General features: G+C 44.2%; 1 protein-coding gene and 1 long non-coding RNA gene across 6 annotated transcripts; both read right to left on the bottom strand.

Annotated features, from left to right (window-relative positions):
* Positions 1–14,847: 14,847 nt before the first annotated feature.
* Positions 14,848–30,207, bottom strand: LOC146658392 (uncharacterized). Its single transcript, XM_085421995.1, has 3 exons — positions 29,942–30,207; positions 29,027–29,305; positions 14,848–17,175 (listed from the first exon to the last, which is right to left on the bottom strand). Exons 1-3 carry the CDS (start codon positions 30,111–30,113, stop codon positions 15,965–15,967), a joined length of 1,662 nt encoding a protein of 553 aa, XP_085278121.1. The 5' UTR covers positions 30,114–30,207; the 3' UTR covers positions 14,848–15,964.
* Positions 30,208–36,369: 6,162 nt separating this feature from the next.
* On the bottom strand, positions 36,370–42,565 carry LOC146658391 (uncharacterized). Of its 5 annotated transcripts, XR_014913709.1 has the most exons (5): positions 42,380–42,565; positions 41,438–41,567; positions 40,638–40,726; positions 37,027–38,686; positions 36,370–36,836 (listed from the first exon to the last, which is right to left on the bottom strand). It is a non-coding gene; the product is annotated as an uncharacterized LOC146658391 (long non-coding RNA). The 5 variants fall into 5 exon arrangements; XR_014913707.1 differs by having other exon boundaries at positions 36,372–38,686; XR_014913710.1 differs by having other exon boundaries at positions 36,447–37,356.
* Positions 42,566–72,089: the final 29,524 nt, after the last annotated feature.

The following is a 72,089-nucleotide window of genomic DNA, read 5'->3' as shown; positions in this document are numbered from 1 at the left end:
AGAGCCTTTTTCACTTGAATCGTTCACTTGATGGCGCAGTAGAGCAAATGAATCATCACAATGCTTCGAACCTTGAGTCAACCAGTTGGATGGAAAGCTTCAGTTCATCGCGAGGTTTCATCTCAGCATCACGACGTTAGTGCTTTGCTTCTATGTCTCGTCGTCCCCAATTGGCTCCAGCTGTCATGCCACCTGTTCCTCGTTCCCTCATGTTCCAGTTTGTGTATTTATAGTGTGTGTCATCTCATGCATGTTGCTGGTTCATCGGTGTTGTTTCCCCGAGTCTCCCTGCGTCTGTTTAAAGGTTTCTGGTTTATTTTTCTTAGTTTTTCCAGTTTAGGTATTCTTAGGTTCTGCATGCCATCCTCACTGCTGTTTGTACTGTCACTGTTAAAATAAAGCTCACTCGCCACAGAAGCCGTGCTTGCATCAAGGGGCATTCTCAAACACCACGTCTGCCGTCACAGTTGCTCTGTGCGCTCTGGGTGAAGTAGTCTCCCATCTTAAGCCCTCTATGTGTCACCTCGACACTCTCCCCTCTCGCCTTTCCAAAGAAGTCTTTGACACTATTGGACCTAATTTATTAAACCTCCCTTCTAATGCGAACCATCCCAGCTGATCTTAAGCATGCTACAGTGCACCCATTTCTCAACAAAACAAATCTTCATGCAACAGCTCTCTCAAATTTTAGACCAATCTCTGAACTCCCCTTCCTGCCCCAAATCCTCAAAGAAATGATCTTCCTTCAGCTCCAGGCTTTTCTGGAAATGAATGACACATTTCAGTCTGGTTTCAAAGCATTACTGATCAGCCAGGCTCTGCTCTCTCGACTTCAGCGTGTTCAGGATGCTGCAGCCCGACTCTTGACAGGCACTTGTAAACACGACCATCTTTCTCCAGTCTTGGCTCGTTTGCATTGTCTTCCTGTATGTTATAGAATTGATTTAAAGATTTTATTCCTTGTTTTTAAGTCTCTAAATGGATTAGCTCTGTCTTACCTCTTAACCTGTTAACTAAAAATACTCCAATTAGCACTCTTAGGTCAGCTGATAAGTTACTTCTGATTGTTCCTAAAACCCAGAGGAGACCGGGCCTTTGTGATTGCTGCACTTTGGAACAGTCTGCCTCTTCAAATTAGTGTCTCTTCAACACTCAACATCTTTAAAACCCATCTGAAAACCCATCTTTACTCACTAGCTTTTAATTGTGACTGAGGTTTTTACTGTTTACTGTGTACAACACTTTGATCAACCTGTGTTGCTTTTAAAAGTGCTTATAAATAAATATATTGATTGAATGAAACGGTGCAGGTGGCTCCAGCAGATAATTAAACAGAATATGTGACAGCAATTGTTCCTTTGTAAAAAAACAAAAAACATGCAGCTGCTATATGTCAGGCAAGTGACCCCAGATTCTTCAGCATTGCGTGATATCAGTAAATATGATGTGAGGGAAATGAATGACACTCCTCCTTTGGTGGTGATATTGTAAGTGAGGTTATTTATTGAGCGCTTTTTGTAGACAGGCAGTCACAAAGCGCTGTACACAAGGGTTAAAATAAAGAAAACATTAAGTAATAAAATAGACAATGTAAATAATGCAAATTCAAAACAATTCAAAAGTGTTGATTCACAGAAGGCCTGTTGAAACAAAAACGTTTTTAACTGCTTTTTGTCACGGTCCGCTGTGACGGACCGAGTGGAGAATGCGTGTAATGGACCCAGGTGCGTACACAAGTGAACAGACGGGAGTGAACTTTAACAGAAGGCGAGCCTTTAATATGGCTGAAAACAAGGTGTGCAAATACAGCAGGGATGGCGTGGCTAAACAAAAACCTAAACTGGGAACAAACTATGGTGAGGCTATGGCTTGGAAGACAACAGACCAGGCATGGAAACACGGAGGGTGGGAACACAGACGACGCGACACAGACTGTAAGAAACACAGAGACTAAATACACATGAGGGATGATCAGGGGAAGTGGCCACACATGGGAACGCAGCTGACACACATGAACTTAACGACAGGACAGGAGGAGTGAGCTGAATACACAGACAGTGAATGCAGGCCTTCAAAGTAAAACAGGAAACATGAGACATGAACCGGGGAGACGTAGTACAGGGGGAGGTGACATGACTGACAGCATGAACTTGACAGTACAAGACACACAGACGTAAACACACGAAGGGCAAGGGAGACGTAATGCAAGGGTAACATAATTACAAAAGGACTGGACTACCTTAAAGAACCTAAGCAAACAATAAACATCAAAATAGGTTAAGCATAACACACTGGGTCACACGACCCAGGACCATGACACTTTTTAAAGGATTCCACAGAGTCAACCAAACGTAGCTGTGGAGGTAAACTGTTCCACAGCCTTGGTGCAACAGACTGAAAGGCTCCGCCCCTTTAGTCTTCAGTTGTGTAACAACGAGCGGAGACAACGAGCAGCAGTGTATTTTATAAGAAGCTTGGATAAATAATCTGGGGCCATTTAGTGCTCTACTTGTTAAAACAAGAATTTTAAAACAAATTCTAAAATCTATTGGGAGCCAATGTAAAGAATATAAGATGGGAGTAATGTGAGCTCGCTTGCTAGAACATGTTAGTAGCCTGGCCACTGCATTTTGTATAGCTTGGAGGCAAGAAAGAGATGATTTATCCAAGCTGGTAAACAGGGAATTACAATAACCTGAACGCGATGACACAAATGCATGAACAATTGGTGCAATATATTGCACCAATTGTTCATGCATTTGTGTTAATGAGTTAATGAGTTAATCACTTGTTCTCCTTCTAAGCAGCCTGTGAGACTGCCACAAAAGTACCATTGAAATACCTGCTGAGAAATTTCACAAAGGGAGCCTCTCCAAATTACAATGTGCTTTGAGAAAGCCAGCTACCAGGCTGACTGTCTGACTGACTGTCGGACACGTGATCAGGTCTCTGTAAAAAGGATTGCAGTGATTTCTGGCATGACTTCCAGAGTATGGCTGGGTAAGTGGATACCCAACTAGGCTGAGCGAGGGGCTCCACTATTAGCAATGATACACAGGAGGGGAACTGACTCCAAATGACAAACTGAAATAGACTGGTGAGCAAACAAAAGCTTTCACTGACTTTACAAACTGCATTAAGTGTGCCTGTAAATGTTAGAATGTAAGGTAAAACTGCTAAGGTGTAGATAAAAAAATGAGTAGTAGTAGTAAAAAGCATTGTGAATGTTCAAACTTAAGTAGAATGTGCTATATAAGTACCAGTTCATAAACCATCCATTTGCCAACTCTGGGATCATGATGACAAACTATTTATTTCAGACAGTGGATGGAAAATGTTCATACATGACGTGTGTTTTATTGCACAGGGTATGGCTGTTCCCGTGTTCCATGACCAGGACATCGTGATTTGAGGTATGACTTATGGATTTGATTCAATTGAGTTTTATTTATACAGCCCCAAATCAGAACAAGGCGCTTTAAATTGTAGAGAAAACTCCAACCATCATATGACCCCCTATGAGCAGCACTTTGGCGACAGTGGGAAGGAAAAACTCCCTTTTAACAGGAAGAAACCTCCAGCAGAACCAGGCTCAGGGAGGGGCGGGGCCATCTGCTGCGATCGGTTGGGGTGAGAGAAGGAAGTCATGATAAAGACATGCTGTGGAAGAGAGACAGAGGTTAATAACAGATATGATTCAATGCAGAGAGGTCTGTTAACACATAGTGAGTGAAGAAGAAACACCCAGTGCATCATGGGAATCCCCCAGCAGCCTACACCAATCAAGAGCACCTGGCTGCAGCCACTGGGGAGCGCCATATTGTGACCTCCACAGTAACCGGAAACACGTAACTTCAGTTAAATCGACTTTGACAGCGAAAACTAAATTGTGTTTTTGTTACTATTGATGCTGATGAGAAATAAACATGGTTTAAAATGTTTTTTAACACTCTGGGTTTGTTTAAAAAAATCACCATCCCTTCAGCTTGTTCGTTGCCAAAAGTGTCCATGTTTTATGTTTTTGTTTTGGTTTTTTTGCTACTTTTCCTTTTGGCTCTCGGAGGAGGTGGACGCCCTTTTTCTCCTCTCCCTTATCTTCCCTGCTTTGTTCTTATGTCCTTGTCTAGTCTCGTGTTTTTGTATTACTTTCCCTGGAACACTCTCTCACAGTCTGTTTCTAAAACCTAAAGAGAATTATGGATTTGATCAACTGGTCTCTGAATGCTATTGACACCCTTTTCTCAACGAGAAGTCTGGGCTCGGGAGAGCCCGAGTGCCCTGGAGGGACTTTCCCTGCCGGATACACGATGGACGGGTGGCAGACATGGAGGATCGTGTGCCTGGTGGGACTGTTGATCGAGGACGCTGAAGATATCTACCTATTCGGAACCATGGTAACAGGGTTCTTGCTGATCGGAGCTGGCTTGGCTCTGGCTTATCGGAGGATTAAGAAAGCCGAACCGGCTGTTCAAACCCCCACAAAGCTGCCCGCTGGGATTGAAACGGTGGGACGAGGCGCGACTTCTCAGAACGGGCTCATTGAGAGCAGCATGGTTAAGAGCTTGGAGACGCTTACAGCTGCTGTGAATACTCAGAACAACACCTCTGAGCGTATATTGGATTACATCAAGGAAAAGTCCACTCAGAACAACATCTCTGAGCGGAAGTTGGATTACATCTTGGAAAAAGCTGACTGCGGTCGTGAGGTCTCAGAATCTGCTCTTTGAGCAAAAGAATGACAAGACCACGGAAATGAAGGTTAATACCATCATGGGGAAGCTCGCGGCTCTCCAACGGGAGATTGAGAGACCAGTGTCGGAGTGTTAAAGAACAGCTTTGAAATTCTCACGAGTTGTCGCAAAAGAAAAATCACCATCATAATCCAGCTACCCCTTCGGAGCCAGCTGTGGGCTCAAGGCTGGAGCCGAACAAAAGCTCCCTGATAACGACTGTGTTTAGTCTGTTCTTCCCATTCCCTACAAGGTTGGCTGGGTTGGCTGGAAGACTGTTTACTTAGCCTGGCAGGGCGAAGGACACTGTCTCAGCTGAACTATGGACACACACACACATACATATACTGATAAGCACTCACTGACGCATCACCCTCCCTACGCCGGATCCAACGCCACCTCCAACGCTTACCTCCCCTCTGATGTGGACATCGGGTTGGCTGGAGGCGCAGTCGAAGATTGCAGCGGTCCCAGATCAGCTGTACACACTGGAACTTTCCCATGTTGCTGTCTGTGTTTATTGTGCTATGGTGTGTTGATATCTGTGCATTCCTGTATTATCCTTCTGTGTTACACATTTCGATGTTTTTTTTCTCGCTACCTGGCCTGACCTAGTATAACCAATGTGATGTTTGTATTGTATGTACGGTCGGCAAGGTCTGTCATCTCGGTTGTGGGTAAAAGACCTGCAACTGACAAATAAAGGTTATCTCATCATCTCATCATCTCATCAAGTTTTTTTCATAAATATAAAATAGTCATTACTTTTTACATTTTCAATCCTTCAAGCACCTTTTTTTTGTACAATGCACTTGTTTGAAGACAACCTCAAAACTCACCATATCAGCAGTGCTACTGGAAATTATTGTACGGTGGTCCCTCACTATAACGCGGTTTACCTTTCGCGGACTCGCTGTTACGCTGATTTTTTATTTTTTAATTTACAGCACATTGTGTTGTGCGTTCTGATTGCTGTAGACCATTGTCAATCAATCTAGTGGCATGTCTCCTGTACAGCAGCGGTCCCCAACACCCGGGCCGTGAGAGCTGAGGCTCGGGTGTGAAATGTATGGTTTTCTGAGGTTTTATCGTTAATTCGGTTTCCCTGGGTCTTTTGCCGTGTTGTAGTCGTGTGTCCTATTTTGAAAGAACTATTTACGCGTTACCGTAGCGACCAGAGAGCATTAAGAAGCAGAGAGGAGGATGTTACTCTCAATGTTGTTGGCGCATTTCAGGAGGATGCTGCTAATAAAATTACACAATTACACAGTGAATTCACGTTTATTATTATATTTACAAAATACCACATTTTTTGTCTTGGTCGTATCATTTTATTTTGTTGTATTTATCCGCGACATCTTAAAGGCCGGTCCATGAAAATATTGTCTGACATTAAACTGGTCCGTGGAGCAAAAAAGGTTGGGGACCGCTGCTGTACAGCTCAGAATGCGTTCAGCTTGTCTTGAAGATTGTAAGTTTTCTCCCCAACAAACACAACAATGCCGACGAAACGTTTTGCATTCTATAATTCTGGACTTATGTTTCTACGAAGGTTTGAACTGTTTAAACAAAAGAGAAAAGTGTGAAAATGTTCGTGCCTGTCTGAGGAAAGTAAAGCATGTAGTGAGGGGTTTTACAGTTTTAAAACATCTATAATAATTGTAAAAAATAAAGTTGGCTACTTTGCAGATTTCACCTGCCGCGGGTTATTTTTAGAACGTAACTCCCGCGATAAACGAGGGACCGCTATATTATTCATAGTAGAGTCTGGGACATCTAATTGATTAACATCAACATTGATTATTGTGCTCTATTATTTTTGTTCAAGGAGAGCAAAAAATATAAAACTCTCTCTCAGCTTGTTCGTTGCCAAAAATGGCCACTTTTGTGTATGTTCACAAAATGCTATAAAATGTATATTTATTAAAACATTTTTCTACTTTTACCGACTTGACTCTTTAAATTAGCTCCAGTCCTTTTCATCAAAACCAAAATTTTATCTACATTCTTTTTTTTACTCTTTAAATGCCAGTTAGGTTATATATATTACCAGTAACCTTTCAGATAAAAAGGTTTATTTATTTATCTTTTCATCTGAGCATCGGGGACAAGGCTGTCTTGCACTTGTTGAGGTCACTATAGTGTGCGCCCCATTTCTTCCAGGATCACTCTTCATTTGTAGGTTTTAGTGGACTCCTACTACTGTGAAGTGATTTTCATGGGACAGAGGCTTGTATTCCAAGATCTGGGAGATTGTAGAAATGAGCAGTGATGCCCTTCTTGCCATCTTTCCAGAAAAATAAGTGATCTAGAAGCTGTTAGGCTTATTTACAGCAGCAGCACTTTCTGCACCTGCATAAACTCCAGGACACATTTACTAACAGTGTTTGTTGCTGTATGTGCTGCAGCTTTGAATTTGTTTTTGAGAGTTAATATTTTGGCTATGGTGTCTTGTTGTGAACTCTACAAGAGTAAAACGGTTTTTAGCAGGTGCTTCAAAGCTAAGTTTGACTGGGAAACTCAAACTCAACAGAAATTCAATGCAGCCTGTGTAATATTTAATGCGTCATTTTTTCCCCCAGTCTATCTTGCAAACACATATTTGTGCTGCAATGCCATGCACAAACTATTGGTGTCACGGAGGAGCAGGGAGGACTCGGCGCAGACTGAAATCTCAGAAAAAACAGGTTTATTTACACACTCCAGGTGCACTATATACAGGTGAAGGAGAAGGGGGCCAGGGTTCCCAGGGGTGCAGAGCGGGGTCGGGAAAAGCGTCCAGAGTCTCCAAACCAAACACGAGAAATCTGCATACAGAGAACAAGGGTTAGCACGGAACTTTCACGGACAGAGCTCAAAACTGGCTGAGGCTAAAGTAGCACTGACGAGCGTTATTCAATAGTCCAGCGGCGAGGTGCTCTCAGTCACTGCCTTAAGTAGCGGGAGCAAACAAGGTGAGGAGCCACAGGTGATTGCCTACAGGTGGTGGAGGCCGGGAGCTCACAATGAGCTCCGCCCAGGCAGCGAGCAGAGAGAGAGGAGAGAGAAAAGACAAAACATAACATGTAGCCACACAGGGCCAGCCGAGCAGGCACGGGGACCATGACAATTGGACCCTTAAGATCAAACCTATGTCATTCTTTTGGTCCACTGCGGTGTAGTAAGCCATCAAACACCCCTGTTTGAAACTAAAAATATTACATGAAATTTGTTGTTCAGCCAAAAATGGGTAAATGATGTAATTTGGTTAAAAAAACAAAAAAACAAAACAAAAAAACAACAACAACAACCATAATTTTTATGTGCTGAGTTTAGAATAAAAGCAATTTTACCTAAATTGCATGATTTAGCACTGTCAACAACAAGGAATTTAAAAATGTCATAATAATGGGTTTCAAGTGGCCAAAAGCTGAAAACAATCTAGACCCTTTCATTCCATTTGCATTAACACAGCAAAAATGGTCAAAAAAAGAAAGAAAAAGGAAGTGAAGTGGCCACATAAGGCCAGGATAGAGCCCAGAGGGTTAATGCGTAAAATGTATAAAAATATTATGGATTACAGGGTAATACATTAATGTTAATAGCAACTGTAAGCTTTTTATTTTGAAGTTACAAGTATAAACAATTCTGTTACATTTACACTTAATTTTTTTACTATAAGTATGGACATGGAAACAAGTAAACAACATTTTATAACAAGTTTAACTGGAATTCTGTACACTGAAAAAAAACCAACCCAACAACACATAAAAACACAAACAAGCAGCCAGTGCCTTCATCTGTCCATTAAGTGTCAAACGTCACATGACCCGTAGTCCCTGCTCGTCAGCACATGCTTTTAAAAAGAGCTCCATGTCCTCTGCAAACTGAAAAACATAAATAAAGTATGAAATAGTAAATGCCATGAAGTGCAGTGAAAAATACACAAATAAAACGAAACATAGAGTGGCTAGATGAACATAGTTGTCAAGTTGAATGCTTCTGTGAGAAAGAGAAAGGATAATTACATTTTTGCAAATCATTTTGCTCGCTTTTGTTTGTCTTTAATATTAGCTACATAGAGATGTGAGAGATGTTTGTGCAGCAGCATAGATGTCCTCTCTGTCTGGTCGAGGTGAGTTGGACTATTTGCTGGATGGAAGAAAGTGATTGTGGCTGCTCTATCTGGGACAGCAGAGAAGGACACTGAGGAGTGAAGAGAAATGAGGTGCCAGTTTGTGACCTATTTATGGAGGATAAGAGAGTTTATGTCTTTGGGACGTACTGCGTGTGTCTGTGCACATATTTGGTAACACACATGAGACTCATTTGCAGGTATTTATCTCCATACATATCATCAGACAGCTAACACCAGCTATTTTTAGGGCCTGGACAGTCTGTGTATGTGTGAGTGACTCTGTCCATGAATATGAGAGCAGTCTTCAGTCTGAGAGCTCAGATAGCCATACATGACAAAGGGACAGAATTATTGTTGGTGTGTATGCAGAAAGAAGGCCGTGTGGTTGCTACTGTCGAGCAGCATATGTGTGTAGTCGAACACCACCTTCCCCCAAAACACACTCCCCAAAGTGACGTAATTAATCTCATGAGCCTCCGTGTTATGGCCAGTACTATTTTATTTTTAGCCATGCATAGTAGAACACATTGGGCAGAGTCACACTTGCATTGCTCCATTCCAGAAGGTCTCAGGTTGCCACAGATCACACTCACCAGTGTATGTGGTCTAGGAGCTCTCCCCAGAGGTTTGCAGTTGTAAACTGTGATTTGCTCAGAACTCATTGTTGCATTTTGTTTAAAAAGTAAACATACTCCTGTACAAACGCCATCCACTGGACCAGGTCTAGGCACTTTTTTGGGTGAAATCAGTCAGGGGGCTGGGCAGGTCCGCAAAACCGGTCATGAACCAAAAATAGCAACGAGCCAATCCCAAGAACTGCCTAATTAGTCAATAAGACTCTGGAGAGTCTGGAGAAAAGAGAATCTGCCAGTAGTCCTGGTTATTTCCAGTTTGGAAATCCAGGGGCTCGTCAAACCGGGGCATGGAATAAGCACCAAGCTGAGACACTTCATTCAGTTTAAAACTCTTCTTAACACATTTTTATTTGCTGAAGCCTTTTGCCCTCTTTAAGGGGTTAACTCAATTTGTTTTAACATGTTTTATCTTATTTATTCATTTATTTATTTTATCTTATTGTATCTTATTTTATTTTACTTTGCTTATGCTTTTTGTATATGTACAGCACTTTGTGAACCCTGGTTTTATGTTAAAGTGCTTTATAAATAAAGCTGATATGGTATAATTATAATTATAGTTGCAGTACAGTGGCCCTTGTTTATCGCGGGAGTTATGTTCTAAAAATAACCCACGATAGGTAAAATCTGCAAAGTAGCCAATTTTATTTTTTTACAATTATTATAGATGTTTTGAGACTGTAAAACCCCTCACTGCATGCTTTATACACTTTTCTCAGACAGGCATGAACATTTTCACACTTTTCTCTCTATTTTAAACACTCAAAGTTCAAACCTTTGTAGAAAAATAAGTCCAGTATTATAGAATGAAACCAAAGGCACCTGTAGGTGATGATGTTTAGTTGACACTGTTGTGTATCTTGGCGAGAAAACTTACAAACATAAAGTACAGCACTTCAGGGTCACACTGCTAGCGATCGAAGATTTATGTAAATTTGACAGGCTGAACGCATTCTGAGCTGTACAGGGGACACGGCATGGAGGAAATTGATTGACAGTGGTCTGCAGCCAATAAGGACACAGAACACTATAAGCTGTAAAAAAAAAAAAAAGGGGGGGGGGGGGGGGAAGGACAATTTAAAACTGCTGGCTAGGGTTAAACATAAATTCATTGAAATTATAATTCATGTCTGCAGTAATTACACGAGTTATGTCAGTTGGAGGTAACTAAAATTAATACTGAATCAGTGTGTAACTGAAACAATGTCAGACTTGTGGTGGTCTTTTTTACTGAAAGAAGTTCGGGAGACAATCTAGCAGTTCACGCCGTTTTATCATGCGGCAGTTGCAGATTCGGCTTGCACAGCTGTTGGTCTTCTCTATGTCAGGTCGTCTGCTCACAGAGAAGTGAAGTACAGTTCATAATTCAAAATATATATCAGACACATGAAAACAGGAAACATTTGTAATTGGCTATTGATGTGCAGATTCCCTGTTTTAGACTCGGTGCTCCCTGATTTGTTCTCCTCGTGGTCCTTCTGCATGGCAACGGTCTTTGACCTCAAGTCAGGGATCTTCTCCTGTGTGAGAAAACTCCTTCCTACCTTACAGTTGTTACCAGACATGTTATTTCCAATTTAACTGACAAATCACAAGTTTCAATTATTTTTGACTGGAACACCATGTTGTACCCCACACAAAGCCAAGGCAGCCTCTATCTATCTGAAGCAGTGTTCTATAAGTGTGGAGCAATTTACCTTCAACACTCAACTCTATGCCTCTTAGTTTACCCTTCACACTGTGGGGTTAGTGCTCATATCCTTCTAACAAGGAGTGTATCAACTCTATTCTGAGCATGCATTGCAATGCATGTTAAAAATGAACTTTATTAAAAAGCTTCTACCCCATCGGACCAGAATGGACATGTCCTAAAAACAATTTGGGCTTTATAGATAATTGTGAAACATTATGGGGGAAACCTGGTCTTGTTAGCACAAGCGGCATCCATCCCACTTTGGATGGAGCAGCTCTCATTTCAAGAAACCTGGCAGCAATTTTTCACACCAGCCTATTAATCAACCAGCAGGAGCTACGAGGGCTACGCCGCAAACTTGCACTAAAAAAATCTGTGAAACAGCGAGGTGAAAGGTGAACCGCGTTATAGCGAGGGACCGCTGTAATTTTGAAGGTAAGTCACAACATACCCTTCGTAAATACTAATGTATAGAAACCGTTACCAGCAATCATTCATTTTTGTGTGGTTTTCACGGTTTGTTGACATGCTGTGTAGGTGTGTACTTGACTAGCTGATCTCGACATAACGGGGAAACATCTGGTTTGACTGTTCTTCACCTGTAGTTTGAATGCTGAACATTTGCCTGTTTAGATCATGAGACCAGTCACTATACAGAGATGTGCTTCTGAGTGTGGACGATGTCTCTTCTGCTGCAGTGATGCAGTTCTGCTTGTGTTGAGTGATGTAAACAACTGATCGATCTAAACGCTTTAAACGTCAAAATTGATCATTAGATTTTTTATGACACAGCAGCGGTGAGTGTTCCCACCTTCTGCTCTTTGTAACTTAACGCCATCTTTCCGTTTTCGAGTTCTGGACATGATTTTGGAGTATATCTTCGCAGTAGCGATTGACCGCAAAGTAAAGCTGCCGGAAATGTACAACCCCACATCCGGTCTCAAAACAGGAAGTTAGCATTGTCTCGTGCACATAGTCAATACCTGTTTCACCTTACTCACTTTATTTAAACCCTACAGTTCCAGGATGTTATCTTAATAGTCATAGATTGGGACATAATTGTAGATAGTAAGTTGACTGCAGTAGATTAAAGCTGAAAATATGAAGATGGCCATTCTTGGGAAGGTAAAATAGTAATAATAGTGAATTTTTTAAAAAAGGAGAGAAGAAAAAGAAAGAGCAAACGCGCTCTAGTGTGAACCCTCAAAGCGGCCCGCATGCGCAAAAGAAGATGTCACACACAACACGCTCTGTTTAGACCCAGACCAAACAGGATTGTTGGCCGTTAATATAAAGACTTGTTTCGGACTTTACGTTTCCCAATTTTGCTTTAAGTTATAGTTATTTTGGTATTTACATACGGCCAAATAATTATCCTTATTGCTGTTTTAGAGGAGCGGTGCTTCAAAGGATAGTTGCAGATTTCTGTCAGAATCTGCAGATTATACAGTACAAATAAAATGTTCATGGTTCTCCAACGTTGTCTTCCAGACAGTTTCACTAACATCTACATGGGATGGCCAGGAAGCGTTCGCAATGTCTTATTGGGCGCTTCTCTGGAGCTGATAATTGGCGTCTGTCTTGTGTCAGTGACGTAAAAGACGGATTTAATGCGACATGACTATTCAAACAGCAGTCGCTTTCTAAAACATCAGATATGTATCGGATTCAGCACCACATACGAAAGTGACCCAGATCGGATTTGAAAATATCGGATTTGTACTGTTCACACTGTCATAGCATGATTGGATATGGGTTGCATAGGGTCAGAAAAGTCGGACTTGATGCGATTTTGCCTGCAGTGTGAAAGTAGCCTTAGTCTCTGAAGTTTAAAAACTTCATAATGACAGGCTGAGGCACCTAGGAATTATTTGAGGGAAGACTGTGACATCTTTCAACATCCAGTGGGCTCCTTAGAGTGTTTTGGAGAGCCAGCTCTCCATGAAAGCGCATGCATCTCTTCGTTCTGCTCCTTCAGGTAGGTTGATCAATCTCAAGTTGGATCTGCGACTTGTTCTCTAGGTCATTGACCTTTGAACGGAGCGTCTCTGCCTCCTTTTCCAGCTTTTTAACTGCGATTCTCCACTTGTGTCACTCTCTCAACGCATGCCTGTATGTCTTCTCGCACAGCGGAAAGCACACGGTCCAGTCTGCCGGAAAACTCTGACTTAAGTGTGTCGAGAGCTTTCAGAATTTTCAACTTTTATTTTCAACTGGCAGTGTGCTGATGTAACAGCCTTGTTAGTTTCTTCCTCGTCCTCAACGCCATCATGTAGCACACTAGCTGCAAACTTTGTCATGTCCATTTCCTTGTGAGACATTTACAGTGGGGCAAAAAAGTATTTAGTCAGCCACCGATTGTGCAAGTTCCCCCACCTAAAATGATGACAGAGGTCAGTAATTTGCACCAGAGGTACACTTCAACTGTGAGAGACAGAATGTGAAAAAAAAATCCATGAATCCACATGGTAGGATTTGTAAAGAATTTATTCGTAAATCAGGGTGGAAAATAAGTATTTGGTCAATAACAAAAATACAACTCAATACTTTGTAACATAACCTTTGTTGGCAATAACAGAGGTCAAACGTTTACTATAGGTCTTTACCAGGTTTGCACACACAGTAGCTGCTATTTTGGCCCATTCCTCCATGCAGATCTTCTCGAGAGCAGTGATGTTTTGGGGCTGTCGCCGAGCAACACGGACTTTCAACTCCCGCCACAGATTTTCTATGGGGTTGAGGTCTGGAGACTGGCTAGGCCACTCCAGGACTTTCAAATGCTTCTTACGGAGCCACTCCTTTGTTGCCCGGGCGGTGTGTTTTGGATCGTTGTCATGTTGGAAGACCCAGCCTTGTTTCATCTTCAAAGTTCTCACTGATGGAAGGAGGTTTTGGCTCAAAATCTCACGATACATGGCCCCATTCATTCTGTCCTTAACACGGATCAGTCGTCCTGTCCCCTTGGCAGAAAAACAGCATGGGGATGTTTCCACCCCCATGCTTCACAGTAGGTATGGTGTTCTTGGGATGCAACTCAGTATTCTTCTTCCTCCAAACACGACGAGTTGAGTTTATACCAAAAAGTTCTACTTTGGTTTCATCTGACCACATGACATTCTCCCAATCCTCTGCTGTATCATCCATGTGCTCTCTGGCAAACTTCAGACGGGCCTGGACATGCACTGGCTTCAGCAGCGGAACACGTCTGGCACTGCGGGATTTGATTCCCTGCCGTTGTAGTGCGTTACTGATGGTGACCTTTGTTACTTTGGTCCCAGCTCTCTGCAGGTCATTCACCAGGTCCCCCCGTGTGGTTCTGGGATCTTTGCTCACCGTTCTCATGATCATTTTGACCCCACGGGATGAGATCTTGCGTGGAGCCCCAGATCGAGGGAGATTATCAGTGGTCTTGTATGTCTTCCATTTTCTGATGATTGCTCCCACAGTTGATTTTTTCACACCAAGCTGCTTGCCTATTGTAGATTCACTCTTCCCAGTCTGGTGCAGGTCTACAATACTTTTCCTGGTGTCCTTCAAAAGCTCTTTGGTCTTGGCCATGGCGGAGTTTGGAGTCTGACTGTTTGAGGCTGTGGGCAGGTGTCTTTTATACAGATGATGAGTTCAAACAGGTGCCATTCATACAGGTAACGAGTGGGGGGACAGAAAAGCTTCTTACAGAAGACGTTACAGGTCTGTGAGAGCCAGAGATTTTCCTTGTTTGAGGTGACCAAATACTTATTTTCCACCCTAATTTACAAATAAATTCTTTACAAATCCTACCATGTGGATTCATGGATTTTTTTTTCACATTCTGTCTCTCACAGTTGAAGTGTACCTCTGGTGCAAATTACTGACCTCTGTCATCATTTTAGGTGGGGGAACTTGCACAATCGGTGGCTGACTAAATACTTTTTTGCCCCACTGTACCTTGTCTCTTCCTTCGGGTATAACAGGATAAGAGTTTAGAAAAGTGTGAAGTAGGAAATTTCAGAATTTGAAAAAAAAAAAAAAATGCAGAGCTCCGAAACATGTGGCTTACAGCTACACCGTCTAAGCCAGAAGTCTAATTTAATTGTTACACCTGGTAGAGAAGCCACACTGATCATTTTATTAAAGATGAAAGAATTTAGACATTTTGTAACTCTCAGTGATGCGCAGTGTTCGTTTGACTTTGGGACCTGAAGCGGAGTTTAGGACCCAGATTACTCCGCGAGGCTCCTGACTACGGTAGCCATAATGATCCGAATATCCATCAAGCGGTGCGGCTTCGTAGCTTACCAAAGTCGTACTAAAACATTTTTTGACAGATTTTTGAGCACCGTATACCACATAAAATCCGTTTGAGGTCAGTAAGCACAAACAGAATTCATACATAAGGTGCACTGGATTATAAAGCGCACTGTCGATTTTTAAGAAAATTAAAAGATTTTAAGTGTGTCTTATACTTCAAAATATATGGTACATAAGGTTACAGATTTTTAGGATCACCTCTAAAGGCTGAAAAGAAACCCCAAAACAAGTGGATAAAAATCAAAAAAATAAATGAATGCATGAGAAAAAAAAAACAAAAAAAAAAAACTGCTCTAAACAGACCATTACAGACTGAAGCAGGCAGAAAGGGCCAGAGGGATTCTCAGCTTCAACTTCAAAGTCTCACATAAAACACTGACCACAAACAGGAATACAGCATAAAAGACATTTATTTCTGGAAAACAACAACCTGTGAGAGTTCTCATGCAGTCTATCAAATTCCTACTCACACTGAAACATTTTACGAGCCTCTGGCTTTTCACCTGTGAGTTTTCTTGTGATGCATCAATATACTTTTTCGACTGAAACTTTTCCCACATGTTTCACAGGGATATGGCCTCTCACCTGTGTGGGTTCTCCTGTGAATATACAAATGGCTGCTTCGACTGAAACTTTTCCCACATATATCACAGGGATATGGCCTCTCACCTGTGTGGGTTCTCATGTGAATATACAAAGTACTGCTTCGACTGAAACTTTTCCCACATATATCACAGGGATATGGCCTCTCACCTGTGTGGGTTCTCCTGTGAATATACAAATTACTGCTTCGACTGAAACTTTTCCCACATGTATCACAGGGATATGGCCTCTCACCTGTGTGGGTTCTCCTGTGATTATACAAATTACTGCTTCGACTGAAACTTTTCCCACACGTATCACAGGGATATGGCCTCTCACCTGTGTGGGTTCTCCTGTGAATATACAAACGACTGCTTTGAGTAAAACATTTCCCACATGTATCACAGGGATATGGCTTCTCACCTGTGTGGATTCTCATGTGATCATACAAATTACTGCTTCGACTGAAACTTTTCCCACACGTATCACAGGGATATGGCCTCTCACCTGTGTGGGTTCTCATGTGAATATACAGAGTACCGCTTCGACTGAAACTTTTCCCACATGTATCACAGGGATATGGCCTCTCACCAGTGTGAATTGCAAGGTGATGTTTCCATGTACTTCTAGCTCTGAAACTTTTCCCACATGTATCACAAGGATACGGTTTCACATCAATGTAGGGTTTCTTTCTTTGGGCCTGATTCTTGATGGATTTTTGGCAAACATCAGACACAGTCCGGCTCTCCACATCATTGTGACTTCTGTCTCGCTTCTGTCTCTTCTTTGACACTGAGGTCACAGTTTCGCTTAGCCCTGACTCTTCACACTTGCTGGATTCTTCATCTGTGCTTTCACTTTGAGGAGAGTCATCACAGAGGAGCTGCTCCCCATCTCCTCCTGGTTCACTGTGCTCTCCTTCCTCAGCAGCAGTCACCATAAAGGTATCAGGCTCCTCCTTCAGTCCCAGCTGCTCTCCTTCCTGACTGCTGCACAGTTCCTCCTGTTCCTCTTTAATTTGTGGAGGTTCTGGGTCCTTCTGCTCCACACTGGAGCTCCTCTCCTGGTCACAGAGCTGCTGCTCAGGGAGAACCTCCTGTTCCTCATAGATATGCTGCTGTGGGACGTCTACAGGGACAGAAGAAAAAAGTTACTGATGCAACCACAGAAACATTAACAGGACTTTACAGCATGACTGCATCACTCATGTATGTGGACTGACACCCGAGTTCACCTGTTTTGTGGTTTGAAAGCCACAGAGTTTAGAGAAAATGGGTCTCAATTGTTCCCATACTACTGACACATACGGGATCACTGAGGGTAACAAATTTCCCACGTGTGGGACTAATAAAGGTTATCTTATCTTATCTTTCTCTTTTGCTCTTCTCCAGCTTTGACAAAAGTCCAGCTGGGATAACCACATTTACTCAGGGCCTTCTTGATTAGGGATGGGTATCATTTAGGTTTTATCCGATACCGGTGCCAAATCGGTACTTTTGAAACTGTGCTGGTGCTTAAATGGTGCTCAAACCGGTGCTTAAAGAATGGAGAACACAAAATTGGTCCAAAAACCTCTCATGTTCAGCTGTTTTTTTGTAAAAAGATAACAATGTTAGCCTTTTCTGCAGCTATAGGGCATATATGGTATCACTCTTGGATGGAAGCAGTGCTTAAACAGTGGAAAAAAAACAAAACAAAACCATAAACCTTGTCCAAAACCTCTCATGTTTAACTGTTTTCCACTTTTTCTTTGGTCATTTTAGCCTTTTTGGCCAGGGTGAAGGGAGTATCTGCCATCAAACAAGAACACAGCTGCATGTAACTACGACGGTGTTTGCTAGTTCACCTTACATGCATTAATGTAATAACGTGGTTAGCCTACTCAACGTAAATTACACACGAACAACATTAAGCTACTCACGCAGAGAAGAACGGCTGCTGCTGCATCATCATCCTCATCATTTCTGCTACACTGGCAGGGCTAGGGGCCAGGACTCTCCTCTTTGGGTTCTTGAGGGATGTTGCTAACTCTGGGTCCGACAACAGGCACCACACCCGCAGTAGATGTGCACTGCGTGAGGTTTCGCAGTAAGCTATCAAATACGGTGCATTTCTCGGCTTTTAAAAAAAAAACAAAAAAAAAAAACGCTATGCGTCGCCAGGTGTTTCATCAGATTTGAGGTGTTACCTCCTTTGACAGTATCACAGTATCAGCTTAAAGCACTTGTTGCGGCTGAGTTTGCATATTTTGCTGTGAAGTACAGCCAGACTTTGACCGCTTCGCCTTGAGCATTTTTAATCTGTAGCTCTGCTCTAAAAGAACGTACGTACCTGGACCCGCCTACTATCCTTGCTAAAGTCAAATGATTGGCTAGAATCCAAAGTGTGTGACAATTCAGGAAAAAAAAAAAAAAAAAAAAAAAAAAAAAAAAAGCATATGGCCACAATGGCACCGGATACCGGTACCCATCCTTATTCCTGATGTGCTGTTTTTCCGCTTCCCTGGCTGCTGGGTCAGTGGGGATGGTGTTCGCTCTGTGGTGTAGCATCCTAATGACACCCAGTTTGTGTTCCAGTGGATGATGAGAGTCAAACCTTAGATACTGATCTGTATGCGTAGGTTTCTGGTACACATCAGCTTTTAGATGTCCCCCATTACTGATGGAAATCTCACACTCAAAGAAGGCTAACCTGCCACTTTTCATATCCTCGCTGGTGAATTTGATGTGTCGGTCCACCGAGTTAATGTGATCCGTGAATTGTGGTATGTCCTGAGATTTGATTTTCACCCAGGTGTCACCTTCGACTGGCACAAACAATTATTCTGATAGTCGATTAGTCAATGATTAATTTTGCGATTAGTCGACTAATCAGATCATCATCCATTGGACGTAAAACGTATTGCACCAGCAGCGTCTGCTCTTATATAACTATCATTAGCTTACAGCTTTAAGTGTTTAAGGTATGTGCTAACTAAAAATGAAGACAAGATGATAGTTTATTAAACGTTTAATGACCTTTGCAGTTTGTCCTGGTGGAGTTTAATAAACTCAGCCATCTGCTCCTTGCTATCTAAAATATAACACGACACTGGAGTAAATTCTCGACCATCTCACACTTCTGTTTAATCAGTTTTCAGCTTGACGTTTATTCAGCTGTGTGAAAAGTAGAGATGGACCGATCCGATATTACGTATCTGTATCGGTCCGATACTGACCTAAATTACTGGATCGGATATCGGAGAAAAATAAAAAATGTAATCCGATCCATTAAATATCTCGAAAGCACCTCACAAAACTTGCAACACGCCGTAACTCACCTCAGAACGTTAGCACGTCGGAGCAGTATGCATCACGTGATAGAGCGGCTGTGGCATGCAGGACCTGTCGGTGGTCTGGATAGCATTTGGAGCTTCGCCACCAAACCGACATTTCATCTCCAACAAAGTTATCACAGAGAGAAGTAAAGCAAGTGTGTAAGTCCATCTCTGAATGTTTGTAAAGCATTCCAGCGTTAAGCTTAACAACCGATATATGGAGCGACTGCCTCTTCTTGCTGCTACTTCAATCATGAAACTGCTTAATGATCAGCTGATCGGCTTTTCTGTCGGGAGTCCGTCTCTCTTGTTTGTTTTTGGCCCACTTTGCACCAGAAAGAGGAAACCAGCGGCTGAACAACAGCAGCACGTTTAAGCTTGATCAGCTGTTGTTAGAATGTATTTAATATTACTTTCTACACCAGGATCCTTTTCTACGCAGCTGACGGCTGTAACTGTGCAGGGGCGGATCTAGCAAAGTTTAGCCAGGGGGGCCGATAGGGCATTAACAGGGAAAAGGGGGCACAAAGACATACTTTTCTTTCTTACTCTCATTTAAAATGTCTAGCTTTTAATAAATAATTATCTGAATCTTACACCAAAGTTTTAATCTGATGTAAAATGTATAGAAGTCCATTACTGTATATAGTAACTGTTAAGTCTAATATACCCTAGTAAGCTATAGTACTTTTTCCTTTGGGAAGGTACCATCTGTGCAGTCTGCAATTCTGTTGAAGAAAGATGTTGAATCTATTTAATATTTCTTGAAAAATAATTGATTTCTGTGCATTGTTTTTCACACTGCATCAAATTAAGGTTGATTACATCGATTAAGCATCATGAGGAGCGTGAGGGGTGGTTCCCTATTTTTTATTTATTTATTTTTGTTGCTGGGAGTTGGAACCCTATTAGTTAGGTTGCTTAATATTTATGCTAAGTACTCTTTAAAATACCAGAATAGGGAGGATGGTGTAGGTTTAAGTTTATTAGATTGATCAGTATTTCGGAACTATGAAATTTTTTTTTTTTTTTTTTGCATACAGGTATAACAGAATAGCTTTAGTGTTGTTGTTGTTTTAAACTTGAGTATGAACTTATACAAAATGCAGCAAGATATTTAAAAAAAAACAGTTTTGTTGATTAAAAAACACTATATCGGATTCATATCGGTATCGGCAGATATCCAAATTTATGATATCAGTATCGGACATAAAAAAGTGGTATCGTGCCATCTCTAGTGAAAAGTAGAGATGGCACGATACCACTTTTATGCTCAACCTCAGGTCGAAACCGGGCAAATCCGGAGAAAATCACCCTCCGCTCAGCGATCATGCTGTAGCGGTTATGGCGGAGGCCCAGTCGTCCCCACTTCTCGGCCAAATGGACGTCGACAAATTGGTGGAGATGGTATCGGCGCAGCTGCAGAAGGCTGTGGAGGCCTCCTTTGAGAAGAAGATTGATCCGGTTCTGAAAAGACTGGAAACATGCGCAGCTAACATCTCTGCATTGGATGTTAAAATGAAGGAGGCAGAGGTGCGTATATCAACGCAGGAAGATGTTACAGCGGGATATGGCGCCAAGATTTCTGAAGTGGAGCTTAAGCTGGAGGCCGCTTTGGATAAGATTGATGACTTGGAGAACAGGAGCCGACGGTGTAACATACGTGTTATTGGGCTACCCGAAGGCAGTGAAGGTACCAACCCTGTGTCTTTTTTCAAAACGTGGTTACCGGAGTTGGTGGCTGTGAGTTTCAAGGGCGGCGCTGTTAAAATCGATCGCTGCCACCGGGTGCTTGCACGCCTCCCTTCCAGTGCCCAGCGGCCCCGCGCGGTCATCATAAAGCTCCACAACTTCCAGGATAAAGCACGGATCATGCAAATGGCTACGAGGAAGCAGTCCTTATTTCATAACGGCATTCCTATTATGATATTCGAGGACTTCTCCGCCGCTGTTCTGAAGAAACGCCAGGGATTCTACCACGTCAAACAACGCCTCAGGGAGATGGGTGTCCCCTTCGCCATGATGTACCCGGCTGTCCTTAGGATCAAGATCGATGGCCAGGAGAAATCTTTTAGAACTCCAGAAGCAGCCTCAGCTTACCTGGATAACGTGCCTCAAGGGGCGGGACCGCGCTCATCCTCAGTGGCTCCAGCGGACTGTTGATCTGTGCTCCTGTCCCATACGTGAGGCATTCGCCAATCCCTCGTCTCCTCCTTTCTTTTTACTTTTTTATTTATTTATTTTTTTTTTATTATTGTTATTTTTTTTCTGTTTGGTTTCTTTTTTTCTTTTCGGGTCTGCGCGGAGATAATAACCCCATACACATAGACTATTTTATTTAGCCATTTATAATCCGAATCCTTGTTTTAGCTGCGGGCGGGCAGCTGTTTCACGTTACTGATTAAGAAAAGACTCTGGTCCAGCATCTTTCTATGTCCAAGTTGGAAAGTTTGCTTGCGCCCCCTGCTGGGCGTTGGAGACCTTTGTCTGACCTCCATACTCACTGGTTTCTTGACGGTTCTGTTTCTTGTAAATAGTTTTTTGTTAATTGTTAGCAAAGCAGTACGTTTGTTTTTCTATGTGTATTTTACTTGCCACTGGTGTTGTAGAGCAGTGTTTGGGAGCCCTACATATCAGCTATGCTTTGGTCACCTGAGCGTGGTTCCATGCTTATTTAAAATGTTGTATGATAAGTGATAATTCAATGTTAAATGTTTGTTCCTGGAATGTAGGAGGTATACATAACCCTATTAAACGGAAAAAAATATTGAGTTTTCTTAAGAGGGAGAATGTACATGTTGCCTTGTTGCAAGAAACTCACCTGTCTCCTCAGGAGCATCTAAAACTGAAACGTGATTGGGTCGGTCAAGTTTTTAGTTCCTCCTTTACGAGTAAGAGTCGCGGTGCAGCTATTTTAATACATAAACACCTACTGCTGACAGTTGACCAAACAATTTGTGATAAGTCTGGTAGATGTGTTTCCTTAAAGGGCACCCTAGGTGGTCAGGCGGTGTCATTTCTGAATATTTACTTTCCACCAGTACAGTCTAACGACTTTATTGCTCATACTTTCTCTTCCTTTTCTGATTGGGTTTGTGATAATTCTGTGATAGCCGGTGATTTTAATTGTTATTTTTCTACAACTAAGGACAGATCCCCTCCTAAACAAATTCAAATGTCTACAAGGGCCAAAGCACTTTTAGATACTTGTAACGAACTTGATCTGGTTGATACCTGGCGGACTCTTCATCCTAACGATAAAGAATTTACTTTTTTTTCCAGTGTTCATAGAACAAGTAGTAGAATCGATCGTTTTCACCCCCAAACGATCACTGGGAAACATTTTGGGATGTACAATAGGCGATATTATTATATCAGATCATGCGCCGGTCTTTGTTCAGCTAAGTGATCTAAATCCTGTCCCTCGGTCTCATACCTGGAGATTTAACAATTTTTTGATTCACGACCCAAAATTCGAAATATTTTTAAATGATCAGCTTGAACATTTTTTAAAGGTTAATGCAACCCCTGAAGTTTCTCCAGGCCTGCTTTGGGACACCCTGAAGGCTTACACTCATGGACTGATTATATCATATTCAGCAGGCCTGAAGTGGAAAAATCAGATGGAACAACGGAAATTGGAACTGGAATTGCACGAACTGCAAGCTAAACATAATGAATCACCATCAGAGCAATTAAGGAATGAAATTCAGGTGGTTAAAACAGCTTTGGAGGCACTATTGACAAGAAAGGCTGAGAAATCTCTTTTCTTCATGGCAGAGGTTGTATGAGTTTGCTAATAAACCTAACCGCTATCTGGCCAATCTTCTCCATAATAAGGGTGCTGGTTGTAATATCCCATGTGTTAGAGACTCATCTGGTTTACCTAAATATGACAATTTAATTATTAATGATACTTTTAAAACTTTTTATAAGCAGTTATATACCTCCCAGTTTAAACCAACATTGGAACAAGGTATGCATCACTTCTTCTTAGGACTAAATTTACCTAAAGTTACTGAAATCCAAAGGGATGATTTATGTAAACCTATAACGCAAAGTGAAATTTTGAAAGTTATTCAGATGCTTCCAAATAACAAAGCCCCGGGTCCAGACGGGTTCACAGGGGAATTTTTTAAGAAATTTAGTAAGTTTAGTCTGACTTCCCCACTGCATAAGATGCTTCTGTCCTCTTTTGAGGCAGGCACTCTCCCCCCCCTCCTTAATGGAGGCTAATATTTCGCTAATTCTGAAGAAGGGGAAACCTCCAGAAGAATGCGCCTCCTATAGGCCTATATCTGTTTTAAATCTTGATTTGAAGATACTTGCTAAGGTCCTAGCTATACGTCTTGAGCCAATACTACCTTCGATCGTTGAGAATGATCAAACTGGTTTTATACGGGGGCGGTATTCCACACATAGCGTGAGGCGCCTACTTAACATTATTCAGCACTCATCTTTGTTTAACCCTGAGGCTCTAGTCATCTCACTTGACGCTGAAAAGGCCTTTGACCGTCTGGAATGGCCGTTTCTTCTTTTCACACTTCAAGAATTTGGTTTAGGTGACAACTTCGTTAAATGGATCCAGATCCTTTATACTTCCCCTCTTTCGGCAGTGATTACCAATGGTTATAGGTCGGACAATTTCAGTATTGAACATGGCAGTCGACAGGGCTGTCCGCTGAGCCCTTTGTTATTTGCCCTGGCTATGGAACCCCTTGCCACAGCCATTAGGAAGGATGCTGCTATTGAAGGACTCTGTTTGAACAATTCTCAACATAAGATTTCACTTTATGCAGATGACGTCTTAATTTTTCTAAATTCTCCTGCTCACTCAAATTCCTAGATTAGTTGCGTTAATTTCCCAATACGGCTCCTTCTCAGGCTACAAAATCAATTTTTCTAAAAGTGAGGCTATGCCCCTCTCTGTTCTAAATGAGGTTGATCCAAACATTTCTCAGCCTTTTCGTTGGTCTCCCTCCGGTTTCACTTATTTAGGGGTAAAGATTTCACCGAATCTAAAAGAAATGTATAGTCTGAACTACACCCCTTTAATTCAGACCATCAATCGCGATTTGGGTAGGTGGTGCAGCCTCCCTCTGTCTCTCTTAGGTCGTATTCATCTGGTCAAGATGAATATCCTCCCTCGCCTCTTGTATTTATTCCAGATGTTACCGCTTGCTCTGTCAAAAAGGTTTTGTCAAAATTAAATGGTTCAATTATTTCTTTTATATGGCGTAAGAAAAGACCTAGGCTGAGATACAGTTTTCTGTGTTTGCCGGTTCAGAAAGGCGGTCTTGCCGCTCCCTCCTTCCCACAATACCTCTTGGCTGCACAGTTTAAATTTCTTACAGACTGGTTTATGGACGATCCGGATTCCATTTACCTCAGCGCTGAGTCCACTTCTTTAAAGGGTATCCGTTGCGGAACCTGCTATATATTTCCTCAGGTAAAGCCACAGTTCTAACACAAGATAATATGGTGCTAAAGAATATGCTCGTTGTTTGGCGCAAAGTCAGGCGCCTGGAAGGATATTTTAATTGTTTCTCCCTTCTTACTCCTATTCATGAAAACCCTGACTTCTTACCTGGTCTTCGGGCTGGTTTTGCGGACTGGTCTCAAAAAGGGATTAATACAGTGGGTGATCTTGTTCATGAGAACTCTCTTCTTACTTTTAATCAACTGAAAAGCAAGTTTGGTCTGACCAATAAGGATTTTTTGAAGTACTTTCAGGTAAAGCACTATATTACTTCTAAATTGAAGGATTTTAATGGAGGGTTTGGTCTTTCTCCTATAGAATCACTCATGGTAAAAACTACCCAACTAAAATGTATCACTAAAAAGATTTATAACATTCTGTCTGATCTTAGAATGGATGACTCTAACAAAATCAAGGGCCAATGGGAATCAGACGTAGGCGCTATAGATGCTGAAGCTTGGGATGAGTTGTGTTGTCGTCCTTTTAAAGCCTTGGCATCTAATTCTATTTGGGAAAGGCAGTTTAAACTTATAAATAGGCTTTATATTACACCCGAGAAGAGACACATAATGTTTCCAGCTTTGCCTAATCTTTGTAACAAATGTCAGTCTGCTGTTGGTTCCTTTTTTCATTGTCTGTGGAGCTGCCCTGTTATTCTACAGTTTTGGAGATCACTCATAGATAAGCTATGTACTATATTTAATTGCCGACTGCATCTGGGTCCAAGGACTTGCTTGTTAGGACTAAATGATGAGCTACCTGCCGGCTTTCGCAGCAAAGATCTCCTTCACATACTGCTGCACTACGCTCGAAAGTGCATTATGGTACTGTGGATTTCTGATAAGGCTCCATCTGTCAACCAGTGGCTACAGTCTGTGATATGTATTATGCCAATGGAAGCCTTCTCTACGGCACTTAAGGACAAACCTTTCCTTTTCTATCGCATATGGGACCCTTTTTTGGCCCACCTGAACACTCCTTCTGCTCAGAGGTTGAAATCGGGCTTACGGGATTTAGCCTGGCAACAAAGGGACGATTGTTAACCTTTTTCATTGTTTATGAATATTGCTGTTGGCTTTTTCTTTCTGCCTCCCACGTCCTGCTATACATGTAGATGCATCTTTGTCCTGTGTATGTATATGCTGGTGACTGCTGTTTTCCTGCTTTGCAATTAAAAGTTCAATAATGAAAAAAAAAACAAAAAAAAACAAAACTGCAGGAATGTCTTAAAGACATAAAGACCTGGATGGCCGCTAACTTTCTGCTTCTTAATTCAGATCAAACTGAGGTTATTGTACTCGGCCCTGAAAAGCCTAGAAATATGGTATCTAAGCAGATTCTTCCTCTGGATGGCATTACCTTGGCCTCCAGTAACGCTGTGAGGAGTCATTTTTGACCAGGACATGTCCTTCAACGCACATATTAAACAAATATGTAAGACTGCTTTCTTCCATTTGCGCAACATCTCTAAAGTTAGAAATATCCTGTCTCAGAGTGACGCTGAAAAACTAGTTCATGCATTTATTACTTCCAGGCTGGACGACTGGAATTCATTATTATCAGGAAGTCCTAAAAACTCCCTGAAAAGCCTTCAGCTGATCCAAAATGCTGCAGCAAGAGTCCTGACAGGGACTAGAAAGAGAGAGCAGATTTCTCCTGTTTTGGCTTCCTGTTAAATCCAGGAATCAAAATCCTGCTCCTCACATACAAGGTCTCAAATAATCAGGCCCCATCTTATCTTAATGACCTTGTAGTACCATATCACCCTATTAGAGCACTTCGCTCTCGCTCTGCAGGCCTACTTGTTGTTCCTAGAGTATTTAAAAGTAGAATGGGAGGCAGAGCCTTCAGTTTTCAGGCCCCTCTTCTGTGGAACCAGCTTCCAGTTTGGATTCAGGAGACAGACACTATCTCTACTTTCAAGATTAGGCTTCAAACTTTCCTTTTTGCTAAAGCATACAGTGGGGCAAAAAAAGTATTTAGTCAGCCACCGATTGTGCAAGTTCCCCCACTTAAAATGATGACAGAGGTCAGTAATTTGCACCAGAGGTACACTTCAACTGTGAGAGACAGAATGTGAAAAAAAAATCCATGAATCCACATGGTAGGATTTGTAAAGAATTTATTTGTAAATCAGGGTGGAAAATAAGTATTTGGTCACCTCAAACAAGGAAAATCTCTGGCTCTCACAGACCTGTAACGTCTTCTGTAAGAAGCTTTTCTGTCCCCCACTCGTTACCTGTATGAATGGCACCTGTTTGAACTCATCATCTGTATAAAAGACACCTGTCCACAGCCTCAAACAGTCAGACTCCAAACTCCGCCATGGCCAAGACCAAAGAGCTTTCGAAGGACACCAGGAAAAGTATTGTAGACCTGCACCAGACTGGGAAGAGTGAATCTACAATAGGCAAGCAGCTTGGTGTGAAAAAATCAACTGTGGGAGCAATCATCAGAAAATGGAAGACATACAAGACCACTGATAATCTCCCTCGATCTGGGGCTCCACGCAAGATCTCATCCCGTGGGGTCAAAATGATCATGAGAACGGTTAGCAAAGATCCCAGAACCACACGGGGGGACCTGGTGAATGACCTGCAGAGAGCTGGGACCAAAGTAACAAAGGTCACCATCAGTAACACACTACAACGGCAGGGAATCAAATCCCGCAGTGCCAGACGTGTTCCGCTGCTGAAGCCAGTGCATGTCCAGGCCCGTCTGAAGTTTGCCACAGAGCACATGGATGATACAGCAGAGGATTGGGAGAATGTCATGTGGTCAGATGAAACCAAAGTAGAACTTTTTGGTATAAACTCAACTCGTCGTGTTTGGAGGAAGAAGAATACTGAGTTGCATCCCAAGAACACCATACCTACTGTGAAGCATGGGGGTGGAAACATCATGCTATGGGGCTGTTTTTCTGCCAAGGGGACAGGACGACTGATCCGTGTTAAGGACAGAATGAATGGGGCCATGTATCGTGAGATTTTGAGCCAAAACCTCCTTCCATCAGTGAGAACTTTGAAGATGAAACAAGGCTGGGTCTTCCAACATGACAACGATCCAAAACACACCGCCCGGGCAACAAAGGAGTGGCTCCGTAAGAAGCATTTGAAAGTCCTGGAGTGGCCTAGCCAGTCTCCAGACCTCAACCCCATAGAAAATCTGTGGCGGGAGTTGGAAGTCCGTGTTGCTTGGCGACAGCCCCAAAACATCACTGCTCTCGAGAAGATCTGCATGGAGGAATGGGCCAAAATACCAGCTACTGTGTGTGCAAACCTGGTAAAGACCTATAGTAAACGTTTGACCTCTGTTATTGCCAACAAAGGTTATGTTACAAAGTATTGAGTTGTATTTTTGTTATTGACCAAATACTTATTTTCCACCCTGATTTACCAATAAATTCTTTACAAATCCTACCATGTGGATTCATGGATTTTTTTTTCACATTCTGTCTCTCACAGTTGAAGTGTACCTCTGGTGCAAATTACTGACCTCTGTCATCATGTTAGGTGGGGGAACTTGCACAATCGGTGGCTGACTAAATACTTTTTTGCCCCACTGTATAGTTAGGGCTGGACCAGGTGACCCTGAATCCTCCCTTAGTTATGCTGCAATAGACGTAGGCTGCCGGGGATTCCCATGATGCATTGAGTTTTTCCTTTCCAGTCACCTTTCTCACTCACTATGTGTTAACAGACCTCTCTGCATTGAATCATATCTGTTATTAATCTCTGTCTCTCTTCCACAGCATGTCTTTATCCTGTCTTCCTTCTCTCACTCCAACCAATCACAGCAGATGGCCCCGCCCCTCCCTGAGCCTGGTTCTGCTGGAGGTTTCTTCCTGTTAAAAGGGAGTTTTTCCTTCCCACTGTCGCCAAAGTGCTGCTCATAGGGGGTCATATGATTGTTGGGTTTTTCTCTGCATCTACTGTATAATATAAAGCGCCTTGAGGAGTCTGTTGTTGTGATTTGGTGCTATATAAATAAAATTGAATTGAATTGGAAGTGTGAGAGGAAAACCCCAACCCTGCCTCAGTGCAGTGTCCTCGGGTGAGTTTAGAGCTGAATGCTTGTTTAAACAGAGACACATTCACCTTCTGTCCTCCAGAAACATCCCCGCAGCCTCAAAGTAAACGTACCACAGAGCTGTGATCAGGATCCTCCCTCAGAGTGACACTCACCTGTCCTGTGCAGCTTTATTTCTGGTTTCCAGGTGATATCTAGCAGTCTGCGCTGACGGTCGATCTCTTCCTCGTACTGCACAGGATCATTACGAACTTCAGGCTCCTCCTTCAGTCCCAGCTGCTCTCCCTCCTGACTGCTGCACAGTTCCTCCTGTTCCTCTTTAATCTGTGGAGCTTCTGGTTCCTCCTGGTCCACATTGAAGCTTCTTTCCTGGTTCCAGAGCTGCTGCTCAGGGAGAACCTCCTCCTCCTCACAGACCTGCTGCTGTGGGACGTCTGGAGAGACAGAAGAAAGACGTCACAACCACAGAAACATTAACAGGACTTTACAGCATGACTGCGTCGCCCATGTGTGTGAGAGTAAAGCCGTCCAATCAGCTGTAAGTCACTGATCTCAGATCTGCATTTATTCAGATAAAGACAAGACGTGTGGAAATGTGACCACAGGAACCGTGCACGTGCTGTGTATGACTTTAGCTTTTATGAACTGTGACAATCACCACAACGGGCCCGGGCGACCACTTTGACGTCACTGATGGAGAAATAAAAAAAGCCTTATTGTTATGACATTAACACTGAACTCTTTATAGCTCTGCAGAAGAAGAAAGGAAATCAAGGAAAAACCTTTTCAGGCTAGATTACTGAGTTTATGAGGTGCACCTGAACGCACCATCAAACACACGTTTCACCGCCAAACAAAAAGATTTTCAAACGATTCACAGGATTGAGTGATGGATCCAGGTCAGAGAAAAGCTCAAATCCAGGCTGATTTCAGCGCCTGTTGTTTGAATGCAGCGCAGCGCAGTCCTGTCCTCTGTTTGCTCTTTGTTAGCTCACATCTCCAAAAAGTCCTCACAATCAGAAACGTCCCGCAGAGCTGTGATCAGGATCCTCCCTCAGAGGGACACTCACCTGTCCTGTGCAGCTTGATTTGGGGTTTCCAGGTGATATCCAGCAGTCTGCGCTGACGGTCGATCTTTTCCTCGTACTGGACGATCGTTTTTTCAAACTCCAAGAATATTTGTTCAGCAGCAGCAGTTAGTCGCTCGTTGATAAACTCTCTCAGATACTGAACTGGAGGCATCGTTACTGCCTCAGCTCACACACAGCACAAAGCGAGCCTTCAAAAGTTCACGCTGGAACAACCAAACTGCCGGCTTTTAAAAATGTTTACTTCCGCTTCGTGTCCCGCTCTGAAGTTCCGGCAGGAGGAGGATGTGCAAATACTTTGTTCCGCCTGGAATAAACGTCCTTCTTTCTTTCTTTCTAAAAACCTATTTAAATGTACCAAACAGAGCCATAAATACATAAACAACGTGTTATAAATAATAAAGGAGAGAAAATGAAAAGAAAAGGCCTCATTCAGGTTTTTATCCATAATGAATCATATTCATTCTAGTACTGATCATTCATATACTCAACACCAAAAAGTCTGACGTGAATGAATACTAACACACGGCTTTATAATATTTTATTGCTTGATGTAGGTCTAGAATAAATGAGGAATTACACATGCTGTTCATTAAATGTGTTTGTGGCGTGCTCAGAGTCTTCATTGGTGGAAATCATTTGTAAAAAGTTCAAAACATAATGTCTAGATTTGAAAATGCAAACGCACAGCTCTTTGTGCCAAATTTAATGAGATATGATGATGATTAAAGCATGTCCTGTTATGGAAATGTGAAATAAATCCACACAGACACAAACAGGTTTGAGTTAGCTTCACTCAGGGCACAAAGAGCAGCACAGAGTGTGGCAACAAGCTGACAGTCGTGTGTAGAGATGGGTTTTGTGGAGGGTGTTTCTATTCCTGTGCAAAATGTGTATTCATGAGAGATTTTTGAAGTAGGTTTTGCTGTTGATAACACAATCAGGCATATAACATGGCGCAGACTGTCCAAGACAGCTACCCAGGAATTTTTTGTGCTGAATAAATGACAATATTTTGGTGAACGTCTTGTTTAGATATCTGGAAAAACTTCATCGGATCACAAGCGAAGACGTCCTGGGGACAAATTTGTGCCTGGCCTGCTGAAACTGTACCGGTCTAAGAAGGGAGCTCTTGGTGAGGAGATGGAAGACCTCCTGGATGAACTTGATGAACAGGTGAATGGCCTGCATTTGTATAGCGCTTTTCTAGTCCCTAAGGACCCCAAAGCGCTTCACACTACATTCAGTCATTCAAACATTCACACACTGGTGATGGCAGCTACATTGTAGCCACAGCTGCCCTGGGGCGCACTGACAGAGGCGAGGCTGCCGGACACTGGCGCCACCGGGCCCTCTGACCACCACCAGTAGGCAAACATGGGCAGTGGCGGTCCTAGCCCTGGGCGAACACTCCCTCTGCCCCCCCACCCACCCACCCACCCACACACACAAACACACACACACACACACACACACACACTACAGTTTTTTACAGACGCTAGGACACATGTCTCAATACTTAGGTCACTTTTGCAAAACTCTTCACACAATCCTCCTAACTGACCGTCAGCTTGGCAAAGCAGTTCATTTCACATTCAAAATGCACTACAACTACCAAAACACTTCATTCAGGTCTCAAATAAACTCATTCTTCCAGAACACTAGCAAAGGTTGACAGCCGACAAACACACTTTGTCACCCACAAAACAATGACCTAAAAAACACTAACAACATGTAGCATTACACAGTGTTTCCTTGTGTAAAACAAGGACACATCTCTGTTTATAATTTCAATATATGTTACTGGAATGAATCAGACATCATGCAGAATTCGTTAATATTTGTTTATGTATTTTTATGTTTTTGCACTAAGTAATCCCAAAATACAAGAATTTGTATACACACCATCCACTGATACACATACAATAGTAATGCTAATCTACTCGGTCTTCTCCATTTGGCCACAGGTTCTCATCCACATCACATCTTATGTCATCTAGGGCAACACACCTAGGAAAGAATCTTCTGGCTGCCAGAATTGAAGGAGTTGAACAATTGAAGGAGTAACACCTGTGTAGATGTTCATCTACAATGAGAATCAGCTGTGGCTGGTTAAACTGCATTTTTAGATTTAAAATATGTTTCAATAAAATATTGCTGTTGGATTTTGCTGTCTTATTAAGTTTTGCATTGTGTTATTGTTTTGACCATAAGTTTAACAGTTTTGGAAACAGTATGTAAGCACATGCAAAATGTCCTGTACATACAAAGATTTTTGGCAGTTGTTGTGTCTGAGTGAGAAGATGATTCATGAAATTTGAGAGATGAAGTCATTGAATGCATTTTGTGCCAAAACAATGATAACTGGTCCTCAGTTTAGCCCACATAGACTTCTGTTGTGCTCACTGTGTGAGGAGTTTTGCCAACGTGACCTAAGTATTGAGACATGTGTCCTAGCGTCTGTAAAAAACTGTAACATAAAACTGTTGTCGGAACCATACTGAATTTCACCAGAGAGACACACACACACATATGAAGAGAGAGAGAGTGCACATAGTATGCAAACAGCCACCAAACATCCATCATGATTCATCATACAATGAGAACAGAACAACTCAACAACTGACAATGACTAATTAATATTAAAATCTGTAACATAATGTTTGGAGTTTAGTCTGTTACTGTTGCTATTTTTACCATTTCTTCTTGGAGCAACTGTAACCCACATCATTTCCTTCAGGATCAATAAAGTATTCTGATTCTGATTGTTTCAGGATGACCTGCCATTATCCAATCACACATCTGCTTACCTGCATCTTTTGCTCGTTTCTCCTCCTCTTCTTTTCTATTTTTTCTAAACTGAAGACATGATGGCTTTGAACTTTTCTTGTCCATCTTCCATTGGTTTTAATTTTACACTCCAGTATGAACACCTATGCCTCAGGGATCACCACAACATAACCTAATAAACCTACACCTTAGTTCACTTTGTCTAGGGTTTATTTCGCACAACCCAGGATTCAAATCATGAATACATAATAGGCTTGGATTTACAACATTATGAATGAAATGTGGTCTACTTGGAAGCAGCAGGACTCTCCTCCCCTTTCCAACGGCTTGTGTGTGAGACTTTAAATCATCAAACTGTAAATGTTAAATTGCAGTTGTCAGATAATTTTATGCAGGTAAGCAGATGTGTGATTGGATAATTTTATGGTGAGGATTGCAGTTGTCATAACTCTCACTGCTTTTTTCTGCTGAGGAGCAGCTGGGCGTTGTTCCAGAAGAAAATATTTTTGTACAAAACTCATCACAAGGTTGGTGGGTGAAAGATACTATGCCATTAATTAAAGGAAAGTAAGCTTTTTCTTTTAAAACCTCCATGAGTCAAATGACCATCATGGTATAGAGGTTAAAGTTAAAATCTTTAGAAATGCATTTTGTCCTTAGTTTTTCTTGGCTCTCAATACTTCATATTTTACTTTTCTTCAGGACACTGACATTGTTTTTGGAACCAGTGTTGAACGGTGCATCAGTTGTTATCCTCACCATCCTGCAAGATGACGATGCCGATACGTCTGTGTGAGACTGTGCAGTTGTGTTGGAAGGAGACATCGTGCTACATAACGTTTAACTATAAAGACACATCTCCTGGATGCACTGGTACGCATCTTCAGTGATGTATCCTGGGGTCATCAGGTGTTTCGGGTCTCACAACATCCTACACCCTCGCCCAGGCGACCCAGCCGGGGGTGATCAGGCCCCGACTTGTGTACCAGTAGCTACCCATATCTCCTATATGATATATGCAAGTGACATTTTTTACTGTAACAGCGATTCATACAGGAAAATAATGACTATTAATAAGGTTTCCCAAACGGTTGCATCACACTGGTTATAGGAACATAGTGAAGACAAGTTATTTAGAGAGTAAAAAGAGGTTAGTTTCTTTTGGAGTAGAGCTGCATTTATTAAGAAAATTTTAAAAAGACAGGAACACTCTTTAGAGGTTTGTGGGTGGCTCTTAAAAGAGCCGTTGTGGGGAAGTCACTCAGACTTCAAACAGGCTACTCCTTTGGTTGCCAAGACACGGCTCCCTGCGCCGAGAAGTGAGCCATGAACTTCTCCCTCACCAGGACAGCCTCTCTGGAGGAGTTGTTTGCTGCTACACGACCCAGGCCTTGCAACGGCTCCACCACAGCAGGTGCCACACCCCTCACAGCAGGTGCCACACCCCTCACAGCAGGTGCCCCTCTCTCGGCACCTCTCTCGGCAGAAAATTGTGGAGAACACACATTGCCTTCACGCACTTCTCCGCAATTTCAGGACAGAGCTCCATGGAGCGCAGATGCAACCTCTACTGTGAGGGAGAGAGGGAAGTTCCAGCGCTCCTGGAATCCCTCTGCAATGCACCGCCAGTCTGCAGTTGAAGGCACAGCCATGAAGTCGTCCACTAGACAGTCCCAGATGGACGTCGCTACCTGGGGGGTGATCTGGCTCACCGTGGACACACCAACTCGAAAACTGAATGTGATGGTCCTGAAGGAGTCCCCGGTGGCAAGGAACCTGGACAAAATGCTGCAGTTACAAAATACATTATTCAAATTCCAAAATACTTTTGTGATGTCAGATTTAAATTACAAAACATAAATCTTACATAAAACCTTTTGTAATTATCAGGATAATTGCATGATATATATTAGATATAATCTAAAACAGTCTGCTGGGATTATATACAAAGATTCAACTATCCCAGAATTAAACCAGGTCTAAATAAAAAGGAGTGAGTATCACTACAAAGGTTAACCCACAGTGGTCCTCATACCACAGTCTGATATCAGCAAACAGCGAGAGCATACACTGATAGGACACCACAGCCATGCTATCATTCAAACACTGATAACAGCATAAATCGAATTAAATCGGGACTTGATGAGAGCTTCTGAGTATCACTAGAAATATTATAAACAGTCGTCTCCGTACCACAGTTTGCTTTCAGTAAACACCGACAGCATTCGTTGATAGCATAGCACATCCATGTTAGCACAGGTATCAATAAAGGACTACCGTATTAAACACTAACCTCAGGCAGATGGACAGGCGCTCTGCAGGTGGGATTGAGCGCCTGTAGTTGGTGTCTAGGCGGGCGATGCTGGGACCAATGCGGGACAGCAGGTCCTCAAACTGGGCGAGTGAAAGACGGTGGTATTGCTGGAATTGGCCGTCATCCAGGCGCAGCTCCTGGAGCAAATGGTGAAACTCACCAAACTGCTCACGCGTCTGGAGGACCTGATGGACCCAGGTACGGCGAGGACGTCCTTAACGCCGCTGCTCTGCTCCTTTTTGGCTCCTACCTTAAAGCACACTGTGCGCTGTCGATCTTACGTGCTGCACAATAATGTTTAACATTTAGTATTTACTGTTATATTCCCATAGATCATCATGATGTTGTTTATTTTATTGCTCTAGTCTTCTTCTGCTTGTTTTCTTTTTTCTTTCTCAACAGGTGATCCAGGAAAAAAAAAAAGACCCCGACGTATCAGCCAGAGGTCCCTTTACTACAGTTCGGAGCCGCGACCTGTTTTATATACGCGCGAATAGTTTTCTATACGAGATCGCTGCAAAAAGTGCAGCCTTACCTGATGTGCACCTACTGTTACTCATTTATATTAAGATTTAAACATCTAGTTGGTGTTGGTGTGGAGAGTAACCTTCAGTAACAGTAATAAATCACACAGCAATAGGACATTCATGTAGTTGTAAAGTATTCAGAATACATTACTTCTATAATCTTTGGTGGAATACATTTTAAAATGAACACTGTCAACAGGTTAGCACCTCATACCACAGTGCAGCAAAGCAGTCTCATGAGCGCTGGGAAGGACACGCCCCAAAACAGACAGTGCAGGAGATGACAAGGTTAGTAAATGTATGGTGAAAATTATACTTTTAGTTATCTTGTTAGTTATCTACAAAATCTGCTTCTCACATATAGGGCATTTCCAAGATTTTTTTTCAAAACTTCTTTAATTTCTTTCATTACAGCTGTCCTGTGCCAGAAGTTCTGTTGACCCACAGTGAGAGGCATCATTTCAGAAACACCAGGAAGACTGAAACTCATCGCCGGGATCAAGCAGGGCTCGTGATCTTCACCAGCAGCTCCCTCACAAGAAGGATAAACCCAGCATTTCATGAACACTGATGGAGACCTTTGCTTTGTGGGCTTGTGGCCCTGATGAAGGCCACAAGCTGAAACGCGTTGGTCTATTATTAAAGTTGTTCATCTTCCCTCAAGTGTTAGAAGTACTCAGATAATCCTCCGAGGGTCTGGACTTTTACATAATATCATAGCTTTAAGTCCTGTAGAAAGTTAAATATATGTTGTGCTCTCTGGTTACTCTGGTATGAATGACTCTGAATTACTTTATGATAAATAACACACTATTGTCAAAAACAGTGAAAGAATTCCAGATCACAAGTTTTTAGTTCAAATACAAGTAACAACCTTTGACTTGAATCAGGTTTTATTTAATTGTGTCAGAGAAAACATCATGTGCTCTTCATATAGCTGAGTACATTCAGTGTTTAAAACAGAAGTTGTGCAGGTCTGAGATCAGCAGCTTTCTGAAACACCAAACTGAGGTCCTGTTAATGCTGATGTACAGTGACACAGTTACAGGGGTGATTAATCCTTTTGACTTTTTGTCTTTAAATTTATCAATAAAACAGCTGCAGCTTTCAGTGACAGCACATGTGGTACTTTAACCTTTGTACTGTTTTCTTCAGTTAATTTTGGAGTTACTACAAAGAGTGAAGATATAGGATGATCTGTCTGCTGTCACTGGGTGGTGCTGAGGTCTGAATCTGAGGACGGCTCCTGTAATCACAAACAGAATCATCACAAACTGAAATATAAAGTTTATCTCAAATCTGAAATAGAGCTGATCCTTCTCTGTCCTCACACACTCAGGATCTGAAGTTGTTCAGTCCTACAGTTCTGCCGACAGCTGTTTATTTTTTATTTGTTTTAAAGGTGTTAGGGAGTCTTTTGACAACCAGAAGTATACCTGTACAAGGTTGCCTCAGGGATTCCAGAATAGCCCCACTCTTTATGCAGAAGCTCTGAGAAAATCCATGTCATTTTGCACGCTTCCTGCCCCAGGTAAATTCCTGCTATACGTTGATGATATCTTGATTACAGGCTACACACAAACGGATTGCAAAGCAAACACACACAGTTTTGCAACATCTAGCAGAGCAAGGTCTCACAGCAAGGTCTCACAGCATAAATTGCAATTGTGGAGCCGAGAAGTAACGTACCTTGGCCACAGACTGACAGGACAAGGCAGACAGCTGTTAGACAGCAGAAAAGTAGCTGTACAGAACGCTCCTAAAACCTGTCACCAAACAACAAATGATGAGTTATTTAGGTCTCTGCAACTTTTGCAGATGTTGGATACCTGAATATGCACTGCTGGCCCAACCTTTGCAAAACCTGATCTATGGCAAACACTTAGCTCTGAAAGATGAAATAGAATGGACACCAGAGGCAGACAAAGCATTTATTGACTTAAAACTTGCCCTGCAAACAAGCACAGTTTTAGCTTTGCCTGACTGTGACAAGCACTCTCCTTCCTGCGGAAGTAGATGGTGCCGAACACAGCTGTATGCAGAAGCTAACTGAAAAAATGAAACCCCGACCAGACATTTTTAGTACACTGCAGCCTACTTTTGTAGACACTGTTTTAGAAGCGAAACCTTTAGCTTCCTCTTTTTCAGCACAGAGTGCAGAACTAGCGGCTATCATACGTGCATGCTGCGCAAAGGTCGAGAAATAGAAATATATAAATATTCACACTGACAGTCAATATGCGTTGCACACCAAAAAAGATAATTCAGAAATTACTGAAGGCAATAACTTTGCAGACCGAGCAGCAAAGAAGGCAGCACAGCAACCTGTACAGACTTTGATGTCTGAAACCTCACATCTAATACCACTTGATGTACTTAAAGATGAACAGAAAGCCGCACCTATTGCAGAGCGTAAGAAATGGCTAAAGTGTGGAGTAGAACTACACAATGACTTACTGACCTGTAATGGCAAACCAGTATTGCCACAATCCCTACACAAGACGGCAGCATTAGCGACACACGGATTAACACGTGTGTCGGAAAGGGGGGAATGTCAGATATCCTCCCTAAGCACTTCACGGGAGACCTTTTTCCCACTGCCTCTCACTAGTGAGCCTATTAATAAGTCTATAAGAGAAACCACCCTAGCAGAGTGGATGATTAAATTATTTGAGAATAAAGAGATTCTCTCCAGTTTCTTGCAGGTTGCAACCAGGTGATTGGATCCTGATCAAAGTGCTCCAGAGAAAGAATTGGAGTTCACCAAGGTGGGAAGGCCCATATCAGGTCTTACTCAGCACACCGACTGCCTGCAAAATAGCAGAAAGACCATCTTGGATCCACCAAAGCCACTGCAAAAAAGTGAGTGACAACACAAGCATAGACGCCGGTTCCCCCGACTCCTAGGTGTTCCCTGGTGGAGGAAAGGGCTGTTTGGGTATATCCCGCCCTTTTGTCTTCTCGCCAGTGGTCTACTCACCTGGAGCCCGGGTGTGCCTGGTCATCATAAAGAACCTTGTCCTCATAATGACTGGCATTGCGCTCCTAGTGAGCCTACTGATACTCACCTGGACAGACGAGGACCCACAGCACCACCTGCAGAAGAAATGGTCATATGACAACTTACACCTAAAGGATATGGACAAAGAGCACAACCACCCCTGACTGAACAATGCCTGGTACCGGTACGTCTACAACCGAGTACATACAGAAGACAACCACACTGGCTGCTACGTCTGTTCTCACCTCCCAACAACAGCAATGCAAGCCACCCTGTATGGAAAATCACCCAGCCTTTCCGAAGCCCTATGTATATTCTACAAAGCCACCAGCGGAACATGTTCCCCCGAAGACATCTTCTTCTTCAAGGTTGAGTTAAAGACACAAGTCTCAAAACCCGACCTGCCACGGTGTAATGGAACACTGATCAACTATAAACCTAATGAGGTAGTATCTTGTGCACCAGAGGTCTCAGACTGGAACTACAGCTGTGATGACCGATACTGGGTACACCTGAATGCGACCAATGACAAGGGAAAATCTTTCAACGTCAGGAGGGAACCAGGAATACAACATCCAATGTGTTTCACCTTCGCATACGGCAACAGAAAGCTGGGGATGAACCAAAACTGCTCCCAGACTTTCCGGATGCCGCAGGACAGAAAGGCACGGATAAGCTTCCTGAATGGCACATATTGGGTGCAGGGTACAGCTTGGGCATGTGGCTCAAAGACATACTTCACCATCCCACCCAACAGCACCGGACTCTGCGCCCCAATTTTAGTGTCAGACCACACATTCAGAATATTCCATCAGGACCAACCAAGACGCAAGAGGAGCACTGATGACGTGCAACCTCATGATCCAATCTGGGGCAGTGATGTGCCAGCGGAGTTCAAGTTGTGGACCACCGGACAGAAAGTCCTGCACTCACTTTTCCCATGGATCGGGAATGGAAAAAACATGCTAAGAATCGAGACTCTTGACTACCGATTTGGACTTTTCCTGAACAGCTCAACATGGATAAACAAGGCTCAGAATGAGGAAATCGACGCGATCAGAATAGTGGTCATGCAACACAGAGTTGCCCTGGACATGATTCTCGCTGAGAGAGGGGGCCTCTGTGTCTTATTCAACACCACTTGCTGCACCTATATTCCAGATAGCGTGCATTCCTTGACCATGACCACCGCCCTGGAGAAGTTACGACAACTGAGTAATGCACAGCAACAAGACTATGTCATGAACACAGAGGACTGGCTGACCTGGCTGCTGAGCGGCAGCTGAAAGACCCTCGTGATCAAAGGACTTGTCTTGATAGGAGTTCTTCTTTTATTGCTTTGCATGTTCTCAACATGCATTCTACCCTGTATCAGATCAATGATTGGCAAAATGGTACAGGCCACAGTGATCACCTATGTTGGACTGCCACAAGAAGATGAACCGGACGAAGAAGATTTAGTATAGGAACACACACATTCGCATATACTGAATGATGCTACAATTGAAAATGTTATGTGCAAGTGATTGTTAGCTGATAATAAAGTATGATTGAAGTGGTGAAATACGGTAACAACAGGGAGGGATGTTAGGGAGTTTTTAATTGTTTTATTTGCTTATGCTTCAAAAGTTATGTTATACATATTTCACCAGACACAGTTTTCTGTAGAAACAGGAAGCTGACCCTGTGACACTGGCCTTTACCGCAAGAGACCAGCACAGAAATACATATCCGCAGAAGTTGACTTGCATTATATTATTCTTAGAAATTGACTTGCAACACACATACTTTGTGACACACACACACACACACACAGACAGCATCAGAATCTGCGTAACAGGAAATGTGATTATATTTGCATATTGACGATGTAACCTATAAAAATAAACGAATACTGCAGTTCGGTGTGATTAGCTCTGAGCTTTTCACCCGTGCAGCACGTTAACCTACACAAGTGTCTCAGTGTTGATTATTCACCTGACTGTTTGTTAACTGAATATCACTGACAAAAGGCCTTACTAACACATTTTCTAACATCATGTTTACCTGTGAGTTGTTGATGCTTTATAAATGGACATCTGCAAAGATGAGATGATGGAGCAGGTTTCAGTCGAGGTTCAGTCTGCTGCTGCATCCTGGTCACAACATACAGAGGTGTTATCAGCTCAGTATTGAACAAGAAATATTAATGCTTCAAATTATTTGTCCTAAAGGATGCAAGCTATACAGAGTACTGCACATGTGACTTTGTGAACATAACTCATTAAAAATAATTCGGACAGTTTTTTAACCTGAATATTTGCAACAAACAAAAAATACACAGAGTCAGTGCTAAAAAATAATCAGAGGAAAAAATTAACATTTTAACTTAAGCTGCCAAGCGGAAGTAGTTGGTTTCAGTACATAAGTATCGGGCTTTGCTATTTAATCCGTAGCTATTGACTAATGAGGGGTTACTGAAGTGCCAGCTTTTTAAAAGTTGGCGTTAATGTCGTTCCACATGTGGAAAGCGACAGAAAACATGCTTCTGTTTGCACATATTTAATAATCAGCTCTGCACAGGAGCAGAAGCAGAGTCCAGCCTGTTGCTCTTACAGTATAATACTCATAATAAAAGTACAGTAACCGTGGTTAGTCACTGAGCAGCCCGGTGCGTTTCTCTTGATTTCTTTAGTCAGGGTAAATTCATTCACCTGCACGGGTTAGCTAAACGACCTTTACAAAACAAGTTTCCCCGACAGCCGAGTGCTCACCTAACACACAAATCCTGATTTACAAGTACAAAATATTTATGAGCACAATTTGAGCCCATATACTCTCTCTACCACAGCTGCCTTTGAACTTGCCTGGGCCAGGTCTGAGTCCAGCTTTGCTACTCCTGCCAGGTCACATGACACAGGGGTGTGCTCTGATGTCAGCAGGCAGGTCAGTGGAGCCCTCTGGTGATGGATATATGGCAGTGAAACAGGAGGAGGCCTGAGAACAGACAGCAGGCTTAACTAGCAGGACAAAGTAGCATGTAGTACTTGAAGGAGTCATCACAGCCAATCAGCTCTCAGGAAGATGGAACATCATATAAATATTTCTCTTCTTTCATTTTCATCAATGTATTTCCTTTGATAGATTTTCTGTCAATACTTCTGCTTGATTAGAAGCTCATAGGCAGTTCCTGTCACTCTACAATAAAACAATTGTAAAGGCTGCGCTCTCTGCCCTCCCACTAGCTGACACAAGTAAACTGTGTATATGTAAGCATTTAAACACTGCAGAGAGTCAAATTAACAGTAACACTATTTTGTCTAAGTCCGCCATTGTAGAAATTCTTTTCACCGAAACAATAACATGGCGCACAATGTGACAATAAACGTATAAAACAAATTCTTACCTCGCAGCAGAATAAATAATCAGTATTTTAAGGCTACTGCATGTATAGATGTCACTGCTGGCTCACATAAGCTAGCTCTGAGACCCGCCAGAGTTTACGCCACAGTTGACTGTCGCGAAAGAGTCGTAAATCACCGGCATTGTAAAACTTAAAATGATTCCAGGGCATGTTATAAGAAAACACCCAATAGATGTGCTGGATATTAAACGGTATCAAACGACTAAATGAACACAGGGTTACAATTACATGCTCACGTCGTCACATCGAGAGTTTATTCATTAATCATCAGAGTTCAACAATGTTACATTGTTGAAAGCAGCTTCACTAACGCCAGCAAAACAGTATATAAGAGCACAGAAACAGCCGTGCTTATCGACAGCTCGACATATCCTCAACAACTCACCTCAGTATGGCTGCCATCGGTCACCTTTTAACTCCGTTTTACAGCCTCTTCCAGAAATTGAACGCGTTCGCGGTGCACTATACACATATGCAGCATATTTATTTTACTTGGTTTTAGAGTTGGAGTATTTACATATTGATCTGAAATATTTTGCTGCTGAGCAGCGGAGCTCCAAAGGGTCCCCTGTAACCATGGTTACGCAGATTCGTTCCGACTGTCACGTGACAGAGGAGAACCTGTTTCAAACGATACCTGGATCAACCTGAAATCAGTTTGAAAGCAGAAGAGGACAGCAGATTGAGAAGAGATTTCTTCAAACGGTAAGGAGCTTCTAACAAGTGATATCTGATAAGCTTAAAACTTAAATCTTAAATCTAATGTCCAGATTCATGCTAAACTTTTCTGATTACTCCGTGAATCTGTTCATGTTTTGAATCGGGTAATTTCATGGTGAGAAATGTCTTTGACCAAAAAAATGCAGGATTAATTGACTATGTGCACGAGACAATGCTAACTTCCTGTTTTGAGACCGGATGTGGGGTTGTGCATTTCCGGTAGCTTTACTTTGCGGTCAATCGCTACTGCGAAGATATACTCCAAAATCATGTCCAGAACTCGAAAACGGAAAGATGGCGTTAAGTTACAAAGAGCAGAAGGTGGGAACACTCACCGCTGCTGTGTCATAACAAATATAATGATCAATTTTGACGTTTAAAGCGTTTAGATCGATCAGTTGTTTACATCACTCAACACAAGCAGAACTGCATCACTGCAGCAGAAGACACATCGTCCACACTCAGAAGCACATCTCTGTATAGTGACTGGTCTCATGATCTAAACAGGCAAATGTTCAGCATTCAAACTACAGGTGAAGAACAGTCAAACCAGATGTTTCCCCGTTATGTCGAGATCAGCTAGTCAAGTACACACCTACACAGCATGTCAACAAACCGTGAAAACCACACAAAAATGAATGATTGCTGGTAACGGTTTCTATACATTAGTATGTACGAAGGGTATGTTGTGACTTACCTTCAAAATTACAGCGGTCCCTCGCTATAACGCGGTTCACCTTTCACCTCGCTGTTTCAGATTTTTTAGTGCAAGTTTGCATGCTTATTTTTACGGCACATTGTGTCCTGCGTCCTGATCGCTGCAGACGATCTCCTCCGTGACGTCTCTCCTGTACAGTACAGAATCGCTGCATCGATGCTAGCAGTGTGACTCTGAAGTGCAGTACTGTATGTCCACGATGTCCACGAAACATTTTGCAACGTCAAAAAATAAATTTGGCTACTTGATTTCACCTCTCGCTGGTTATTTTTAGAACATAACACCCGCGATAAACGAGGGACAGCTGAGAAATATAACATTTGAATCCCTTTTCTCTTTTGCTCTGAGGCGCGGGGAAAAATATCGACAAGTCGATGAACATCATTTACAGATATATTGGGTAAATGCCCGAGACATCTATAGAAATGTAAATCGCCGCTTGATTCATTCATTTGCTTAACTTGTTTTGGACCGTAAACCAGGCGCGAATAGGACACCGGAAACAAAGCTCCCCACAGGCGTTTCCGCACCGGAAGTAGCATATGCTTACGTGCACACATTCTTTTTTTGTTATTTTTTAAATGAACTTTTATTTAGAACAATAACAATGACAATCTCAAAGAGACAAGCCACATATTAAATCAATCAGAACAGAATCACATCTCCTGTACACCACGATGAAATCGACAATAACTGAAAATAAACATACATACACACACACACATATATACATATATATGCATATACACATGCATACATACACATCCATATTCACACATCTACATAATAATAATATAAAAAGATGAATAACCAATACAAAAATAAATAACAATAAAAAAAAGAATGAAAAACAAGGAACAGAAATAAAGAAGACAAGGGAGATCATAAAATCTCTAAAATTGAGGTTCCATAAACAAGACACATAACTTAAATAAGGGGCTAAGAAAAATCAAACTCTTCTAAAAATCTATGCAATTTGATTGCTTGGGGCTTATTTATTAGCTTAAGAGATTTACGGAACAGGGAGAGGTCGTTTTTAAGAGCAGACCATGAAGGGGGGGATTTAGCATATCGGCATTTATGTGTGTAATACTTTGTTATAATAATGAGATTGTTAGCTAAAAACTCACTATTTTTGTCCTTAAGGATTACTCCAATTTGAACGTGCACATAGTCAATTAATAGCTAACCTAATTGGCTTACGGGATGATGACGTCACATATATTTAGAATCTTACCACCAACTTGGTCCTTTGATTCTTAAATCCATAAATAGGGGTGAAAAGCAACGACTTTTAGTCCGTTAACTGCAGCATTTATGTTTGCAGAATGGAAATGTTTGCCAGAGAAGTATTTTGAAACATCTGGATCCTTTCCAGAGTAACTGATTACAGATTCTGGTGGGCGGGGCCACCCCATGACAAGGGCTGGCCAGGCTTTCGGAGCCTGGGGAAGGTCCACCCATATAAAGGGTGGCGAGGTGGCCTGGTCTGGGTTTTTTCTGCTTTCTTTTACACGCCTGGGACAGTGCCACCCCATCATGAGGGCTGGCTAGGCTTTCGGAGCCTGTGTGTGTGTATGTGTCTGTATGACTATGCTTACTGTTTTGTCTATTTCAAACAGATGCCTGTCCTCACCTCTGCAGTGCTGCTGCCTCCTGTAACCCAGCATTTTTCTAAGCTAAGTTCTCTCCTTTTTTATGTTGTTCTTTTAGTTTTTGTACTGAGATGAGGCTTGAAGTGTCTGTGGTGCACCTGGTCTGGTCTGTCTCGAGACAGTCCAGGCTGCACTGACCTGTAACAGGTGGAGACTCACCATGACATTCAGAACTCAAAAGTTTTTTCTTTCCTAACTCTTCTGTAGAAGGTTTCTCTGAGAAGGGGAGGGCAGTGAGACCTGGGGGAGGTCCACCCATATAAAGTGTGGCCAGGCGGCCCGGTCGGGCATTTTTCTTTACTTTACATGCCTGAGGGTGGTGCCAGCCCATCAAGAGGGCTGGCCAGGCATTCGGAGCCTAGAGGAGGTCCACATTTATAATCGTTGGCCATGTATGTGTGTATGTCAATATCTGGATGTGTGCAAATGTATGTGCAGTCATGTGTGCTTGCGTGGAGATCTGAGGTTGGCTTGTAGGGTGGACCTCTGCGCATAATCACATGTGTGTGCAAACATTTCCATTTCTGGATATCTTGGAATTTGGTTTCTCTGGGGGAGTTTATTTCTGGATGTGTGCAAATGTATGTGCATTCATGTGTTCCTGCGTTGAGATCTGAGGTTGGCTGGTAGGGTGGACCTCTGCGCATAATCACATGTGTGTGCCAGCATTGCCACGGCTCGATTTCTTGGAATTTGTTTTCTGAGGGGGAGTTTATCTCTGGATGTGTGCAAATGTATGTGCATTCATGTGTACTTGCGTGGAGATCTGAGGTTGGCTGGTAGGGTGGACCTCTGCACATAATCACATGTATGTGCAAGCATGGCCACGGCTGGATTTCTTGGAATTTGTTTTCTGAGGGGGAGTTTATCTCTTGATGTGTGCAAATGTATGTGCATTCATGTGTGCCTGCGTGGAGATCTGAGGTTGGCTCGTAGGGTGGATCTCTGCGCATAATCACATGTGTGTGCAAACATTTCCATTTCTGGATTTCTTGGAATTTGGTTTCTGAGGGGGAGTTTATCTCTGGATGTGTGCAAATGTATGTGCATTCATGTGTTCCTGCGTTGAGATCTGAGGTTGGCTGGTACGGTGGACCTCTGCGCATAATCACATGTGTGTGCAAGCATTGCCACGGCTCGATTTTTGGAATCTGGATTCGTTGGGGTGAGTTTATCTCTGGATGTGTGCAAATGTATGTGCATTCATGTGTGCCTGCGTGTAGATCTGAGGTTGGCTGGCAGGGTGTACCTCTGCGCATAATCACATGTGTGTGCAAACATTGCCACGGCTCGATTTCTTGGAATTTGGTTTCTTTGGGGTGAGTTTATCTCTGGATGTGTGCAAATATATGTGCATTCATGTGTTCCTGCGTTGAGATCTGAGGTTGGCTGGTACGGTGTACCTCTGCGCATAATCACATGTGTGTGCAAGCATTGCCACGGCTCGATTTCTTGGAATTTGGTTTCTGTTGGGGAGTTTATCTCTGGATGTGTGCAAATGTATGTGCATTCATGTGTGCTTGCGTGGAGATCTGAGGTTGGCTGGTAGGGTGGACCTCTGCGCATAATCACATGTGTGTGCAAGCATTGCCACGGCTCGATTTCTTGGAATTTGGTTTCTGAAGGGGAGTTTATCTCTGGATGTGTGCAAATATATGTGCATTCATGTGTGCCTGCGTGGAGATCTGAGGTTGGCTGGTAGGGTGTACCTCTGCGCATAATAACATGTGTGTGCAAGCATTGCCACGGCTCGATTTCTTGGAATTTGGTTTCTGAGGGGGAGTTTATCTCTGGATGTGTGCAAATGTATGTGCATTCATGTGTTCCTGCGTTGAGATCTGAGGTTGGCTGGTAGGGTGGACCTCTGCGCATAATCACATGTGTGTGCAAGCATTGCCACGGCTCGATTTTTTGGAATTTGGATTCTTTGGGGTGAGTTTATCTCTGGATGTGTGCAAATGTATGTGCATTCATGTGTGCCTGCGTGTAGATCTGAGGTTGGCTGGCAGGGTGTACCTCTACGCATAATCACATGTGTGTGCAAACATTGCCACGGCTCGATTTCTTGGAATTTGGTTTCTCTTGGGGAGTTTATCTCTGGATGTGTGCAAATGTATGTGCATTCATGTGTTCCTGCGTTGAGACCTGAGGTTGGCTGGTAGGGTGGACCTCTGCGCATAATCACATGTGTGTGCAAACATTGCCACGGCTCGATTTCTTGGAATTTGGTTTCTCTTGGGGAGTTTATCTCTGGATGTGTGCAAATGTATGTGCATTCATGTGTTCCTGCGTTGAGACCTGAGGTTGGCTGGTAGGGTGGACCTCTGCGCATAATCACATGTGTGTGCAAACATTGCCACGGCTGGATTTCTTGGAATTTGGTTTCTCTTGGGGAGTTTATCTCTGGATGTGTGCAAATATATGTGCATTCATGTGTTCCTGCGTGTAGATCTGAGGTTGGCTGGTAGGGTGTACCTCTGCGCATAATCACATGTGTGTGCAAGCATTGCCACGGCTCGATTTCTTGGAATTTGGTTTCTTTGGGGTGAGTTTATCTCTGGATGTGTGCAAATGTATGTGCATTCATGTGTTCCTGCGCTGAGATCTGAGGTTGGCTGGTAGGGTGGACCTCTGCGCATAATCACATGTGTGTGCAAGCATTGCCACGGCTCGATTTCTTGAAATTTGGTTTCTGAGGGGGAGTTTATCTCTGGATGTGTGCAAATGTATGTGCATTCATGTGTTCCTGCGCTGAGATCTGAGGTTGGCTGGTAGGGTGGACCTCTGCGCATAATCACATGTGTGTGCAAACATTTCCATTTCTGGATATCTTGGAATTTGGTTTCTGAGGGGGAGTTTATCTCTGGATGTGTGCAAATGTATGTGCATTCATGTGTTCCTGCGCTGAGATCTGAGGTTGGATGGTAGGGTGGACCTCTGCGCATAATCACATGTGTGTGCAAGCATTGCCACGGCTGGATTTCTTGGAATTTGGTTTCTGTTGGGGAGTTTATCTCTGGATGTGTGCAAATGTATGTGCATTCATGTGTTCCTGCGCTGAGATCTGAGGTTGGCTGGTAGGGTGGACCTCTGCGCATAATCACATGTGTGTGCAAGCATTGCCACGGCTCGATTTCTTGGAATTTGGTTTCTGAAGGGGAGTTTATCTCTGGATGTGTGCAAATGTATGTGCATTCATGTGTGCTTGCGTGGAGGTCTGAGGTTGGCTGGTAGGGTGGACCTCTGCGCATAATCACATGTGTGTGCAAGCATTGCCACAGCTCGATTTCTTGGAATTTGGTTTCTGAGGGGGAGTTTATCTCTGGATGTGTGCAAATGTATGTGCATTCATGTGTTCCTGCGTTGAGATCTGAGGTTGGCTGGTAGGGTGGACCTCTGCGCATAATTACATGTGTGTGCAAACATTTCCATTTCTGGATATCTTGGAATTTGGTTTCTGAGGGGGAGTTTATCTCTGGATGTGTGCAAATATATGTGCATTCATGTGTTCCTGCGTGTAGATCTGAGGTTGGCTGGTAGGGTGTACCTCTGCGCATAATCACATGTGTGTGCAAGCATTGCCACGGCTCGATTTCTTGGAATTTGGTTTCTGAGGGGGAGTTTATCTCTGGATATGTGCAAATGTATGTGCATTCATGTGTGCTTGCGTGGAGATCTGAGGTTGGCTGGTAGGGTGGACCTCTGCGCATAATCACATGTATGTGCAAGCATTGCCACGGCTCGATTTCTTGGAATTTGGATTCTTTGGGGTGAGTTTATCTCTGGATGTGTGCAAATGTATGTGCATTCATCTGTGCTTGCGTGGAGATCTGAGGTTGGCTGGTAGGGTGGACCTCTGCGCATAATCACATGTGTGTGCAAGCATTGCCACGGCTCGATTTCTTGGAATTTGGTTTCTGTTGGGGAGTTTATTTCTGGATGTGTGCAAATGTATGTGCATTCATCTGTGCTTGCGTGGAGATCTGAGGTTGGCTGGTAGGGTGGACCTCTGCGCATAATCACATGTGTGTGCAAGCATTGCCACGGCTCGATTTCTTGGAATTTGGTTTCTGTTGGGGAGTTTATTTCTGGATGTGTGCAAATGTATGTGCATTCATCTGTGCTTGCGTGGAGATCTGAGGTTGGCTGGTAGGGTGGACCTCTGCGCATAATCACATGTGTGTGCAAGCATTGCCATGGCTGGATTTCTTGCAATTTGGTTTCTGAAGGGGAGTTTATCTCTGGATGTGTGCAAATATATGTGCATTCATGTGTTCCTGCGTGTAGATCTGAGGTTGGCTGGTAGGGTGTACCTCTGCGCATAATCACATGTGTGTGCAAGCATTGCCACGGCTCGATTTCTTGGAATTTGGTTTCTTTGGGGTGAGTTTATCTCTGGATGTGTGCAAATGTATGTGCATTCATGTGTACTTGCGTGGAGATCTGAGGTTGGCTGGTAGGGTGGACCTCTGCGCATAATCACATGTGTGTGCAAGCATTGCCACGGCTCGATTTCTTGAAATTTGGATTCTTTGGGGTGAGTTTATCTCTGGATGTGTGCAAATGTATGTGCATTCATGTGTGCTTGCGTGGAGATCTGAGGTTGGCTGGTAGGGTGGACCTCTGCGCATGATCACATGTGTGTGCAAGCATTGCCACAGCTCGATTTCTTGGAATTTGGTTTCTGAGGGGGAGTTTATCTCTGGATGTGTGCAAATGTATGTGCATTCATGTGTTCCTGCGTTGAGATCTGAGGTTGGCTGGTAGGGTGGACCTCTGCGCATAATTACATGTGTGTGCAAACATTTCCATTTCTGGATATCTTGGAATTTGGTTTCTGAGGGGGAGTTTATCTCTGGATGTGTGCAAATGTATGTGCATTCATGTGTTCCTGCGTGTAGATCTGAGGTTGGCTGGTAGGGTGGACCTCTGCGCATAATCACATGTGTGTGCAAGCATTGCCACGGCTCGATTTCTTGGAATTTGGTTTCTGTTGGGGAGTTTATCTCTGGATGTGTGCAAATGTATGTGCATTCATGTGTGCTTGCGTGGAGATCTGAGGTTGGCTGGTAGGGTGTACCTCTACGCATAATCACATGTATGTGCAAACATTGCCACGGCTCGATTTCTTGGAATTTGGATTCTTTGGGGTGAGTTTATCTCTGGATGTGTGCAAATGTATGTGCATTCATGTGTGCTTGCGTGGAGATCTGAGGTTGGCTGGTAGGGTGGACCTCTGCGCATAATCACATGTGTGTGCAAGCATTGCCACAGCTCGATTTCTTGGAATTTGGTTTCTGAGGGGGAGTTTATCTCTGGATGTGTGCAAATGTATGTGCATTCATGTGTGCCTGCGTGTAGATCTGAGGTTGGCTGGTAGGGTGTACCTCTGCGCATAATCACATGTGTGTGCAAACATTGCCACGGCTCGATTTCTTGGAATTTGGTTTAGTTTGGGGTGAGTTTATCTATGGATGTGTGCAAATGTATGTGCATTCATGTGTTCCTGCGTTGAGATCTGAGGTTGGCTGGTAGGGTGGACCTCTGCACATAATTACATGTGTGTGCAAACATTTCCATTTCTGGATATCTTGGAATTTGGTTTCTGAGGGGGAGTTTATCTCTGGATGTGTGCAAATGTATGTGCATTCATGTGTTCCTGCGTTGAGATCTGAGGTTGGCTGGTAGGGTGGACCTCTGCGCATAATCACATGTGTGTGCAAGCATTGCCACGGAACGATTTCTTGGAATTTGGTTTCTGTTGGGGAGTTTATTTCTGGATGTGTGCAAATGTATGTGCATTCATGTGTTCCTGCGCTGAGATCTGAGGTTGGATGGTAGGGTGGACCTCTGCGCATAATCACATGTGTGTGCAAGCATTGCCACGGCTGGATTTCTTGGAATTTGGTTTCTGTTGGGGAGTTTATCTCTGGATGTGTGCAAATGTATGTGCGTTCATGTGTTCCTGCGCTGAGATCTGAGGTTGGATGGTAGGGTGGACCTCTGCGCATAATCACATGTGTGTGCAAGCATTGCCACAGCTCGATTTCTTGGAATTTGGTTTCTGAAGGGGAGTTTATCTCTGGATGTGTGCAAATGTATGTGCATTCATGTGTGCTTGCGTGGAGATCTGAGGTTGGCTGGTAGGGTGGACCTCTGCGCATAATCACATGTATGTGCAAGCATTGCCACGGCTCGATTTCTTGGAATTTGGATTCTTTGGGGTGAGTTTATCTCTGGATGTGTGCAAATGTATGTGCATTCATGTGTGCTTGCGTGGAGATCTGAGGTTGGCTGGTAGGGTGGACCTCTGCGCATAATCACATGTGTGTGCAAGCATTGCCACAGCTCGATTTCTTGGAATTTGGTTTCTGAGGGGGAGTTTATCTCTGGATGTGTGCAAATGTATGTGCATTCATGTGTGCCTGCGTGTAGATCTGAGGTTGGCTGGTAGGGTGTACCTCTGCGCATAATCACATGTGTGTGCAAACATTGCCACGGCTCGATTTCTTGGAATTTTGTTTAGTTTGGGGTGAGTTTATCTATGGATGTGTGCAAATGTATGTGCATTCATGTGTTCCTGCGTTGAGATCTGAGGTTGGCTCGTAGGGTGGACCTCTGCGCATAATCACATGTGTGCGCAAATATTTCCATTTCTGGATATCTTGGAATTTGGTTTCTGAGGTGGAGTTTATCTCTGGATGTGTGCAAATGTATGTGCATTCATGTGTTCCTGCGCTGAGATCTGAGGTTGGATGGTAGGGTGGACCTCTGCGCATAATCACATGTGTGTGCAAGCATTGCCACAGCTCGATTTCTTGGAATTTGGTTTCTGAAGGGGAGGTTATCTCTGGATGTGTGCAAATGTATGTGCATTCATGTGTGCTTGCGTGGAGATCTGAGGTTGGCTGGTAGGGTGGACCTCTGCGCATAATCACATGTATGTGCAAGCATTGCCACGGCTCGATTTCTTGGAATTTGGATTCTTTGGGGTGAGTTTATCTCTGGATGTGTGCAAATGTATGTGCATTCATGTGTGCTTGCGTGGAGATCTGAGGTTGGCTGGTAGGGTGGACCTCTGCGCATAATCACATGTGTGTGCAAGCATTGCCACAGCTCGATTTCTTGGAATTTGGTTTCTGAGGGGGAGTTTATCTCTGGATGTGTGCAAATGTATGTGCATTCATGTGTGCCTGCGTGTAGATCTGAGGTTGGCTGGTAGGGTGTACCTCTGCGCATAATCACATGTGTGTGCAAACATTGCCACGGCTCGATTTCTTGGAATTTGGTTTAGTTTGGGGTGAGTTTATCTATGGATGTGTGCAAATGTATGTGCATTCATGTGTTCCTGCGTTGAGATCTGAGGTTGGCTGGTACGGTGGACCTCTGCGCATAATCACATGTGTGTGCAAGCATTGCCACGGCTCGATTTTTGGAATCTGGATTCGTTGGGGTGAGTTTATCTCTGGATGTGTGCAAATGTATGTGCATTCATGTGTGCCTGCGTGTAGATCTGAGGTTGGCTGGCAGGGTGTACCTCTGCGCATAATCACATATGTGTGCAAACATTGCCACGGCTCGATTTCTTGGAATTTGGTTTCTTTGGGGTGAGTTTATCTCTGGATGTGTGCAAATATATGTGCATTCATGTGTTCCTGCGTTGAGATCTGAGGTTGGCTGGTACGGTGTACCTCTGCGCATAATCACATGTGTGTGCAAGCATTGCCACGGCTCGATTTCTTGGAATTTGGTTTCTGTTGGGGAGTTTATCTCTGGATGTGTGCAAATGTATGTGCATTCATGTGTGCTTGCGTGGAGATCTGAGGTTGGCTGGTAGGGTGGACCTCTGCGCATAATCACATGTGTGTGCAAGCATTGCCACGGCTCGATTTCTTGGAATTTGGTTTCTGAAGGGGAGTTTATCTCTGGATGTGTGCAAATATATGTGCATTCATGTGTGCCTGCGTGGAGATCTGAGGTTGGCTGGTAGGGTGGACCTCTGCGCATAATCACATGTGTGTGCAAGCATTGCCACGGCTCGATTTTTTGGAATTTGGATTCTTTGGGGTGAGTTTATCTCTGGATGTGTGCAAATGTATGTGCATTCATGTGTGCCTGCGTGTAGATCTGAGGTTGGCTGGCAGGGTGTACCTCTACGCATAATCACATGTGTGTGCAAACATTGCCACGGCTCGATTTCTTGGAATTTGGTTTCTTTGGGGTGAGTTTATCTCTGGATGTGTGCAAATATATGTGCATTCATGTGTTCCTGCGTTGAGACCTGAGGTCGGCTGGTAGGGTGGACCTCTGCGCATAATCACATGTGTGTGCAAACATTGCCACGGCTCGATTTCTTGGAATTTGGTTTCTCTTGGGGAGTTTATCTCTGGATGTGTGCAAATGTATGTGCATTCATGTGTTCCTGCGTTGAGACCTGAGGTTGGCTGGTAGGGTGGACCTCTGCGCATAATCACATGTGTGTGCAAACATTGCCACGGCTCGATTTCTTGGAATTTGGTTTCTCTTGGGGAGTTTATCTCTGGATGTGTGCAAATGTATATGCATTCATGTGTTCCTGCGTTGAGATCTGAGGTTGGCTGGTACGGTGGACCTCTGCGCATAATCACATGTGTGTGCAAGCATTGCCACGGCTCGATTTCTTGGAATTTGGTTTCTGAGGGGGAGTTTATCTCTGGATGTGTGCAAATGTATGTGCATTCATGTGTTCCTGCGTTGAGACCTGAGGTCGGCTGGTAGGGTGGACCTCTGCGCATAATCACATGTGTGTGCAAACATTGCCACGGCTCGATTTCTTGAAATTTGGTTTCTGAAGGGGAGTTTATCTCTGGATGTGTGCAAATATATGTGCATTCATGTGTTCCTGCGTGTAGATCTGAGGTTGGCTGGTAGGGTGTACCTCTGCGCATAATCACATGTGTGTGCAAGCATTGCCACGGCTCGATTTCTTGGAATTTGGTTTCTTTGGGGTGAGTTTATCTCTGGATGTGTGCAAATGTATGTGCATTCATGTGTTCCTGCGCTGAGATCTGAGGTTGGCTGGTAGGGTGGACCTCTGCGCATAATCACATGTGTGTGCAAGCATTGCCACGGCTCGATTTCTTGAAATTTGGTTTCTGAGGGGGAGTTTATCTCTGGATGTGTGCAAATGTATGTGCATTCATGTGTTCCTGCGCTGAGATCTGAGGTTGGCTGGTAGGGTGGACCTCTGCGCATAATCACATGTGTGTGCAAACATTTCCATTTCTGGATATCTTGGAATTTGGTTTCTGAGGGGGAGTTTATCTCTGGATGTGTGCAAATGTATGTGCATTCATGTGTTCCTGCGCTGAGATCTGAGGTTGGATGGTAGGGTGGACCTCTGCGCATAATCACATGTGTGTGCAAGCATTGCCACGGCTGGATTTCTTGGAATTTGGTTTCTGTTGGGGAGTTTATCTCTGGATGTGTGCAAATGTATGTGCATTCATGTGTTCCTGCGCTGAGATCTGAGGTTGGCTGGTAGGGTGGACCTCTGCGCATAATCACATGTGTGTGCAAGCATTGCCACGGCTCGATTTCTTGGAATTTGGTTTCTGAAGGGGAGTTTATCTCTGGATGTGTGCAAATGTATGTGCATTCATGTGTGCTTGCGTGGAGGTCTGAGGTTGGCTGGTAGGGTGGACCTCTGCGCATAATCACATGTGTGTGCAAGCATTGCCACAGCTCGATTTCTTGGAATTTGGTTTCTGAGGGGGAGTTTATCTCTGGATGTGTGCAAATGTATGTGCATTCATGTGTTCCTGCGTTGAGATCTGAGGTTGGCTGGTAGGGTGGACCTCTGCGCATAATTACATGTGTGTGCAAACATTTCCATTTCTGGATATCTTGGAATTTGGTTTCTGAGGGGGAGTTTATCTCTGGATGTGTGCAAATATATGTGCATTCATGTGTTCCTGCGTGTAGATCTGAGGTTGGCTGGTAGGGTGTACCTCTGCGCATAATCACATGTGTGTGCAAGCATTGCCACGGCTCGATTTCTTGGAATTTGGTTTCTGAAGGGGAGTTTATCTCTGGATATGTGCAAATGTATGCGCATTCATGTGTGCTTGCGTGGAGATCTGAGGTTGGCTGGTAGGGTGGACCTCTGCGCATAATCACATGTGTGTGCAAGCATTGCCACAGCTCGATTTCTTGGAATTTGGTTTCTGAGGGGGAGTTTATCTCTGGATGTGTGCAAATGTATGTGCATTCATCTGTGCTTGCGTGGAGATCTGAGGTTGGCTGGTAGGGTGGACCTCTGCGCATAATCACATGTGTGTGCAAGCATTGCCACGGCTCGATTTCTTGGAATTTGGTTTCTGTTGGGGAGTTTATTTCTGGATGTGTGCAAATGTATGTGCATTCATCTGTGCTTGCGTGGAGATCTGAGGTTGGCTGGTAGGGTGGACCTCTGCGCATAATCACATGTGTGTGCAAGCATTGCCACGGCTCGATTTCTTGGAATTTGGTTTCTGTTGGGGAGTTTATTTCTGGATGTGTGCAAATGTATGTGCATTCATCTGTGCTTGCGTGGAGATCTGAGGTTGGCTGGTAGGGTGGACCTCTGCGCATAATCACATGTGTGTGCAAGCATTGCCACGGCTCGATTTCTTGGAATTTGGTTTCTTTGGGGTGAGTTTATCTCTGGATGTGTGCAAATGTATGTGCATTCATGTGTACTTGCGTGGAGATCTGAGGTTGGCTGGTAGGGTGGACCTCTGCGCATAATCACATGTGTGTGCAAGCATTGCCACGGCTCGATTTCTTGAAATTTGGATTCTTTGGGGTGAGTTTATCTCTGGATGTGTGCAAATGTATGTGCATTCATGTGTGCTTGCGTGGAGATCTGAGGTTGGCTGGTAGGGTGGACCTCTGCGCATGATCACATGTGTGTGCAAGCATTGCCACAGCTCGATTTCTTGGAATTTGGTTTCTGAGGGGGAGTTTATCTCTGGATGTGTGCAAATGTATGTGCATTCATGTGTTCCTGCGTTGAGATCTGAGGTTGGCTGGTAGGGTGGACCTCTGCGCATAATTACATGTGTGTGCAAACATTTCCATTTCTGGATATCTTGGAATTTGGTTTCTGAGGGGGAGTTTATCTCTGGATGTGTGCAAATGTATGTGCATTCATGTGTTCCTGCGTGTAGATCTGAGGTTGGCTGGTAGGGTGGACCTCTGCGCATAATCACATGTGTGTGCAAGCATTGCCACGGCTCGATTTCTTGGAATTTGGTTTCTGTTGGGCAGTTTATCTCTGGATGTGTGCAAATGTATGTGCATTCATGTGTGCTTGCGTGGAGATCTGAGGTTGGCTGGTAGGGTGGACCTCTGCGCATAATCACATGTGTGTGCAAACATTGCCACGGCTCGATTTCTTGGAATTTTGTTTAGTTTGGGGTGAGTTTATCTATGGATGTGTGCAAATGTATGTGCATTCATGTGTTCCTGCGTTGAGATCTGAGGTTGGCTCGTAGGGTGGACCTCTGCGCATAATCACATGTGTGCGCAAATATTTCCATTTCTGGATATCTTGGAATTTGGTTTCTGAGGTGGAGTTTATCTCTGGATGTGTGCAAATGTATGTGCATTCATGTGTTCCTGCGCTGAGATCTGAGGTTGGATGGTAGGGTGGACCTCTGCGCATAATCACATGTGTGTGCAAGCATTGCCACAGCTCGATTTCTTGGAATTTGGTTTCTGAGGGGGAGTTTATCTCTGGATATGTGCAAATGTATGTGCATTCATGTGTGCTTGCGTGGAGATCTGAGGTTGGCTGGTAGGGTGGACCTCTGCGCATAATCACATGTATGTGCAAGCATTGCCACGGCTCGATTTCTTGGAATTTGGATTCTTTGGGGTGAGTTTATCTCTGGATGTGTGCAAATGTATGCGCATTCATGTGTGCTTGCGTGGAGATCTGAGGTTGGCTGGTAGGGTGGACCTCTGCGCATAATCACATGTGTGTGCAAGCATTGCCACAGCTCGATTTCTTGGAATTTGGTTTCTGAGGGGGAGTTTATCTCTGGATGTGTGCAAATGTATGTGCATTCATCTGTGCTTGCGTGGAGATCTGAGGTTGGCTGGTAGGGTGGACCTCTGCGCATAATCACATGTGTGTGCAAGCATTGCCACGGCTCGATTTCTTGGAATTTGGTTTCTGTTGGGGAGTTTATTTCTGGATGTGTGCAAATGTATGTGCATTCATCTGTGCTTGCGTGGAGATCTGAGGTTGGCTGGTAGGGTGGACCTCTGCGCATAATCACATGTGTGTGCAAGCATTGCCACGGCTCGATTTCTTGGAATTTGGTTTCTGTTGGGGAGTTTATTTCTGGATGTGTGCAAATGTATGTGCATTCATCTGTGCTTGCGTGGAGATCTGAGGTTGGCTGGTAGGGTGGACCTCTGCGCATAATCACATGTGTGTGCAAGCATTGCCATGGCTGGATTTCTTGCAATTTGGTTTCTGAAGGGGAGTTTATCTCTGGATGTGTGCAAATATATGTGCATTCATGTGTTCCTGCGTGTAGATCTGAGGTTGGCTGGTAGGGTGTACCTCTGCGCATAATCACATGTGTGTGCAAGCATTGCCACGGCTCGATTTCTTGGAATTTGGTTTCTTTGGGGTGAGTTTATCTCTGGATGTGTGCAAATGTATGTGCATTCATGTGTACTTGCGTGGAGATCTGAGGTTGGCTGGTAGGGTGGACCTCTGCGCATAATCACATGTGTGTGCAAGCATTGCCACGGCTCGATTTCTTGAAATTTGGATTCTTTGGGGTGAGTTTATCTCTGGATGTGTGCAAATGTATGTGCATTCATGTGTGCTTGCGTGGAGATCTGAGGTTGGCTGGTAGGGTGGACCTCTGCGCATGATCACATGTGTGTGCAAGCATTGCCACAGCTCGATTTCTTGGAATTTGGTTTCTGAGGGGGAGTTTATCTCTGGATGTGTGCAAATGTATGTGCATTCATGTGTTCCTGCGTTGAGATCTGAGGTTGGCTGGTAGGGTGGACCTCTGCGCATAATTACATGTGTGTGCAAACATTTCCATTTCTGGATATCTTGGAATTTGGTTTCTGAGGGGGAGTTTATCTCTGGATGTGTGCAAATGTATGTGCATTCATGTGTTCCTGCGTGTAGATCTGAGGTTGGCTGGTAGGGTGGACCTCTGCGCATAATCACATGTGTGTGCAAGCATTGCCACGGCTCGATTTCTTGGAATTTGGTTTCTGTTGGGCAGTTTATCTCTGGATGTGTGCAAATGTATGTGCATTCATGTGTGCTTGCGTGGAGATCTGAGGTTGGCTGGTAGGGTGGACCTCTGCGCATAATCACATGTGTGTGCAAACATTGCCACGGCTCGATTTCTTGGAATTTTGTTTAGTTTGGGGTGAGTTTATCTATGGATGTGTGCAAATGTATGTGCATTCATGTGTTCCTGCGTTGAGATCTGAGGTTGGCTCGTAGGGTGGACCTCTGCGCATAATCACATGTGTGCGCAAATATTTCCATTTCTGGATATCTTGGAATTTGGTTTCTGAGGTGGAGTTTATCTCTGGATGTGTGCAAATGTATGTGCATTCATGTGTTCCTGCGCTGAGATCTGAGGTTGGATGGTAGGGTGGACCTCTGCGCATAATCACATGTGTGTGCAAGCATTGCCACAGCTCGATTTCTTGGAATTTGGTTTCTGAAGGGGAGGTTATCTCTGGATGTGTGCAAATGTATGTGCATTCATGTGTGCTTGCGTGGAGATCTGAGGTTGGCTGGTAGGGTGGACCTCTGCGCATAATCACATGTATGTGCAAGCATTGCCACGGCTCGATTTCTTGGAATTTGGATTCTTTGGGGTGAGTTTATCTCTGGATGTGTGCAAATGTATGTGCATTCATGTGTGCTTGCGTGGAGATCTGAGGTTGGCTGGTAGGGTGGACCTCTGCGCATAATCACATGTGTGTGCAAGCATTGCCACAGCTCGATTTCTTGGAATTTGGTTTCTGAGGGGGAGTTTATCTCTGGATGTGTGCAAATGTATGTGCATTCATGTGTGCCTGCGTGTAGATCTGAGGTTGGCTGGTAGGGTGTACCTCTGCGCATAATCACATGTGTGTGCAAACATTGCCACGGCTCGATTTCTTGGAATTTGGTTTAGTTTGGGGTGAGTTTATCTATGGATGTGTGCAAATGTATGTGCATTCATGTGTTCCTGCGTTGAGATCTGAGGTTGGCTGGTACGGTGGACCTCTGCGCATAATCACATGTGTGTGCAAGCATTGCCACGGCTCGATTTTTGGAATCTGGATTCGTTGGGGTGAGTTTATCTCTGGATGTGTGCAAATGTATGTGCATTCATGTGTGCCTGCGTGTAGATCTGAGGTTGGCTGGCAGGGTGTACCTCTGCGCATAATCACATATGTGTGCAAACATTGCCACGGCTCGATTTCTTGGAATTTGGTTTCTTTGGGGTGAGTTTATCTCTGGATGTGTGCAAATATATGTGCATTCATGTGTTCCTGCGTTGAGATCTGAGGTTGGCTGGTACGGTGTACCTCTGCGCATAATCACATGTGTGTGCAAGCATTGCCACAGCTCGATTTCTTGGAATTTGGTTTCTGAGGGGGAGTTTATCTCTGGATGTGTGCAAATGTATGTGCATTCATGTGTGCCTGCGTGTAGATCTGAGGTTGGCTGGTAGGGTGTACCTCTGCGCATAATCACATGTGTGTGCAAACATTGCCACGGCTCGATTTCTTGGAATTTTGTTTAGTTTGGGGTGAGTTTATCTATGGATGTGTGCAAATGTATGTGCATTCATGTGTTCCTGCGTTGAGATCTGAGGTTGGCTCGTAGGGTGGACCTCTGCGCATAATCACATGTGTGCGCAAATATTTCCATTTCTGGATATCTTGGAATTTGGTTTCTGAGGTGGAGTTTATCTCTGGATGTGTGCAAATGTATGTGCATTCATGTGTTCCTGCGCTGAGATCTGAGGTTGGATGGTAGGGTGGACCTCTGCGCATAATCACATGTGTGTGCAAGCATTGCCACAGCTCGATTTCTTGGAATTTGGTTTCTGAAGGGGAGGTTATCTCTGGATGTGTGCAAATGTATGTGCATTCATGTGTGCTTGCGTGGAGATCTGAGGTTGGCTGGTAGGGTGGACCTCTGCGCATAATCACATGTATGTGCAAGCATTGCCACGGCTCGATTTCTTGGAATTTGGATTCTTTGGGGTGAGTTTATCTCTGGATGTGTGCAAATGTATGTGCATTCATGTGTGCTTGCGTGGAGATCTGAGGTTGGCTGGTAGGGTGGACCTCTGCGCATAATCACATGTGTGTGCAAGCATTGCCACAGCTCGATTTCTTGGAATTTGGTTTCTGAGGGGGAGTTTATCTCTGGATGTGTGCAAATGTATGTGCATTCATGTGTGCCTGCGTGTAGATCTGAGGTTGGCTGGTAGGGTGTACCTCTGCGCATAATCACATGTGTGTGCAAACATTGCCACGGCTCGATTTCTTGGAATTTGGTTTAGTTTGGGGTGAGTTTATCTATGGATGTGTGCAAATGTATGTGCATTCATGTGTTCCTGCGTTGAGATCTGAGGTTGGCTGGTACGGTGGACCTCTGCGCATAATCACATGTGTGTGCAAGCATTGCCACGGCTCGATTTTTGGAATCTGGATTCGTTGGGGTGAGTTTATCTCTGGATGTGTGCAAATGTATGTGCATTCATGTGTGCCTGCGTGTAGATCTGAGGTTGGCTGGCAGGGTGTACCTCTGCGCATAATCACATATGTGTGCAAACATTGCCACGGCTCGATTTCTTGGAATTTGGTTTCTTTGGGGTGAGTTTATCTCTGGATGTGTGCAAATATATGTGCATTCATGTGTTCCTGCGTTGAGATCTGAGGTTGGCTGGTACGGTGTACCTCTGCGCATAATCACATGTGTGTGCAAGCATTGCCACGGCTCGATTTCTTGGAATTTGGTTTCTGTTGGGGAGTTTATCTCTGGATGTGTGCAAATGTATGTGCATTCATGTGTGCTTGCGTGGAGATCTGAGGTTGGCTGGTAGGGTGGACCTCTGCGCATAATCACATGTGTGTGCAAGCATTGCCACGGCTCGATTTCTTGGAATTTGGTTTCTGAAGGGGAGTTTATCTCTGGATGTGTGCAAATATATGTGCATTCATGTGTGCCTGCGTGGAGATCTGAGGTTGGCTGGTAGGGTGGACCTCTGCGCATAATCACATGTGTGTGCAAGCATTGCCACGGCTCGATTTTTTGGAATTTGGATTCTTTGGGGTGAGTTTATCTCTGGATGTGTGCAAATGTATGTGCATTCATGTGTGCCTGCGTGTAGATCTGAGGTTGGCTGGCAGGGTGTACCTCTACGCATAATCACATGTGTGTGCAAACATTGCCACGGCTCGATTTCTTGGAATTTGGTTTCTTTGGGGTGAGTTTATCTCTGGATGTGTGCAAATATATGTGCATTCATGTGTTCCTGCGTTGAGACCTGAGGTCGGCTGGTAGGGTGGACCTCTGCGCATAATCACATGTGTGTGCAAACATTGCCACGGCTCGATTTCTTGGAATTTGGTTTCTCTTGGGGAGTTTATCTCTGGATGTGTGCAAATGTATGTGCATTCATGTGTTCCTGCGTTGAGACCTGAGGTTGGCTGGTAGGGTGGACCTCTGCGCATAATCACATGTGTGTGCAAACATTGCCACGGCTCGATTTCTTGGAATTTGGTTTCTCTTGGGGAGTTTATCTCTGGATGTGTGCAAATGTATGTGCATTCATGTGTGCTTGCGTGGAGATCTGAGGTTGGCTCGTAGGGTGGACCTCTGCGCATAATCACATGTGTGTGCAAGCATTGCCACGGCTGGATTTCTTGCAATTTGGTTTCTGAAGGGGAGTTTATCTCTGGATGTGTGCAAATATATGTGCATTCATGTGTTCCTGCGTGTAGATCTGAGGTTGGCTGGTAGGGTGTACCTCTGCGCATAATCACATGTGTGTGCAAGCATTGCCACGGCTCGATTTCTTGGAATTTGGTTTCTTTGGGGTGAGTTTATCTCTGGATGTGTGCAAATGTATGTGCATTCATGTGTTCCTGCGCTGAGATCTGAGGTTGGCTGGTAGGGTGGACCTCTGCGCATAATCACATGTGTGTGCAAGCATTGCCACGGCTCGATTTCTTGAAATTTGGTTTCTGAGGGGGAGTTTATCTCTGGATGTGTGCAAATGTATGTGCATTCATGTGTTCCTGCGCTGAGATCTGAGGTTGGCTGGTAGGGTGGACCTCTGCGCATAATCACATGTGTGTGCAAACATTTCCATTTCTGGATATCTTGGAATTTGGTTTCTGAGGGGGAGTTTATCTCTGGATGTGTGCAAATGTATGTGCATTCATGTGTTCCTGCGCTGAGATCTGAGGTTGGATGGTAGGGTGGACCTCTGCGCATAATCACATGTGTGTGCAAGCATTGCCACGGCTGGATTTCTTGGAATTTGGTTTCTGTTGGGGAGTTTATCTCTGGATGTGTGCAAATGTATGTGCATTCATGTGTTCCTGCGCTGAGATCTGAGGTTGGCTGGTAGGGTGGACCTCTGCGCATAATCACATGTGTGTGCAAGCATTGCCACGGCTCGATTTCTTGGAATTTGGTTTCTGAAGGGGAGTTTATCTCTGGATGTGTGCAAATGTATGTGCATTCATGTGTGCTTGCGTGGAGGTCTGAGGTTGGCTGGTAGGGTGGACCTCTGCGCATAATCACATGTGTGTGCAAGCATTGCCACAGCTCGATTTCTTGGAATTTGGTTTCTGAGGGGGAGTTTATCTCTGGATGTGTGCAAATGTATGTGCATTCATGTGTTCCTGCGTTGAGATCTGAGGTTGGCTGGTAGGGTGGACCTCTGCGCATAATCACATGTGTGTGCAAGCATTGCCACGGCTCGATTTCTTGGAATTTGGTTTCTGAAGGGGAGTTTATCTCTGGATGTGTGCAAATGTATGTGCATTCATGTGTTCCTGCGTTGAGATCTGAGGTTGGCTGGTAGGGTGTACCTCTGCGCATAATCACATGTGTGTGCAAGCATTGCCACGGCTGGATTTCTTGCAATTTGGTTTCTTTGGGGTGAGTTTATCTCTGGATGTGTGCAAATATATGTGCATTCATGTGTGCTTGCGTGTAGATCTGAGGTTGGCTGGTAGGGTGGACCTCTGCGCATAATCACATGTGTGTGCAAACATTGCCACGGCTCGATTTCTTGGAATTTGGGTCCTTTGGGGGGAGTTTATCTCTGGATGTGTGCAAATGTATGTGCATTCATGTGTTCCTGCGTTGAGATCTGAGGTTGGCTGGTAGGGTGGACCTCTGCGCATAATCACATGTGTGTGCAAGCATTGCCACAGCTGGATTTCTTGGAATTTGGTTTCTGAGGGGGAGTTTATCTCTGGATGTGTGCAAATGTATGTGCATTCATGTGTGCTTGCGTGGAGATCTGAGGTTGGCTGGTAGGGTGGACCTCTGCGCATAATAACATGTGTGTGCAAGCATTGCCACGGCTCGATTTCTTGGAATTTGGTTTCTGAGGGGGAGTTTATCTCTGGATGTGTGCAAATGTATGTGCATTCATGTGTTCCTGCGTTGAGATCTGAGGTTGGCTGGTACGGTGGACCTCTGCGCATAATCACATGTGTGTGCAAGCATTGCCACGGCTCGATTTTTTGGAATTTGGATTCTTTGGGGTGAGTTTATCTCTGGATGTGTGCAAATGTATGTGCATTCATATGTGCCTGCGTGTAGATCTGAGGTTGGCTGGCAGGGTGTACCTCTGCGCATAATCACATGTGTGTGCAAACATTGCCACGGCTCGATTTCTTGGAATTTGGTTTCTGTTGGGGAGTTTATCTCTGGATGTGTGCAAATGTATGTGCATTCATCTGTGCTTGCGTGGAGATCTGAGGTTGGCTGGTAGGGTGGACCTCTGCGCATAATCACATGTGTGTGCAAGCATTGCCACGGCTCGATTTCTTGGAATTTGGTTTCTGAGGGGGAGTTTATCTCTGGATGTCTGCAAATGTATGTGCATTCATGTGTTCCTGCGTTGAGACCTGAGGTCGGCTGGTAGGGTGGACCTCTGCGCATAATCACATGTGTGTGCAAACATTGCCACGGCTCGATTTCTTGGAATGTGGTTTCTGAAGGGGAGTTTATCTCTGGATGTGTGCAAATGTATGTGCATTCATGTGTGCCTGCGTTGAGATCTGAGGTTGGCTGGTAGGGTGTACCTCTGCGCATAATAACATGTGTGTGCAAGCATTGCCACGGCTCGATTTCTTGGAATTTGGTTTCTGAGGGGTGAGTTTATCTCTGGATGTGTGCAAATGTATGTGCATTCATGTGTTCCTGCGTTGAGATCTGAGGTTGGCTGGTACGGTGGACCTCTGCGCATAATCACATGTGTGTGCAAGCATTGCCACGGCTCGATTTCTTGGAATTTGGTTTCTTTGGGGTGAGTTTATCTCTGGATGTGTGCAAATGTATGTGCATTCATGTGTGCCTGCGTGTAGATCTGAGGTTGGCTGGCAGGGTGTACCTCTGCGCATAATCACATGTGTGTGCAAACATTGCCACGGCTCGATTTCTTGGAATTTGGTTTCTTTGGGGTGAGTTTATCTCTGGATGTGTGCAAATATATGTGCATTCATGTGTTCCTGCGTTGAGACCTGAGGTCGGCTGGTAGGGTGGACCTCTGCGCATAATCACATGTGTGTGCAAACATTGCCACGGCTCGATTTCTTGGAATTTGGTTTCTCTTGGGGAGTTTATCTCTGGATGTGTGCAAATGTATGTGCATTCATGTGTTCCTGCGTTGAGACCTGAGGTCGGCTGGTAGGGTGGACCTCTGCGCATAATCACATGTGTGTGGAAACATTGCCACGGCTCGATTTCTTGGAATTTGGTTTCTCTTGGGGAGTTTATCTCTGGATGTGTGCAAATGTATGTGCATTCATGTGTGCTTGCATGGAGATCTGAGGTTGGTTGGTAGGGTGGACCTCTGCGCATAATCACATGTGTGTGGAAACATTGCCACGGCTCGATTTCTTGGAATTTGGTTTCTCTTGGGGAGTTTATCTCTGGATGTGTGCAAATGTATGTGCATTCATGTGTTCCTGCGTTGAGATCTGAGGTTGGCTGGTACGGTGGACCTCTGCGCATAATCACATGTGTGTGCAAGCATTGCCACGGCTCGATTTCTTGGAATTTGGTTTCTCTTGTGGAGTTTATCTCTGGATGTGTGCAAATGTATGTGCATTCATCTGTGCTTGCGTGGAGATCTGAGGTTGGCTGGTAGGGTGGACCTCTGCGCATAATCACATGTGTGTGCAAGCATTGCCACGGCTGGATTTCTTGGAATTTGGTTTCTGAGGGGGAGTTTATCTCTGGATGTGTGCAAATGTATGTGCATTCATGTGTGCTTGCGTGGAGATCTGAGGTTGGCTCGTCGGGTGGACCTCTGCGCATAATCACATGTGTGTGCAAGCATTGCCACGGCTCGATTTCTTGGAATTTGGTTTCTGAGGGGGAGTTTATCTCTGGATGTGTGCAAATGTATGTGCATTCATGTGTTCCTGCGTTGAGATCTGAGGTTGGCTGGTAGGGTGTACCTCTGCGCATAATCACATGTGTGTGCAAGCATTGCCACGGCTGGATTTCTTGCAATTTGGTTTCTTTGGGGTGAGTTTATCTCTGAATGTGTGCAAATATATGTGCATTCATGTGTTCCTGCGTTGAGACCTGAGGTCGGCTGGTAGGGTGGACCTCTGCGCATAATCACATGTGTGTGCAAACATTGCCACGGCTCGATTTCTTGGAATTTGGGTCCTTTGGGGGGAGTTTATCTCTGGATGTGTGCAAATGTATGTGCATTCATGTGTTCCTGCGTTGAGATCTGAGGTTGGCTGGTAGGGTGGACCTCTGCGCATAATCACATGTGTGTGCAAGCATTGCCACAGCTGGATTTCTTGAAATTTGGTTTCTGAGGGGGAGTTTATCTCTGGATGTGTGCAAATGTATGTGCATTCATCTGTGCTTGCATGGAGATCTGAGGTTGGCTGGTAGGGTGGACCTCTGCACATAATAACATGTGTGTGCAAGCATTGCCACGGCTGGATTTCTTGGAATTTGGTTTCTGTTGGGGAGTTTATCTCTGGATGTGTGAAAATGTATGTGCATTCATGTGTGCTTGCGTGGAGATCTGAGGTTGGCTGGTAGGGTGGACCTCTGCGCATAATCACATGTGTGTGCAAGCATTGCCACGGCTCGATTTCTTGGAATTTGGTTTCTGAAGGGGAGTTTATCTCTGGATGTGTGCAAATATATGTGCATTCATGTGTGCCTGCGTGGAGATCTGAGGTTGGCTGGTAGGGTGGACCTCTGCGCATAATAACATGTGTGTGCAAGCATTGCCACGGCTCGATTTCTTGGAATTTGGTTTCTGAGGGTGAGTTTATCTCTGGATGTGTGCAAATGTATGTGCATTCATGTGTTCCTGCGTTGAGATCTGAGGTTGGCTGGCAGGGTGGACCTCTGCGCATAATCACATGTGTGTGCAAGCATTGCCACGGCTCGATTTTTTGGAATTTGGTTTCTCTTGGGGAGTTTATCTCTGGATGTGTGCAAATGTATGTGCATTCATGTGTTCCTGCGTTGAGATCTGAGGTTGGCTGGTACGGTGGACCTCTGCGCATAATCACATGTGTGTGCAAGCATTGCCACGGCTCGATTTCTTGGAATTTGGTTTCTGTTGGGGAGTTTATCTCTGGATGTGTGCAAATGTATGTGCATTCATGTGTTCCTGCGCTGAGATCTGAGGTTGGCTGGTAGGGTGGACCTCTGCGCATAATAACATGTGTGTGCAAGCATTGCCACGGCTGGATTTCTTGAAATTTGGTTTCTGAGGGGGAGTTTATCTCTGGATGTGTGCAAATGTATGTGCATTCATCTTTGCTTGCGCGGAGATCTGAGGTCGGCTGGTAGGGTGGACCTCTGCGCATAATCACATGTGTGTGCAAGCATTGCCACAGCTGGATTTCTTGAAATTTGGTTTCTGAGGGGGAGTTTATTTCTGGATGTGTGCAAATGTATGTGCATTCATGTGTGCCTGCGTGGAGATCTGAGGTTGGCTGGTAGGGTGGACCTCTGCGCATAATAACATGTGTGTGCAAGCATTGTCACAGCTCGATTTCTTGGAATTTGGTTTCTGAGGGGGAGTTTATCTCTGGATGTGTGCAAATGTATGTGCATTCATGTGTTCCTGCGTTGAGATCTGAGGTTGGCTGGTACGGTGGACCTCTGCGCATAATCACATGTGTGTGCAAGCATTGCCACGGCTCGATTTTTTGGAATTTGGTTTCTCTTGGGGAGTTTATCTCTGGATGTGTGCAAATGTATGTGCATTCATGTGTTCCTGCGTTGAGATCTGAGGTTGGCTGGTACGGTGGACCTCTGCGCATAATCACATGTGTGTGCAAGCATTGCCACGGCTCGATTTCTTGGAATTTGGTTTCTGAAGGGGAGTTTATCTCTGGATGTGTGCAAATGTATGTGCATTCATCTGTGCTTGCGTGGAGATCTGAGGTTGGCTGGTAGGGTGGACCTCTGCGCATAATCACATGTGTGTGCAAGCATTGCCACGGCTCGATTTCTTGGAATTTGGTTTCTGAAGGGGAGTTTATCTCTGAATGTGTGCAAATATATGTGCATTCATGTGTGCCTGCGTTGAGATCTGAGGTTGGCTGGTAGGGTGTACCTCTGCGCATAATAACATGTGTGTGCAAGCATTGCCACGGCTCGATTTCTTGGAATTTGGTTTCTGAGGGGGAGTTTATCTCTGGATGTGTGCAAATGTATGTGCATTCATGTGTTCCTGCGCTGAGATCTGAGGTCGGCCGGTAGGGTGGACCTCTGCGCATAATCACATGTGTGTGCAAGCATTGCCACGGCTCGATTTCTTGGAATTTGGTTTCTGAGGGGGAGTTTATCTCTGGATGTGTGCAAATGTATGTGCATTCATGTGTTCCTGCGTTGAGATCTGAGGTTGGCTGGTAGGGTGTACCTCTGCGCATAATCACATGTGTGTGCAAGCATTGCCACGGCTGGATTTCTTGCAATTTGGTTTCTTTGGGGTGAGTTTATCTCTGGATGTGTGCAAATATATGTGCATTCATGTGTTCCTGCGTTGAGACCTGAGGTCGGCTGGTAGGGTGGACCTCTGCGCATAATCACATGTGTGTGCAAACATTGCCACGGCTCGATTTCTTGGAATTTGGGTCCTTTGGGGGGAGTTTATCTCTGGATGTGTGCAAATGTATGTGCATTCATGTGTTCCTGCGTTGAGATCTGAGGTTGGCTGGTAGGGTGGACCTCTGCGCATAATCACATGTGTGTGCAAGCATTGCCACGGCTGGATTTCTTGAAATTTGGTTTCTGAGGGGGAGTTTATCTCTGGATGTGTGCAAATGTATGTGCATTCATCTGTGCTTGCGCGGAGATCTGAGGTCGGCTGGTAGGGTGGACCTCTGTGCATAATCACATGTGTGTGCAAGCATTGCCACAGCTGGATTTCTTGAAATTTGGTTTCTGAGGGGGAGTTTATCTCTGGATGTGTGCAAATGTATGTGCATTCATCTGTGCTTGCATGGAGATCTGAGGTTGGCTGGTAGGGTGGACCTCTGCACATAATAACATGTGTGTGCAAGCATTGCCACGGCTGGATTTCTTGGAATTTGGTTTCTGTTGGGGAGTTTATCTCTGGATGTGTGAAAATGTATGTGCATTCATGTGTGCTTGCGTGGAGATCTGAGGTTGGCTGGTAGGGTGGACCTCTGCGCATAATCACATGTGTGTGCAAGCATTGCCACGGCTCGATTTCTTGGAATTTGGTTTCTGAAGGGGAGTTTATCTCTGGATGTGTGCAAATATATGTGCATTCATGTGTGCCTGCGTGGAGATCTGAGGTTGGCTGGTAGGGTGGACCTCTGCGCATAATAACATGTGTGTGCAAGCATTGCCACGGCTCGATTTCTTGGAATTTGGTTTCTGAGGGTGAGTTTATCTCTGGATGTGTGCAAATGTATGTGCATTCATGTGTTCCTGCGTTGAGATCTGAGGTTGGCTGGTAGGGTGGACCTCTGCGCATAATCACATGTGTGTGCAAGCATTGCCACGGCTCGATTTTTTGGAATTTGGATTCTTTGGGGTGAGTTTATCTCTCGATGTGTGCAAATGTATGTGCATTCATGTGTGCCTGCGTGTAGATCTGAGGTTGGCTGGCAGGGTGTACCTCTGCGCATAATCACATGTGTGTGCAAACATTGCCACGGCTCGATTTCTTGGAATTTGGTTTCTCTTGTGGAGTTTATCTCTGGATGTGTGCAAATGTATGTGCATTCATGTGTTCCTGCGCTGAGATCTGAGGTTGGCTGGTAGGGTGGACCTCTGCGCATAATAACATGTGTGTGCAAGCATTGCCACGGCTGGATTTCTTGAAATTTGGTTTCTGAGGGGGAGTTTATCTCTGGATGTGTGCAAATGTATGTGCATTCATCTTTGCTTGCGCGGAGATCTGAGGTCGGCTGGTAGGGTGGACCTCTGCGCATAATCACATGTGTGTGCAAGCATTGCCACAGCTGGATTTCTTGAAATTTGGTTTCTGAGGGGGAGTTTATCTCTGGATGTGTGCAAATGTATGTGCATTCATGTGTGCCTGCGTGGAGATCTGAGGTTGGCTGGTAGGGTGGACCTCTGCGCATAATAACATGTGTGTGCAAGCATTGTCACAGCTCGATTTCTTGGAATTTGGTTTCTCTTGTGGAGTTTATCTCTGGATGTGTGCAAATGTATGTGCATTCATGTGTTCCTGCGTTGAGATCTGAGGTTGGCTGGTACGGTAGACCTCTGCGCATAATCACATGTGTGTGCAAGCATTGCCACGGCTCGATTTCTTGGAATTTGGTTTCTGTTGGGGAGTTTATCTCTGGATGTGTGCAAATGTATGTGCATTCATGTGTTCCTGCGTTGAGATCTGAGGTTGGCTGGTACGGTGGACCTCTGCGCATAATCACATGTGTGTGCAAGCATTGCCACGGCTCGATTTCTTGGAATTTGGTTTCTGAAGGGGAGTTTATCTCTGGATGTGTGCAAATGTATGTGCATTCATCTGTGCCTGCGTTGAGATCTGAGGTTGGCTGGTAGGGTGTACCTCTGCGCATAATAACATGTGTGTGCAAGCATTGCCACGGCTGGATTTCTTGAAATTTGGTTTCTGAGGGGGAGTTTATCTCTGGATGTGTGCAAATGTATGTGCATTCATGTGTGCTTGCGTGGAGATCTGAGGTTGGCTCGTCGGGTGGACCTCTGCGCATAATCACATGTGTGTGCAAGCATTGCCACGGCTCGATTTTTTGGAATTTGGTTTCTCTTGGGGAGTTTATCTCTGGATGTGTGCAAATGTATGTGCATTCATGTGTTCCTGCGTTGAGATCTGAGGTTGGCTGGTACGGTGGACCTCTGCGCATAATCACATGTGTGTGCAAGCATTGCCACGGCTCGATTTCTTGGAATTTGGTTTCTGAAGGGGAGTTTATCTCTGGATGTGTGCAAATGTATGTGCATTCATCTGTGCTTGCGTGGAGATCTGAGGTTGGCTGGTAGGGTGGACCTCTGCGCATAATCACATGTGTGTGCAAGCATTGCCACGGCTCGATTTCTTGGAATTTGGTTTCTGAAGGGGAGTTTATCTCTGAATGTGTGCAAATATATGTGCATTCATGTGTGCCTGCGTTGAGATCTGAGGTTGGCTGGTAGGGTGTACCTCTGCGCATAATAACATGTGTGTGCAAGCATTGCCACGGCTCGATTTCTTGGAATTTGGTTTCTGAGGGGGAGTTTATCTCTGGATGTGTGCAAATGTATGTGCATTCATGTGTTCCTGCGCTGAGATCTGAGGTCGGCCGGTAGGGTGGACCTCTGCGCATAATCACATGTGTGTGCAAGCATTGCCACGGCTCGATTTCTTGGAATTTGGTTTCTGAGGGGGAGTTTATCTCTGGATGTGTGCAAATGTATGTGCATTCATGTGTTCCTGCGTTGAGATCTGAGGTTGGCTGGTAGGGTGTACCTCTGCGCATAATCACATGTGTGTGCAAGCATTGCCACGGCTGGATTTCTTGCAATTTGGTTTCTTTGGGGTGAGTTTATCTCTGGATGTGTGCAAATATATGTGCATTCATGTGTTCCTGCGTTGAGACCTGAGGTCGGCTGGTAGGGTGGACCTCTGCGCATAATCACATGTGTGTGCAAACATTGCCACGGCTCGATTTCTTGGAATTTGGGTCCTTTGGGGGGAGTTTATCTCTGGATGTGTGCAAATGTATGTGCATTCATGTGTTCCTGCGTTGAGATCTGAGGTTGGCTGGTAGGGTGGACCTCTGCGCATAATCACATGTGTGTGCAAGCATTGCCACGGCTGGATTTCTTGAAATTTGGTTTCTGAGGGGGAGTTTATCTCTGGATGTGTGCAAATGTATGTGCATTCATCTGTGCTTGCGCGGAGATCTGAGGTCGGCTGGTAGGGTGGACCTCTGTGCATAATCACATGTGTGTGCAAGCATTGCCACAGCTGGATTTCTTGAAATTTGGTTTCTGAGGGGGAGTTTATCTCTGGATGTGTGCAAATGTATGTGCATTCATCTGTGCTTGCATGGAGATCTGAGGTTGGCTGGTAGGGTGGACCTCTGCACATAATAACATGTGTGTGCAAGCATTGCCACGGCTGGATTTCTTGGAATTTGGTTTCTGTTGGGGAGTTTATCTCTGGATGTGTGAAAATGTATGTGCATTCATCTGTGCTTGCGTGGAGATCTGAGGTTGGCTGGTAGGG

This window comes from Rhamphochromis longiceps, linkage group LG11, assembly GCF_057381845.1.
Source record: "Rhamphochromis longiceps isolate RC_006_pf linkage group LG11, R_longiceps_female_GT1.1, whole genome shotgun sequence".
In the NCBI taxonomy this organism is placed as follows: domain Eukaryota; kingdom Metazoa; phylum Chordata; class Actinopteri; order Cichliformes; family Cichlidae; genus Rhamphochromis; species Rhamphochromis longiceps.
This window is presented reverse-complemented; position numbering and strand designations above follow the sequence as displayed.

What these genes read in the sequence shown, in the direction of transcription:
- LOC146658392 (XM_085421995.1), bottom strand. Translation starts at nt 30,113, where the DNA reads ATGCCTCCAGTTCAGTATCTGAGAGAGTTTATCAACGAGCGACTAACT. An exon ending in AATCAAGCTGCACAGGACAG is followed by an intron (nt 29,306 to 29,941) that starts GTGAGTGTCCCT and finishes CTGTCTCTCCAG; the next exon opens with ACGTCCCACAGCAGCAGGTC. An exon ending in AATAAAGCTGCACAGGACAG is followed by an intron (nt 17,176 to 29,026) that starts GTGAGTGTCACT and finishes CTGTCCCTGTAG; the next exon opens with ACGTCCCACAGCAGCATATC.